The sequence below is a fragment of the Ixodes scapularis genome, unplaced genomic scaffold, assembly GCF_016920785.2.
Source record: "Ixodes scapularis isolate PalLabHiFi unplaced genomic scaffold, ASM1692078v2 ptg000831l_1___fragment_2___debris__unscaffolded, whole genome shotgun sequence".
Taxonomy (NCBI): Eukaryota; Metazoa; Arthropoda; class Arachnida; order Ixodida; family Ixodidae; genus Ixodes; species Ixodes scapularis.
The window spans coordinates 1-70998 of record NW_024610049.1 but is presented as its reverse complement, the minus strand read 5'-3'; the positions used below and the strand labels follow the sequence as shown (position 1 = coordinate 70998).

At 45.2% G+C, this 70998-nt stretch overlaps 3 protein-coding genes across 5 annotated transcripts; 2 read left to right on the top strand and 1 right to left on the bottom strand.

Annotated features, from left to right (window-relative positions):
- Positions 1-36801: 36801 nt before the first annotated feature.
- Positions 36802-42317, top strand: LOC8027000 (60S ribosomal protein L28). 2 transcript variants are annotated; one of them, XM_002406821.4, is made up of 5 exons: positions 36802-36908; positions 37121-37213; positions 37332-37455; positions 40784-40905; positions 42192-42317. In XM_002406821.4, the coding sequence occupies exons 2-5, from the start codon at positions 37127-37129 to the stop codon at positions 42282-42284; spliced, it is 426 nt and encodes a 141-aa protein (XP_002406865.1). In that variant the 5' UTR covers positions 36802-36908; positions 37121-37126; the 3' UTR covers positions 42285-42317. The 2 variants fall into 2 exon arrangements, with proteins under 2 accessions (XP_002406865.1, XP_029848336.1); XM_029992476.3 differs by having other exon boundaries at positions 36904-36949.
- Positions 42303-64918, bottom strand: LOC8026997 (protein ROP). 2 transcript variants are annotated; one of them, XM_029992461.3, is made up of 16 exons: positions 64807-64918; positions 63968-64099; positions 63403-63479; positions 62515-62593; positions 62329-62432; positions 60372-60520; positions 60202-60286; positions 59128-59366; positions 55949-56159; positions 54094-54232; positions 53385-53494; positions 50083-50169; positions 46683-46784; positions 45719-45813; positions 45065-45219; positions 42303-43174 (listed from the first exon to the last, which is right to left on the bottom strand). In XM_029992461.3, the coding sequence occupies exons 1-16, from the start codon at positions 64832-64834 to the stop codon at positions 43113-43115; spliced, it is 1854 nt and encodes a 617-aa protein (XP_029848321.1). In that variant the 5' UTR covers positions 64835-64918; the 3' UTR covers positions 42303-43112. The 2 variants fall into 2 exon arrangements, with proteins under 2 accessions (XP_029848321.1, XP_029848325.1); XM_029992465.4 differs by lacking the exon at positions 50083-50169 and having other exon boundaries at positions 64807-64849.
- Positions 64919-65345: 427 nt separating this feature from the next.
- LOC121834248 (eEF1A lysine and N-terminal methyltransferase-like) lies at positions 65346-70114 on the top strand. Its single transcript, XM_042287997.1, has 5 exons — positions 65346-65538; positions 65812-66040; positions 66114-66322; positions 67449-67587; positions 69785-70114. The coding sequence occupies exons 1-5, from the start codon at positions 65447-65449 to the stop codon at positions 70112-70114; spliced, it is 999 nt and encodes a 332-aa protein (XP_042143931.1). The 5' UTR covers positions 65346-65446.
- Positions 70115-70998: the final 884 nt, after the last annotated feature.

Genomic DNA, 70998 nt, shown 5'->3' with positions numbered 1-70998 from the left:
GGCTTCTTTTGTAGTAGGTTGGATCGCGGATCGGGAGCCCGTTGGTGGCACCAGCGGCAGCGATTGCCTGACATCAGGCAATACACGCGTCTATGGGAGTAACACATAAAAGAAGGAATTTGAAAGCTTGTACGCTGTGATCGAAGGCGAGTATTTTATGATTTGCTGCGATCATTATATCGGGTGTTTGGAGATCGAATCGGTATTTGTCAAGCGTTTGAACGCCGATTAAAAAAGTGAAAGCCGTTTACAACTCCCTGTAACGCCGAATTAGAGCGCAGCTCTTGAGGAGGAGGAGGGAAGGGTACTGGGGGGGTCAAGTAACCTTGGGTGGGGGTCACGTGACTTAGGGGTGTCACGTGACGATGACGATGCCGATGACGTCATCAGTAACAATGACGATGCGGATACCGATGACGTCATCAGTGATGATGACAATGACGATGCGGATGCCGGTGACGTCATCAGTGATGATGACGATGACGATGCGGATGCAGGTGACGTCATCAGTGACGTCACTGATGACGCCATCAGCGATAATGACGATGACGATGCGGATGCCGGTGACGTCATCAGAGAGCGCAGCTCTTAAGGGCCCGTTCCCGGCTTGAGCGGCGTCGGCGTCGCCGTCGCCGACGGCGACGCCGACGCCGCTCAAGCCGGGAACGGGCCTCTAAGAGCTGCGCTCTAAAACATCAAACGTGCTGGGGCATACACGGCTGCGCTGGCAAGCTTGCTTTCGTATTGGAGTAGACAAGGGAAGTTGCCGTCAGTAAGACCGTCCTCGGGAAAGCCCAGAAGTTCATGAATGTCGAAAAAGTTCCACCTTGTGCTCCTTGAAACGAGCGCGCTCTGGGCTTCCTAAGAGATTTAATAGAAGGTACAACTGAAATCATCAAGAGAGTTTGCAATTTAATGACGGATACCCCCTGAAGCTCCTGGGTGAATTGATTGTAAGTACGCACGCGTTGCGTTTGCATGTGTCAAGAAAAAAAAGTGAAAGCCGTTTACAAACCCCTGTAACGCCGAATTGGAGCGCAGCTCTTGAGGAGGAGGAGTGAAGGGTACTGAGGGGAGGGTAGACCCCTCCTCCTTCTCCTCCTCCCCCCCTCATTCTTTAATATGCTCCGGGGGGGGTCACGTGACCTCGGGGGGGGGGGGGGGTGTCACGTGACTTCGGGGAGGCGGTTCACGTGACCTCGGGGAGGTGTGACCTGGGGGTCACGTGACCTTGGGTGTCACATGGGGGTCACCTCAAGGTCACGTGACCCCCAAGGTGACCCCCAAGGTGACCCCCACGTGACCTCAGGGGGTCACGTGACCTTGGGGGTCACGTGACCTCGGGGGGTCACGTGACCTCAGAGGGGTCACGTGAACTCAGAGGGGTCACGTGACCTGGGGGGTCACGTGGGGACCTTGGGGTCACGTGACCTTGAGATGACCTTGGGAGCGGTCACGTGACCTCGGGGGTCACGTGAACTTGGGGAGGAGACCACGGGACCTCGGGGGTCACGTGACCTCAGAGGGGTCACGTGACCTTGGAGGTCACGTGACCTTGAGATGACCTCGGGAGGGGTCACGTGACCTTGGGGATCACGTGATCCCAAGATGACCCCACGTGACCCCCAAGGTCACGTGACCTTGAGATGACCTTGGGAGGGGTCACGTGACCTTGGGGGTCACGTGATCCCAAGATGACCCCACGTGACCTTCGGGGGGTCACGTGGGGTCACGTGACCTTGAGATGACCTTGGGAGGGGTCACGTGGCCTTGGGGTCACGTGACCTTGGGATGACCTTGGTTACGCCAACGGCGACGCCGACGGCGACGGCGACGCCGACGCCGCTCAAGCCGGGAACGGGCCCCTAAGAGCTGCGCTCTAAAAATGAAAGCCGTTTACAACTCCCTGTAACGCCGAATTTGAGCGCAGCTCTTGAGGAGGAGGAGGGAAGGGTACTGGGGGGGTCAGTTGACCTCGGAAAGGGGGGGGGGGTCACGTAACCTCGGGGGTCACGTGACCTGGGAGATCATCGTCATCATCACTGATGACGTCATCGTCACGTGACCCCCCCCCCCCCCTAGGTCCTCCCGAAGGAACCCGAGGTCCTCCCGAAGGAGCCCGAGGTCCTCCCGAAGGAGCCCGAGGTCCTCCCGAGGTCCTCCCGAAGGACCTCGGGTTCCTTCGGGAGAACCTCGGGAGGACCTCGGGTTCCTTCGGGAAAATTTACCCATAATGCACCGCGCGGTTACGCCGACGCCGACGGCGACGGCGACGGCGACGGCGACGCCGCTTAAGCCGGGAACGGGCGCCTAAGAGCTGCGCTCTTAAAAGTGGGCGGAGAGGCAGAGACACTCGCAGAGTAGCTTGCAGAGACGCAGAGGCGACTCCGTCGAGCAGCTGTAAGCGCTTTGCATCCTAGGCACACAGCGAGGCTACCGCATTCCCTTTTTTTTTTTTTCGACCCGTTCAGTTTACTGCGTCTGAAAGTCCAAGAGGCTTTTAGAACTGCGCATCTACAGGCCCACCTCAGAGGATGACGCCCACAAACAAGACATTCATGGAGCGCTCACGCTCGTTCTGCCGCTCCACCTTCACGAGTGATGTCTTCTCAGAGGAGTAGAGTTGCCACACTGCATCAAAAGGCGCTGCTTTCATTCGAGGAGGTTCATGGAGCATTTCTCCAGTCAAATTAATTTCTGGAAAATAAAAGCACGTTCCTGCTTGTTGTTCTTGTTGTTGTTGTTTTATAATGTAGCCAATTATTTCTTGTGTACTTTAAGATGTTCACAGGGTCAATTACAAAGCTGAAAGGACGGCGTGCGTTAGATGGGTGTTCGTAGACTGTGCTCAGTATTGGCTTCTTTGCGAATAGTGACATCATCTCACGGTTGAGATTGCTCTTGTTGGTTATCACGGCTGTGACTTTCAGCTCCATTTATTAAACCTTCAAGATGATGTTCTTCGTTTGCTGATGCAGAGTTTCTGTATTCATTGTGGAAACAGACAGAGTATAGAGCTCATCCTTGTTTGAAGAAGGAAGTGACCGAACCGTGAACACATGGGCCGTTTTTGCTGGCTTTAGTGAATGCGTTGACGATCCTACTATTGCTCCTCTCTTGTAATTGAAGTACGGCTTGATGGGAATTTCCTCAATCCTCATAGTCACTATCATCTCGTGAGACTTCATCGATTTCCTTCGTTTTTAAGGAGTTTTCGTAGACCGCGTTTCCCCCTCCGCTAAGCCCTCCGCAATTCGCTACGATACGCGGAACTCTACAGTCAAGGCTATCGGCGCGCAGGCGCAGTAGCTACTTCTTCGTTGCGGGGGGCTTAGCGGAGGGGCAAACGCGGTCTACGAAAACTCCCTCTTGTATCGAGGACAGGAAATGGTTTTTCGGTTTGCTCTAGAGAAGGGTCGCCTTTATGGTTCGCACAGACACGACCCAGCGTTGATGGGTGAGGCAGAATCATCGTCGACGCAACTTTTGCAAAGGGATAGGCATAGGTAGAAATCGAGTGAAGAATGCTGGCGAAGAACAAATATTTTGCACTGTACACTCCCTTGTTTGTCAGCAAAAGCTCAATTTGCTCACATAGCGGTTTCAACAAAGCACACTCTCTTTCGATGCGCCCCCGTCTTCAATCACTTCTGCAAGAAGAGTACTGATGAACTTCAGCATTGCTGTCTTCTTCGGCACATCTGTCCTTCCAGGCATCCCACAGCAGTGGCGTTCAAGTTTCTTAAGCAACAAAGAGAGAATTAAATTGGAGTGTCACGCTTTCGGTTCCGGCACTTTAGTGCCACAAAGAAGAAATTGCAGATTCACCATTCTCAAAGAAAAAGAAATATTTGACAAAAGGTGAAAAGTCGGCTTCGATGCGAAGAAACTTGACGCACTGTTCGTTGACAGTTACTGACCAAAACTTATAATTGCAGACTCCGAGAAGCTTCGTTTGTAAGTCTTCATACGAGGAAATGACGTTCCTCCCCTGCTCTTGCATGTTCGTCTCAAATGTTTTTTTTTTTTTTTTCTCTCTTTTGTAAAGCATTGCACTCCATTTTAGCCGTCTTTTTCTCTGGGGATTGGCGTCGTGCGAAGGTAGACGCCAGGTACAATGGGCAGTTCGGAAAAACTGTAGTCACAGCATTTTGCCCTAATGTGAGTAGGTTGCGCTTGACTTCTAACGTTCTTCCTGCTCGTTGGTACAATTGTGAAAGCTTGGGAACGAATTCTTCCGCATGAAAATGCAGTTCCCATACCAGCAGAAAAATTTCAAAGGGGAGTACGCGTTGCAAACGTGAAATGCTTGTAACGCGTACTTGTAACACGTACATTCAGCAGACCGCCTTTGTAAACGTTCACAGTTGCAGTTTAATCAAGGCCTTCTCAGTGTCCTTCACTCAACATCTAAAAAGATATCGCGGTAGAGGCAGTGTCGTTTTCAGTTACTAACTTTGAAGAAAAGGGTAATTATACCAGTGCGACGTATTTCCTAATTTCGCTTGGTAACGCAGCAAGGGCTTCATGGCTTACCTTTGATTTTTTTTTTATGTAAAATTTTTGTGTAGAATAATTCGGAGCCAGGCCTTCTTGCGCGTTTTATCATTTGGGAATGAAAGCATAGACTTTAGGGCCTCCATTAAAGTTACCGCGGCACCCAGGTACACAACACCGGTCCATTTTGCACAGGAAGCCCTCAGAAATCAAGTAAACAGAGTTCATAATTGAGACATCCCCGACTCCTGATGTTCCTGCCTGGAACCTCTTCTCGGGTTCCCTGGCCCCTACCTGCGCAGAAGTCTGGGAAACTCCTCGGTCCCAGCAGCATGCATGCAGTGAAAGCCATGGACGCACAGGTGCTCGAGCACCCCGAGTGCCGATCGAAGTTGTGCACGAGCAGTCTTCGATTCTTCTGAAATACTACAGAAAGTAGGCCACCAATACCGAAGCCCTCGTAGACCGCAGTGACTGCCTTCTCGCCTTTTGTGCAGAAAAATAGGCGTGCGTGATTATCGTGGCTTTTTTTACGCCACCCGCCATGTCCTTGCAGGCAAATCAATACGCGCGCCAAGCACACCAACGTCTCAAGCGTTCATTCAACAACCAAATTAACCCAGACAACTGCTTCGTCCTCCAGAAGATCACATAAAACAAGACGGTTGAAGAACCCGCAAGAATACTCCGCTTTGGTAACGAGACGATTAGAAGAAACAAAACAATTCAATCTATGTAGAACTCAATCGCCGCTTTTCTCGGGATATACCATAACGCCTGTCACGCGAAAACCTTTAGCTGAAATTAAATTTAACCTACGCATGCGCGTGAGCTTCGCCGCGTTATTGGGCATACGCTTCCACGTTCGTCTTTCCTTAAACACTGCGTGCACTCATTTTGTTGCATTTCTTTTTCTTTCTTTCTTTTTCCCCCGCTTCCAATATCGGTTTTGAAAGCAATTACAGTTTTCAGGAGCTGGAATACGTGCACAATTTAATTTGAAAAACGTCTAGATCACTGAATAAAAAAGTGTGTGATATTCGGGGCTTTTTTTTTTTTGCGTTTATAACTTTTTTTGTCTGCGCTTTTTTTTTTTTTTTTTTTTTTGTCATATCTTCGCGATTCCGAAACACGGTAGCAATTGATTACAACTGAGCACGGGTCTAATAGTTACGATTAAGAAGAAAATGAGAACCAGTTACGTGTCCAAAGAACGGCCCTAAATCGGCCTGAATCTTCTATTTGTCCATGATACGCGCAAGCGGCAAGCAGCACCGGTACACGTGCATGTAATACTGGCGATGGGTTTCCGCGTGAACCCATTCCTTCGTGTTCGGGTAGCGTTCATCGAGAAATTTAATATCTCAGAAATGTTTAATATTTCTTCATAATTCAACTAGCTTCACCTGCTCTCAAGAAAGAAAAGAACAAAAAAAAAAAGCTCAGATATTGACGTGTGTTCCTTTCAATTTCAGCGAAAACGCGATTACGGCGTGTGGTATCTGCCTGGGTGCAATGCGGAAAATAGAGGACGAATACCGACGTTCGGAGACGAGCAGATAATTGCTTTTCGTTGTAGCTTTGCCATTCTGTTTCACTTTTATAGCTGTTTGATGATAGACTATTTCAAAAATTCAGGCAACCCGAGACTTTACCGCTCGTTTATTCCGTTTCTTCGTCAAATCTAATTCAAACTCGTAAGTAATTAAATTAAAATCGAACTGCACCAGTCTAAACTACCTTTAAAAAAAAAAAGATAGTGGCATTCCTAAAATATATACAGAGATATTCCACTCCAAACACCGATGCGCACCGTTTTCTTACGTAAAATACAAACAAAAAGAAAAGCTCCTTGAGCATTACCTTTAGCATTTCAAATGTAGTGGTTGCTAGTGATTCGCCTCCTTCCCCTCTAATTCCCTACCCCTTGTCACTTATTTCAACAATGTTCAGGTATGTATTATCTACGAGGCGAGCCTATTGTTTTGCACCGTTTCACTTCAACAAAATACTGAATTGAAACATGACATATGTATGGTATTCCGGGCACTTCCGACTGCCATGTCAAAAGGGGCGAAAAGCCTTTGCGGCCCGGGTAATAGTGAGCTTTAGTATAGACTATATGATAGACCTTTCTAATAATCGCTTTCTGCGCGCTGCCTTTTTTATCTACTAGGCTGCGGCAAAAGTTATTAGATTAGCTCAGTTACGGAACTCTTCATTGACGCTGCACGCACGAGCAGTACCTCCCCTCACTCACCACAACTCGCCTCCCGTCGTCCGACGCGCCGGACGGCTGCTTTACTAGCTGCAGTGTACTCAATGGGATACGTACGTTTTGAAGCGCAGCGTCTAGATTGCGCTCCACCGTACTCTATTTAACATACAGTTCGTAAACGAAAATTTAGACGGCGCTTCGAACGACGGGAGACGGACTGAAGTGAGGGGGGGGGGGGGGGGGGGGGGGGGTTACCCCCTTCCGCGGGAGTTCCACAACTGAGGTAATCTAGTAACGTTGGCTGTGGCTGTGGCAGAGGGGTGGGGAGGGCTTTCAGCGCGTGCGCAGTAGTTCTTTTTTTTTTTCACAAGATATGAGACGCCGCTTATGCGTCCACAGCCCAGTGAGGCAGTATTTTTGGCCTGGGTGATTAGCGCTGAAAAAATCTACACGAGCAAACGCAAGAACTGTGCGTTTGAGTTAGTGTTGCGTGTCCCACACTGCGCGTAAAAGGGCAAAAAAAGTCGGGGCACTTACGTAACCCATAAGGCTAAACACTGCGTCAGCCGAGGCGTGTGTGTGACGTCGGAGCGGCCAAGGTGTCATTTCGGAGGACATGGACCGAATGAACAGTAAAGGTGCGAGCGCGTACCATATAGATCCGCAAAGGCGTCTCGTATTTAACCGAGTAACACACCGGACGAGAGGGTTTATTCAATAGATAGCATTTCGTGAACCTTTTAAAAAAATTGATTGAACACCAACGAGGATTGTCTCGTGGTGATTGAGGAACACTTCGAAAATCACGCGCCCAAGTTTGAAATTCAGGGAACGACGAAACTGCATGTGTATGCATGATCCGTTCTTTGTCGTTGGTGCACGGCTGCCTTAAATTCTCATGCAACGTTTTTGGACTCAAACTAATACCGCCTTGCGGTCACGGAAGAGCACTTCCAAACTCGCACACTCACGTTTCAAACGTGTGGCTCCACCTAATTTCACGCCCATGGCTTCGCCGGCTTTACACCGACCTAGCTTTATTTGTTTTATCGCCCGTGAACCTTTGTAACATAATTAGCGAGAACGCTTTTTTTCTAATATTGTTTTCATTATGAGCAGTCTCATGCTTATGTTCCTACGTGCCATCATGGTGTCACGTGCCATCACAGTGTCATATGACGTCATTACATCACGTGACTCACGGTGTCACCTGACGTCGCTAAGTTGAGTGGCGTCAGCGTGCAACGTGACTTGACATGACAATGTCACCTGATGGCGTCAGCGTGCAACGTGACTTGACATGACAATGTCCCCTGATGGCGTCAGCTGACACCAGGTAACAGGTGGTGTGACGCGCGGCGTGACGTAGATGAGGAATCTTTTGGCGGAGTGCGGAAAACGGCCCGCGTCGATATGGAGGGCGGTTGACGGCGCGAAACCCGCCAAGTGTCTCACTAACTGCTATCGCTGTAAAAAAAAACTTAACTACGTCTTGGATTGACGCATGACGACGGCGTGCAAGCGCAGCGTGGAGACCGCATCGCTTACATAAACGCATAGCGCTTGCGTTTGCTTCTATACGCAATACTAAATTAGCGGTTGTTTGCAGGCTTCTAACGGGCAGCATCTCCGCGAAGTTTTACCTCTTGTGTAATTCAATCGGTATTTTCTGGTGTTCTGCGCGTCAGGTGGCTATGGAGATGCTGTAGTATTGTGCAATTGACTCCAGAACTTAGATTTGGCATATCTCCGCGAAATGAATGTCGTCGCGGGCCGCGGCCGTCGAGCGTAGTGAATCGCTGTCACGCGCCCGTCGATTTCACGCAAGCATTGAGTCATCGCATTGTTTTAATGCGAGAGCATTAACTGTCTCATGGAGCGAGCTGACGTCACCATTCTGAAGCGTGAAAACGGCAGATAGTTTAATTTGGTTCCATTGGCTGGCGCGCGTCGACATGGCTCCCATTGGCCGCTGCGCTCGTCAGTTTCCACGACCGCTCACTCCATGGTGCTGCGTGTCCATCAGCGCGGAGCATCCAAGGTCACCAGGGGAGCACAGCGCCGACCGGCGACGAAAAGGGAGCGGACGGGCGGCTTGCATGCTTCCGCATACACAACTCAAACGGAATGCTTAAAGGAGCAATGCAACAATTTTTGCACTTTGTGCAAATACCGCTTAAAACGGATCCCCAACGTTAATGACCTATGAAACACGCGTTCGTTTTTCACCCCACGCAATAGAAGTCCCAGAAAAAAATTAAAAAAAAAACGAGCAGCGTTCACCCCCTCAACTCGCAGCCAGAACAAGCGGCCACGTGATCTGGAGCCGATTATATGCCGCCAGTGTTGATCATAGCCACGCGCTGGGGTTTGCAAAGCGCAGGACACGCGCTGAGTTCCAGACATTGTTATGGCTCGGCTGTTGTCGTCGTTGCAGTGATTGGACACGGGTCACTACCCGGATGCTTCTCGAGCTAGCAATTATCACGAGCCTAAGTCGAGTGCCCACGCAATGCTCGGGTCCAATCTACTAACCGCATTCAAATATCGTCACTTGGGTGTACTGCGATCCCCACGTTACGTCATCAAATTTTGCAAAGGAGAGATTGAATGAAAATGATCGCTTTTGTCCTTGAAATTACACCGCAACAAAGGAGTTTCTTGGCCAGAGGCTTTGCGTGTGAGTATCCTTGAGTCCCAGGTGTGCCAGTAAGCTCGTGTCAAGTGAAAAACATTCCAATTGAATATGGTTGCACCGCTCCTTTAAGTGTACCTCGATCTTTCTTTTTTCTTTTTTACATCAAGGATGCACGCACGCGATTCTTCAGGAACGCCAAGAAACTAGTTAATAAATATTGATTAAAATAATAATTCATATTCGCTACTTTCGGGCATTTAGACGTCGAAAGGTATGAATAAACTATGGCGCTATAGGTGCCATACCGGAACAGATGTCGGCTCAATTTTTAGGTCGCACATTTTCATGACCCAAACCAACTTTACACAGCATATGATATTTAATAAAGAAAATATTTGTTTATATTACATGGGGGTTTCATTTGAATTCGATCAAAACTCTCCTGCAAAAGCCCCCCCCCCCCCCCCCCGGCCCCCTGGCACGACAGGCGGACTTCAGATTTTTTTTTATTTATATGCGGTATTTTATCTCTCCGATTAAAGAAATTGTTTAAAAAGATAGAACGAAACAGTTTCAGTGTCCAAAAACTTAATATGACGTTTTCTCAATTTCGGATGTCCTTTTAATTCAGTTGGCTTTACTCAAACGGCTAATATATTTTTGCGATGAAGTATTGAGCATTTTTATCAATACAACAGTGAGTTTTTGGTTTTGTAGTTATTTACTACAGAACAGTCACTTGCTACCTGGAGCAATGTCGCACCCAATTTGAATTTCTCCAGTAAACGAATCGTTCAAAAGAATGGCATGAAACAAGTGTCAATGCACAGCCATAATTACGATCTATCTGGTGAAATAAATTTTGCCTTTGTGCTTTTTACAAAACCAATATCTATATCTAACTACGAACTGTGTAAAAATCTAAAATGTTGAGATATAACTCTATTTTTTTTAAATCCACTTTTTATTTCTTCTATTTATTTATTTTTTTACTTGATAGCCCATAACGGTGCAAAAACACTGCAAATAAATTCTAGGTGTAATGTTTTTGTTTTCTTTTAGGAAGAACCAGTTAAATAAGCCAATTTCAGGCCTCTCACTCAATCCTTTGTTCAACTATGTATTTTGGCTTCACCACGATGCTACTGGCAGCCTCAATAATAACGGATGTTTTTGGAAACTACTTTACCGTGTGTTTGTTTGCTGTTATATATGCTCATCGCAACTCCTGGAATATCTGAGGTACGTTACGGAGGTCTAAAATTAAACATTCACGTTAACAGTGATGCCACCTGCAGTAGGAGAGCGGGGTGAGCCAGACGTTATGTTTCAAGCTCTCGAGAGCGAATGTTCTTATCTTAACAATCGCTGAAGAAAAGTGTGACTTGAGAAAAGCGTAATTTAAATATAAACGCCAGGGAATCATTCATAAAGCAGCTCAGTACGTATCTGTGTAATACACACACACACACACATATATATATATATATATATATATATATATTATGTTTTCTAATTATGTTTTGCACTTACGAGCACACGGGCTATTTTTTGCATAGACTTGAATTGTTTGAATTATATGCACACTAAAAAAAAGCCCGTGCGTCTACTTTCCCTCACAACACTCGGATAGCCAATCACCGCAACTTGCGGAGATAGCTCAGCGAATGACGATGCCGTAACATATTTTGGACCAAAAAACGCCGTCTGAGTTGTGACATTAAAGGGGCTGTGTAACGATACTGGGTAGGAACGTTTCTCACTTCTCACCATGCTTACTGGCACTATGGAACCCAGAATATTCGAACGCAACGCCACTGACCAAGGATCGTCTTCGTCGCGGTGCAATTCCAAGGATGAAAGCGGTACTTTTCTTTCAGCCTCTCCTTCGCAAAACTTGATGACGGAGCTGCGGGGACAATGCCAACAATGCGATCCCGGGAATGCGTCATCAAGCTTTCCGATCCCCGCTGTGACGATGTTTAAAGGGGCTGTGCAACAAAATTGGGTAGGAACGTTTTTCACTTTACAACATCTTACTGGCACTAATGGGACCCAAGAATACTCGAACGCAACTGCACTGATCAAGAAGCGTCTTCGTCGCGGTGGAATTTCAAGGATAGAAGCGGACCTTTTTTTGCAGTCTCTCATCATACACGAAACTTGATGACAGAGCTGTGGGGACAATGCCAACAAAGCGGTCCCCAGGCGTGCGTCATCAAGTTATGCGATTCCCGCTGTGACGATATTTAAATGCTGCTCACACAGTGGACACGAAGACTGCGTAGGCATTCGCTTTTGCTCGTGACAATCAATGTCTCGACATGTTTTCAGGTGGTGGCTCGTGCCCAATCGCTGCGAGGACGGGAGTAACCGAACCTTAACAATGTCTGGAACCCAGCGCGCACTCTGTGCTCTGCCAACCCTACCTCGTGGCTATGTTAAAAATATTGGCGGCATATAATCGGCTCCAGATCCCGTGGCCACCTTTTCTGGCTGCGAGTTGAGGGGGTAAACGGTGTTCGTTTTTCTCGAGTTTTTTCTGCGACTGGCCACTGTGTAGAGATAGAAAGCAGCCTGTGTTTCTTAGGCAATAAATATCTGGGAATAATCATAAGGTGTATTTATTTAAAGCAGAAAATTTGTTGCATTGCCCCTTTAAGGAATGCAAGCGTGACGTTATGCATTGCTTAATGTCACAACTCATACTGCCCTTTTTTGGTCTAAACATATGTTTCGGCATCGTCATTCGCTGAGCTGCCTCTGTAAGTTGCGGTGATCGGCTCTCCCAGTGTTGTGCGGGAAAGTACACGCACGGGCTTTTTTTAGAGCATATTTTATTTTTTCGATAAGATTACATGAAAAAAATCTGACACAGATGAGCTGACATAATGCAAAAACACCCGCTGGTATCGCATCACAAAAGACACTTTATTTAACGATTAATCTTTATACACGTCGATAAATACGCCTACAGAAGCGTATATAATTTTCCACAACTCTCTCTTTTACAAAAAAAAAAAAGTTTGTCATTTGTTTAGGTAGTTTACGAAGTTACACGTTATGATTGATAATGCATAATGTTACACGTTTGCGTTCTTTAACTTGGGAAACACCATATAGGCACTATAAATACCGATTATGCAGTTCGGTACTTTTCAGTTTTCAAGACTCCTAACGTAAGTTGCTCACCGGTGCGTCGAAAATAGTTCTGGCAGAACCTATACGACAACAGAACAGTAGCAGCTTTGAATGGAGGCAGCGTCCTCTTCAATGTCTCTCTACGTCAAAGTCGGTAAAGGATCGAAAAAACAGTTGCGGTATATCGCTCGCGTATCTGTGTCAGAGTAATCGGCACAATAGTTTCTTTTTACGCCGAAAATTATAGTCATGACTGAAACGCCAATGTACAAAGTACGAATGACCACTTACTTCCACGTTCAAACCAACGTGGGATTTATTGACGAAGTTCAGCCTTTAGCTTCTTCATTATCTCTCTCTCTCTCTCTCTTTCTCTCTTTCTCTCTCTTGACTCTTTATTATTTTAGTTTCGTGGATTACGTAAATTCTAATCCCTTAAAGGAATCGCTAAGAGCGCGCTGTATGTCTTTTTATTTAACGGGAACGCAGGTAAGGAATACGGAAAAGAGGACGATAATAAAATCAGGGGCTAAACCAGTACAGCAAACATTAGTTAAAATGCAAAATCAAATAGACGAACCTAAAAGAGATAACCGCCGACAAAGAGTTCCTTGATTTTTCACTCGCATGCCCTCTCCCCAAATACCCAAAAAGCTAGTTAGCACGACTCCCACCCGAGTGAGTCTACGTGACTGTCTATTCCTTTCCAAACACACTCAACTCTAAGCGCCAATGAGAATAATGGCTTGAGAAGAATCTGGTGTTTCAAAAAAAGCTTATATCGCATAAGTAAATTATCGAGTGATATCTGGTAAGTGTTGAGAAAATTAGGATTTAAATCCGCTCTACATAAAAAAGGAAAAAAAAATGTTTCTACGATAATATTAAAACACTTTCTAAACGACGTTCCTTTCTTTTCTTTTTCTTTTTTTCAATGTGTATCTATAAAGCAGAAGGCACATACCAAAAAAAAAACAGTTCGGTATCTTTTTTTTTCCCCTTATGCTAAAATTTGTAGCAATACGCACTTTAGCAGTATAAATTTTTTTTAAAGTTAAGTAATCCGCAGCTGTAATCTTCTATACATTGAACTCGCAAGCTTGCAGTACACCCGTGTGCTCACAGAATGTGTGAAATCAGCAGGAGGTAGCCACGGCGAACCGCACACACGACGAATGGCTTTTATTCTCTTTCTGCGCCTGTACGGGTGTTCATGTTACGCGCCCAGTCTACGCCCGATTTTTCTGCGGACGCCCGCACCACGCCATCGGCACTAGAGTCGTCGTCGTAAAAGCTAGGCTAGGGCTCTGTGCAGTTGGCCGGTCTCATTGTTCACGCGGCCTGCCGAGGCGACCCTCCCGCGAGTGTCGTGAACACTCGCCCAACATTAACGCGTCAAACTTTCCTCGTATACCCCTCCTCGCCTCACGATGTACCGCAGTTAACGCTACGAATCATTCTAGCCAATCAAAGTGCCGGGAAAGTATCACGCGAGCGTGCGCCTCGCTCGTCGCTGCGTATCCCGCCAAGGTCATGTGACATGAATCACACTGCATTGGAATGGCTTCGATGGCTCGTAGCATCCCTTGCGGTCCACCGTAATTTGAAACGGAGTATCGCGGTATTTACTTTTCTTCTTCTTTTTTTTTTTTTTTTTGAGGGGGGGGGGGGGGGGGCGGGTTCTAGACAAAAAAAAAGTAAAAATTTATTCGACGCCGGAAACCGAAGAGCATAAACCCTTTTCGAGTTTGCTCGGTATCGTGGTTTCTACGGGAAAGCTTGTCAGTGCTAATGATTTTAGTCAGTGCTGGGGAAGGTGTGGGCACGCGCAAAGGTTCAAAAGAGTTGGAATGTTGCTCGATCGTTTTGAGCAAAGATACCGATTTCTAGGGTCTTTCGATGCGGTCACCTTGGTATATTTGTGTTTGCGGAGGTCATCTCGATGTGTTTGTGTGCGTTTTAAAATTTTCGGAAGTGTCAAAACGCGCCAGTGCGTGAGTTCCGTGCCCCGTGCGGTGCTTGGAAGCAAATGCGAACACGGAAATGAGTGGCCCTTGGAAGGGAATGGCGGCGCAGCACTCTCGCTCGTGGCACATGTCTTCCGCGTTCACGAAACAAGGGCTGTCAGTACTTGGAACAAACTCGAAGCTTGAATTTTATCGAGAATTTCTTCCCTGGATTTAGAGCGGTTTTGGAGCGCTTTCTTATTTGTATATTCTTGCACGTGCAAGGCGCACGCTAACATTGTCCCCTCTAAAGGCGTGAGAATGAAACGCTTTTGGGTCGCTCTAAATTCACTAAGTGGTCTATATTAGACTAATCAACCAAGTAGTCTAAGTGGAGTATTCACACGAGGGTGCTTTTCAGGGAAGGATGTGCGTGACGGCAGCGATCGGCGGAACCAGTCGGACTCCCTCCCGCCCCGACTCAAGCATTCACACGAACGGCGTGAGCCAAAAGGGAGGTCAGTGTTATCAGACGCATTTAGTGGTCGCACTCTTGACTACAAGGCTCACTGCGCGCTGACGAGAGTAGAAAAACGGAGGCGCACATGAAACAGCGATATGGTGGGCTAGAAGGGGCAAATGTGACGATCGCGCTTGCGAAAAAGTGACTCAGAGATGGGTTATAGCGGGTGGAGAGCCATCGACAATATAGCATCGCCACCCTGCGCTGCAGGAAAAAGAAGGCGAAACAACCCAGGCAGCACAGACACGTTGAAAAGACGTCAAAAGAACGTGATCACTTCAAAAACCACATGTAGAAAGAACGTCTAAAGTCTGAACGTCAGGTCCCTTCGACGTAATATGGAAAGGCTAATGTCTGGAAAAAGGTTATTTTACGTCGACATAACGTCCAATCTAACGACCTTAGAACGTCGATTGCACGTCTGAATTGGACGGGAAGTCAAGTGACAACGTTATATGAAATGGGGCGCAATGTCCCATTTAACGACCATAAAACGTCGAGTATACGTCTAAACTCAGCGGGATGTCAATTGAGAACGTCATATTAACGATAACATAACGTACCATTTAACGACATAAAATGTCGATCGCACGTCTGTGATGACGTCATGTGAACGTTGAAATAACGTCTCATTTAATGACCATAAAACGTCGAGCCTACGTCTAGACTGAACGGGATGTCAATTGATAACGGTGTCGGCCTGGGTCACGTGGAACAATGGAGTCAGCCGGATCTGGCTTCGTTGCTCGAAGCTATGTTCGCGACAGCATATATATTGTCACGGGTGGTGACCAAAAAAACAAGAAATAAACAGGAAGAAATAAACGTTTAATGGTGGTGAACTTGTGCCAAAATTAAAAGGGTAAAAAATATAATAACAGAGCGTCGCGGGCGTCGAAGTCGGCGTTGCAGCAGAGTCGAACGCTGAGGCGAAACTGACTCCGTTCGCCTTGCGGAATCCCTATGTACCTTCGTGGGTTTCCGGATCGTTCGGCGTAGAAGGTTCGGCGCGTACAACATTCTAACCTCGAATCAGCAAGACGGTTCTCGATTTCACCAGAACATCACATTACAGTGTCAACAAAAATGTGTAGCCGCGGCCAGGAATCAAACCCTGGCTTTCTGCGTGGAAGGCAAGCGCGATAACCGTTAGGCCACACGCGCGCTGCCTACTTGGACAGCTGCGCGCGCGGCAATATTTGGACGGAATAGACCATTTGCTAAATCCCCCAAGCGCCCCGGTCCGCAATTCAGGAATTATGGGAACGGTGTTCCTTCACCTCTTTAGTGATCAGTAATTTCGACCACTTGCTTGGTTACACACTTTTGGGTGTAATTCGGAGTCACCCTAAACAAGCGTTCAATGGTGCCCAAGGACCTGTCATATCACTGTTAAGATTTCTCGTCAATGACAGTGTTTTCGATACTGTGCATGCTGTCCACCCTTCAACCTGGCTCATGCTGCAGAAATCTCTTACGTTATTATCATTCTCTCACAGCTTCAAAGACGCTGATATTAAGTTAGAAACGCTAAAAATGCTATAAACAGCCCCGCTGGCTTAGAGCTAAATCCTGGTTTTTGTTGTGAATTCTCGGCATTTAAGCAATTCCTGCTAAAACAACATTCACGAGAATGATAATATTGTAAGAAATTTCTGCAGCTCAGGCCGGGTTGAAAGGTGGATTGCATGACATAATGAGAAAGTGCGCAAAAGAGTCAGGACACGAAGTAGAAGAAGGACAGAGAGTGCGGTATGTCCCTCCAGGCTCATGGGTAATATAAGAAGCCCCAGACATCGAAGAGGCGATCGAACAGGATGACCGGCCAGTATACTTTTCCTTATATGTGCAATCATCCTTCTGTGCCTACCTGCTCACAAACTCCAGCACGTCGGGAGATCGGTGGTCAAATGGGCTAGCGCACACCAGCTCGAAGAACATGGAGCGAAAGCTTCTGCTGCAGAATCCAGGATCCCAGGCTCAACCCCCGAACCTGCCCGTTTGAACTTGGAGGAGCATCGTACCGGCATGCGGTCGTGTGTCATTACTGCGTGGTGCATGTTAAAGACCCCAGACTAGCAGTCGTATGGTACTGGCTAAATTGCTCATCTACTGTGGGTAACGATGTCGCCGTGTTCTGGCAGACTAAACTCCTGCTGTATAAATAACTTACGACTAATTTGTTTGTTTTCTAGCACGTCTGGAGTCCAGAAAAACGTGCCTCGGCATTCCATCCGTATTTGTAGGAAACACCTACGGTAATATTTATTTAAATGGGTAATGAAACAATATCGGGTTAGAATGTTCATGGCTTTGCAGAGACGATACTGGTCTAGTCCGGCCCAAGATTACTCGCACAGACCGCCGATTCAGAAGCTTCTTTATCGCAGTCCAATTGCGAGGTTAAAAAGGAACTAGTTATTGCGGTCGCCTCGGCAAAGCTTGATGACGTAATTGTGGGATCAAAACCAACCTTAATCGAAACCACCCACCCAATGACAGTCGAGCGCGGCTTATGGATCGTGCACAAGAACTGCGTGAGCACTCGACTTCGGCTCATAGCAATCAATGCTTCGGTGGACGCTCGGGTAGTGGCTCATATTCAACCACTGCGGTGATGAGAAAAGACGAACCCTAACAATATCTGGAGCACAGCATGTGTTTCCTCTTTGCCGAACCCAACGCGTGGCTATGATTAACTTTGTCGGCACGTGGACGCTTGTTCTGGCTCCGAGTTGAGGGGATGAACGGTGCTCATATTTCACGAATTTTTTTAGCGACTTCCATTGCCTAGAAAGAAAAAAACTAAGGCAAGTTTATTCAGTTATAACGTTAGGGAATGACTCTAAATAGTATTTATTGGAAGTAGACAACTCGTTTCATGGCTGCTTTAAGGAAAGTCGCATAACTACAAATGCAAGCACTGTATGTGGTATTGGGTGGTACCAGCTCAATATAAGCAGGAAGAATAAAGGAAATGAGGCCAATTCAGGCACTTGCGCAGGAGCACAACTCCATAGCGGGTGAACCCCTCATCAAATAAAACATGTCTCTCTTTCTGAGGCACTTGTGTTTGAGTGCGTTTGACTGCGTTGCGTCGACAACCAAAGGCGAGTCACTGGCACATCTGTGCTTCGTATGAAGCGTGGAATCTAATTCAAGGAATCATCTTGGCACGCGATTTAAACAGCAGGGATGTCCAGGGGCCCTATGTTGTGCTTTTTGGACTCCCACGGCGACTAGGGAGAAGGAAGTGACGTCAACAACGCATCAAACGGAGATTAGATGTTGAATGGTGAGAGTCGCTGATGGCGAATTTCCGCAGAAGAAAACAAAGAAAAAGTGAGCTTTGTTTTCTTTCGCCGAAATCTGTCATCAGCGACTCTCACCAGTCAACATCCAATATGCGTTTGTTGCGTTGTTGACGTCACTTTCTTCTCCCTAGTCGCCGTGGGAGTCCAAAAAGCGCAACAGAGGGCTCCTGGTTTCTTGCAGCCGCAACTAAGCCAAACGCAGTCAAACGCAACTGTCTGAATCAGACTATAGAGGACAGGACAAACTGCCGCAGAACTACCAGCTACAATAATCAAAAACATATTATTCTACTAATTTTGTTTCTTCCTCTTTCTTTTGTTCTTGCCGATGGCATCTACTATTTTTAATTACTTCCTCCTCCTCGAATTTCTAATTAACAAGAGGATTGGTTCCCGCGAGAATATTTTTTCCACGTTGTACAAGGTAACTGAATGGAAACGTTGTTTTTCACATTTTCGTCTACGGCAAGGGCCTCCAACATCTCCCGTGCGAGCTGGTTTTTGTGGTGTCCTAGGGAAAGTGCAAGGCGAATTTTAGGAATATTAGTATCTTAGCTAGGATACTAATATACCTGAAATTGGCCTCGCACTTGCGTTCTCGACAATGAGCGGCTAGGGTCCCTGCTCCTGTCAGGTTTCTTAGGTTAGCTGCATGTTCCCGTGTTCGATCGTTGATGCAGCGTCCTGTTTCCTTATAGGGCAACGCCCGCATGTCAACGGAATGTTGGAAATCATCACTTTGTACATGGAGCGTAGTTTGTCCTGTGATTGGCGGAACAAAGATTTTCTCCGTTTGGTCGGGTCTGATTCACATTGTGGCACATTTAGTAGGCCTAACACCGAATCTAATGCTGAGGATGCCGCACTTTTGAGTCATGAAGATCGGCAGTTGCGCCTGCTCTGCACAAGCACCAAAATGGCGGCGTTCACAACACTGTCGGGGAAGAGAGTGCCGATACTTTTAGCGCAGCTCATTTATTGGCTCTAGTTACCGCGAAGCTCCTTTTCCCTGACTGAAACTGAAAGTAAATATGAATAATACACCATTATTATAGCCTATTTAGTTATAAACAACTACACTTAATGAGAGGAGGAAGCGGCCGGGTAGGAAAACGCGGGTTTTATGTGCGACCGTTGTAACCGTCTCAAAAGAGAGAACGCGCGAGCTTGCGCTGGTTTGAAAAAAAGGCATCAAAAGAAAAGAGGCGGAACGCTGTGTTCTTTGTTATTATGCGTCAAATTTCAAATTGTTGTGTGTATGTTTATACAGCCGGAAGTTAGTCTGCCTTAGTGGGCGTCTGATGTCTCAGCTGTAGATGAGCAATTTAGCCAGACAACCGCAAACCTGGGGTCTTTAACGTGCACCACGCAGTAGTGATACACGACCGCACGCCGGTACAATGCTCTTTCAGATTGAAACGGGCAGGGGCGGGGTGGGTTCTGCAGCGCGAGCTTTCGCTCCACGTGCTCCAAACTGGTGTGCGCTAGACCATGCACTCGGCTACCGACCCCCCCCCCCCCCCCCCCCCTGTGCGTCTAATTTATATACAGGTATAAGTATTTGAAGATCGACGATACAGGTCGATCGTCTCGAGGTAATGTAACGTAATAACATTATATAAATAATAAACTTGTTGAAGGACTGAACGACTCAATTTTTCAATTTTTGAATTGTAATATGGCGGTAGCCTAGTGTACTTACTGTTGATGAAGAGCAATATGAGGTGACGAGGTAATGATTAAATGATGAGGCTCTATAACGACGACATTAGTGGGTGTCGAACCACAACGTACAGTGCCAGACTTGTTTCAAGTATCGTGTACCCAAAGACTTTCCTCACCCGCAACAGAATACGGTAGAATCAATGAGGATGCTGCTTTACAACTGTACGTGGAACAGAAAAACTGCTCTCTGCATAAGTGCGGCTTATTCGTTAATATGAGGTACGGATTTCTAGCAGCATTCTCTGATTGACTACTTCGAACAAATGGCCTCGTTGACGTGAAGTGTCCCCGTTCCAAAAGATTCTTGAAGCATACTTAAGCCGCAAAGGAGTATGAGGCGAAAAATAAGAAAAAGGAGCCTGGTGTGAAAGGTCCAAATCACCACCATAGCTTCTACTATCAAATGCAAGGGCAGTTACGCAATACACAAAAAGAGTTTTGTGATTTAGTTCTATTTACACTCAAGGGCATTGGTATCCAACGTATTCAGAGGGATGACACCTTCTGGTCAACCAACATAGAGCTTTTTCTACTCAAGTTTTACATGAAAGGCCCGACTTCCGCTGAAATTCCTCACGTAGACGAGTTGTCCGACCGAATAAACTGCCATTACTCCCGATCTGGGAATCTCCCGATCTTCGTTCGTAAGCCATAGTATCATGAGATCGAGTGGTGTTAGTGGTGTGGCTCTTCATCCGCCGAATATTACTTCGGCGGGTGTTTTTACCGTGTAATATGAGACCGTCGCGTGCTGCATGGAACTAGAACTTGGCGATTCTTCACTGAACTGCTCCTTCCGTAAGCTTCAAAAGGGCTTTTTTTCGTTTCGCACACCATCTGTTCTGCTTGCCCGTTAGTTGCACGATGCTATGGTGCACTAATGTAATGCCTAATGCCGGTTTCTTTTTTTTTTTTTTTAACTTGTTTATTTTATTTGAAGCAAGATTTGGGGCGTTTTTAGAGAAAAGTATTTTCGGTAGGGCAAAAGTAGGTAAAAGAGACAGTAGAACGTCAATGACGTGTTTGGGCGTCGTGGCAGGCATCGTGTAAACTTCCAGCCACTTAGAGTACGGATCGACCATGACTCCGCAGATGTGGATACGTTTCGCCACCCACCGACTGAATAGTGGATCGTTTTCAATTACTGTTCATGATGGCGTTGGACTCAAGGAAGACTTCGAGTCTTTCCAGAAAGTTAGCCCAGGTGCCAGAACTTTTATCGAAAGCGGTAAGTGTTCGAAACGTCGACAACGTCGGTAGTCACGTGTTGTGCTTCACAGTGGACACTTACCATTCGCTGAAAAGAAACTTGCTTGTTCGTCTGCCACAAGTCGTCCGATATCAGGTCATCACTCCCGACAAAACTGGTCTTCATTGTCCGCATAACCATAGTTAGCAATCACGTGAACTCATAAATTTTCGAACGCTCATAACTTGCCGTCGCTAAACGCCGTTCATTCATAGCGTCTTCATTGCAAATAAACGTCTTCCTATTTCTTCTGATGGCTTTAATCATATTCCTTCTAAGTTGTACTTACAACATTATGTGTGTGGGTACTTCCAAAAATATTGCAACGGCGTTTTTCTGGGAACCCCCCCCCCCCCCCCCCCCTATAATGTAACAACCTTTACAACATCTTCCGGACCCCGTGAAACACAATATTTCGTGACGTTATTTTAGTCGTCAATAAAATGGTGAGGTAAGTACCGTAAATCGCGAAGCAGTTTACTTGACATCCGCTTCCACTGGTGTCTTGGAAGATTGAGTCTACTGAGCGTGCATTCCTGCAGAAGAAATTTTCATTGATAGAATATTGACACGTCAATCAACATTTGATTCTTTCTTGGTAAGATTTATTGCGAAAGCCAGTTACAACCGCGGAAGCGCATCTCCCTATATCAGAGAACAATTTATACCCAGCCTGACATTCTCGCATACATCCGTTTGCTGGGCCACGCTACTTGAGCTAGCTGAGCACAGCTGGCAGCAGCGTGAGCAAGGGCACGAGGGGAACGTGATGGTGCTCAAGCCATCCCACTGTGAACTAATGTTTCGGCCACCCTACTAAAGCCCCTCGATGTGTTTGCGCTTGTCTTGCAAGTAGCGTCAAATTCGCGAGTGCACGAGGCCCATGTCTCGAGCGGCCCTTGGAAGCAAATGGCGGCGCAGCACTGAAATGAGCGGGCATTGGAAGCGAATGGCGGCGGAGCACCCGCTCATGGCACGTGTCTCGCGCGCCTCCACAACAATGGTTGGCGGTACTTGTAAAAAACGCTCTTATCAAGGGGCTTTACACCCTACGGGTGCATGTCGCCATCTATTGGTTGAACTAACGCCTTGTTCAAGATGGCTGCCGTGGGACCGCAGCCTTAACGGTCAACACGCGTGTGTACTGAGTTTTTGATAAGCTTCAATGGTTAGAGTGGGTTACAACCTTACACAGAGGCAGTCTGAGTTCATCAAAGAAAAAGCGGTAATCAATGATAAAGTAATAAAAGCCTACGTTTTTCACGTGTTCGTTTTAAAATGCTGGATGAGGTTTTAGGAATCTTTTTCTATCTCGAAAGTGTCTTATATCCCCCCCTTTTCTCTTCACACACACACACAGACACTCACACACGCATTACTCCATCACACATCCCACCCTCCACATCATGTTCCTGGCAGAGCTGGACCGCTGCACCTCAGGAACTCTGCCGGATCCTGTGGCCCTGCTGTTGGCCCACATCAAACACACAAAGGGATCCGGTACACCGGAAACAACACCACAGCCAAGCCGCCCAGCTCGCCTCCTTAGATAACGACGACTCGCACTAGGAGCTGTCTTCAAATAAAGTATCTTTTCTTTTTTACTTTCTTCTTTGTTTATCGCTCCTTTTTGGTAAAACCTGATATATGGCAGCGCGAAACATTCAAATTATAACTGCGAACGATTCACTCATTTCTACAAATCTTCAGGCATAGACGTACTCACTTTTGTCGTGCCACCATAAAGGGCAGAAAAGTACATAGGGGCTCCCGCAGTATGTACAACAAAAGCCTGAAAAATGTCCGCAATCGGAGCACGTACACCCTGATATATTTACTGGCATGTCCAAAAGAATTACTTTTTTTTTCACGAGCAGCTTCAGAGTACGAAATATCTAATCCTCGTTTGCTTAACACGTGGACAAAGCACTCATGCGCTGCTGATATATTGTCCTGGGGCCGATCTTCTGGAAACTAACCTTAATCTGGCATAATTACGGGACTATACACAACGCGCCCTGGCAAAATCATTTAGGTAACGATTCATGCAAAACTCAAAATCGTGCATAGATGAGGGTCAACTCTGTTCAAAATATACCGACAGCCGATCATCGTGGTGCAAACTTAGTTTAACTACGTTAGTCATTGGAGTAGATAATCAAATATTGTCGCTCGGCTCTAGAAGTTCGCGACGCTTTACTTTGCGCGCTTCATCATAAGAATGACCCTATCACTCCACCAGCTCATCGCCTTCCCACCGACCACCAGCAAGCAAGACGCGAGCACCAAGCCGGAGCCTACGGCACTCGACCAGTCAGGGTAAATTTTCGTGAAGACAATCTGAAGAACGATCGAGCAGATGACGTCGCCGCAGAATTTCACGACGGCCACCGTGGCCGCAGGCTCCCGCTCCAAGGCCTTGTTGAGGAAATCGATAGCGCAGAAATTAGTCTTGCCCAACATCAGCAAGGTGCCCAGGTAGCGACCGCTCAGCAGACCCCCAAAGCTTCCAGTAGAGATGGCCACACAGAGGGACAGGATTGAGCGTATAAGGCCGCTGTTAAAGCCCAAGAACTGGCCGCTCAAGTTGCGCATGGAGCGAATGATGATGACCAGAACGACCAGGGACAGGGCGCTGCCGAAGCCGAACAGGAAGCCCTTGACGCGCTCCCGTTGCCTGCTGCTCTCGACCTTCTTGAAGAAGGCATCCGGTCGCATAACCACGATGACGCCGGCCACGCAGAGCAACACGGAGATCCAGTGACGCACGCGCATCTGCTCGTCTAGAAGGTACCGGGACACCACCATGACACCGATGGGTACCGTCGAGTACACGATGGCCATGTCGCTCACCGTGATGAAGCGCAACGCCTGGACCTTCAGCATGAGGGCCATCAAGCTGGAGAGCGATCGCAGAAACAGTTGGAGCTGCGGATGTAATAACCAATCAACACCGAATTCATGTGAACAAGGACGTCTTATACCATATTATCTTGATATTACAATTATCATGTGCCTCAAGTGTGTCTTACCCACACGACGTAAAAGTATACTTTCTAAAGATGCTTCAAGATGGGTTGCTTTGTTGTTGTTGGTTTTTTTTTTTTTAAGATCTATTTCAGTAACCAAATTCACGTGAAATATTGTTACACAATATCTGCCAGTCTCCCAAACTTTTTTTACGTGCAACCGTTCGTTCAAAAAGAAATAGCACTTGTTCAAATTGTCTACATTTACAGTCATTCCGTGAACATTGTCCAACACTCTTGTTGCTGCCCGTGACCAGGTAAAATCAACGAAACTACGTTCAGATAAATGTTTTCACTATGCCACTACCAAATATTTGTAGTGAACCTATGACTTTTGAAATGTGTAGTGTAAAGTTTTAGAAATAAAAAGAACTGCAACTATAGTCTGTTGCAACCTGAGATCTGCAGAAGCTGCTCCGCCCAAATATTTCCTGAGAAATACTGAAAAAAACACCGACCAACAGAAGGATTAGTAGAAGTAGACAAGATATTTTTCTTCTTCTAGTAGCTATTGTCCTTTGGCGTTGTGTTTATTTCAATTTGTAATCAACTAGCCCAAAGGTTTATTTTGATTCCCTGGGGAAAGCCTACTAAAAAAACGCATCCTCTTTATTGAGTATTAAGATAGGACAACACGAAACGTGCGCTTTTAAAACGACATGCAGTCGCTTGGTACCGTGTGGGTCGAGCTTTGCATTATGTGGGCGAGGCTTGCTTTTTTGTGAGTGAAGTCTCTCCTGCAAACTTTGTGCTGTAACAAACTAGATTGTGTCCTATTATCTCATGGGATAGGGACGAACCTAAAGAGCCTTTGCAGAATTTCTCACATGAGCACAAAATGGTCGACTGAATCAGCGCTGACGAAAACTACAACCTTTCATACCTGACAAAGAACGCTGTCGATACTACTGGCACGAGTGTGTGGCTCGATGTAGCGGTTCATTTGCACTCACTCTCCTGCAAGTGCGATGCTAGATCAAGCCAGGCACTTGCGCCAGTGTCTTGGACAACGTTGTGCAGTGAGTGTGAAACTATAAGTATTGCCACTTCAGATGCCCGTGCCAGTGCGTCTAACTTGCACGTGAGGTCATTTCGCAGTGCTACATGATGTTGAAATGCTAACAGTGGTAATTCCGCAGTGCTACAAGATGCTGAAAATCCTAACTCTGAAGGAAACTCTCGTGGTAAATAAGCCACCAGCCTCGGCAGCTTCATGATCTATCCTCCAAACGATCTGAGATTATAATGCAGAAGGAAGAATTAGCACGATGCTCTCATTGAACATCTCCCTGTTTGGCTCGCTTAATACCATATGCATGGCTGAAAATGCGGGTACCTACGCTTCACACTGCCACCCTTACCTGAACGTTGTTCGGGGCGAGGGAACTTTTGAGCTTGAAAGCGCGCGACATGGTTCCCATTGTGAACCCAAAGGAGGCGAAGAAGGCAATCTTTGCCATAGGAGACTTCACCACGTTTTGAATAAGGATGTTGGTGATGGCCTGGGACAGGCAGTGCAACAGCGTGAACAGAATTCCCTGAAAGCCTTTTTCCTGGTGCAAGCTGATATCTGTATCCTCAGGAGAGGTAGGAGAACCGTCCATTGCCGCTTCCATTGCTGACTTAGACAGGCGTTCAAACAGAAAAGACTGGGGCACCGAAGTGATTGCCTCGAGCTCAAATGACGCGGCTCTTTCCCGAAGACATTCTACACCGGAGCGATCGAGCTCTTCCGCGCCCTGTGTCTGGACTTCCAATATCGCGCCGAGGCCATTCGTGAGCATGGCAGTGGTTTGAGGTTCTCTCGATGCGTCGTAGAGGAAAGGGATTGCTGGTGTTTCTTCGAAACTGACAGGGCAGGGAAGAGACGATGGCGTTTCTGGTTTTTCTGGTCTAGGAGGAAGTCCTGCCAGAGTGGGCCGCGCTCCTGGTCTTGGAGAGGTGTGGATCTGGACCCTCACGGGCTGGTCGATCTGTGTCCTGAGAAGTTGTTCCGGGATGATTGAGAGGAGCAGCGGTGTCGTTGTCGCTTCTGTGGCCATTGTGACTTCCACTGGCGTCTGTCCCGTTGTAGACGAAGGTCCTGGCGCATTCTCGATTGACGCCTGCTCGCTCGGAAGTCCTTTAGGTCTGAACGGCATTTTCTGGAGCTCTGTTGTGGATCTGAGACGACTGAAACAGCCGGCGACTGCAGGAACGCACGAAGGAACCCTGACACGAGCGCTGAAGCGCGTGGAAGAGCGCGATAGTGTCACAGGCGGACACCAAAAAGCACATTGATCAAATTCACGCTTCGCGCTTCTTCAAGTACCGACAACTAACAACGAAGCATTCGGAAGGTACTCGGGTCCTCACGAGTTGAACCCGAGCCCTAGCCGAACGTTGACCCAGCGTTTGAGTTCAATCAGCGTCCCGCGTTGGCCTCCTGCAGGAGACGCCGAAAATCCACGTCCTAGCCACCTGGGAGGTGCTGGCAGAATTGCGTTTGCGATGACTGGAGTTGGAAGTACGGTGGGACATGCCCAAAGACTGCCCGAAGTGACAAAATGCTAAGTTCAAATCTGATGTCGGGATCCCTCTAATTAAGTATACCTATCTAGGATAGCACTACTTAGATGTAGAGGCGTCCGGGACTGGACGCGTTTTCAAGATGCCAAGGCCCCCTTGAGGCGCGGCTTCTTTGCTACCGGGTCCGAGAGGAAAACACACGGTCTTCGCTCAGTCACGCGTGTCCTCGGCACACGAGCTCCCGCTAATTGGATCTGGCCCCCTTCATTAAGGTGTCATTCATGGATAAATGAACGTCGATCCGATGGCTGGGCACCTCGTTAGGGCTGTGGAAACGGATCGTGACAGCTCTTAGCCGGAACTACTTGAGAGAACTTGCACTTTCCTATAGTTCTGACAGGGAGTCGAACCGGTCATCATTCCGGTTCGGTTCGGTTCCAGTTCAGGTTCAGTAGCTTTGCAATTATAGCGAAGCTGTATATATATGACTCGTTAATTGGTTGCTTTTTTTTTTTTTTTTTTTTTTGTCGACAGAACAGTGGTCGACAAAATAGTAGACCGAAAATCATCGCACGCGCCTTATCAGCGTTTGCGCGCGCCTTATAAATTATGCGGTTTTGACAGTTGTTTCAAAAAGAACACCACAAGAGTTAAAACCAGATGATAGATGATAAGGCGCACGTGAGCAATGCGAAGCACGTAGCGCTCCCCGCATGCGTTTCTCGGTAAAGATTGCGGTTGCATAGGCTGCTGCGGAAACGGCAGAGTGTGAAGTGGGGAGTGACTTCACTAGCCGTTGTAACAATGCGAAGCACGTAGCGCTCCCCGCATGTGTTTCGCGGTAAAGATTGCGGTTGCATAAGCTGCCGCGGCAACGGAAGCGTATGAAGTATTGCATCTGTAAAAATGTTTTAGTACAGAGCCTTTACTTTTATTTTATCAATCATTTGTTATAGACCCTGTTGCTGTCTGCAAATATAAACTGCCGCTTGCGTTCCAAGCGATTTCCGGTCGCACCGTCTTTGCGAGTCTGTTGAGCTCGCTTATGTCACTAGTGCCAGAAAGCATACATGCTTCACCGACAACAAAGTAGGAGATTTAGCAAGGGCCTTCGGTTGTACTATAATGCATCTTGGACGAGGCGAGTTGGCTTACAAGAATACTCGAAACATTTTAACAGCTCTCGCACACCCTTTTTCTCTCGGCGTTCACCAGGAGAAATTGTGGTTAAATGCAATCATATTTAAGTGTCTACGTCTTTTGCGGTTTTCATATGTATTGGGGGTTCGGGCAAGCCAGCGGGCACGGGGAGAGTAACTAGATATAAGTGCGTCATATTTTAACCGGACGACGAAGAAACCTCCTCCGCCTTCGGCGGCGACCCGCGGTGCCGAAAGCGCGCGATATGTGATCTTTGGTCCTAGGCTAATTACTGGTCAGAGCCGCTAAAAGCTTCTTTTTAGTCGAAATACAAAATATATGTGGCGCGAACCGTTCCCATTATTTGTGAAAGTAGTTTTCGTTCAGTATTTTAGATCAGAAAAGGAATAAATGCTGTTTATAAAGTACGGAAACAAGAAATGACCCGTCGCCATACCCGCCACCAAGCGGTGGAAAAGGCGGCGCATACTAGAAAGGGGTAGTGGAATCAGGCACCGACGAGCGGCGTGCGTGAAAAGGTCCCGGATGTACGCGGCGGCGCTGCGGTTGTATACGGGCGTGAAGGTTTGGCTTACGGTTTGCCGTTATGGCAGCGCGAAGTGGCTCCCGTTCTGAACTGATCGTTACTCCGTGTTTGCTGTCGTTTGTGGCCAATTAAGTGTTATGCCGAATTAGTGTTTAATCGCGTAGCAAATGCAATGCGAGCCGCCCTGGCTGCCCGCTTCATACAGCTTATCCAGAACATGCTTAGTGGCGCTCTCTCGCACGGAGTGCGGAAGCCGTGAGCGCACGCTGAACTCACTATTCCTCCTCCAGTTGACGGCCACTCAAGCGACCGAGGACGTTATGAAGGAGGTTATTTTTTAGTTGTTTTTGTAATTTTAATTTACTTATAACTTTTAAAATAAAGTGAAATTCGAGAAAATAAAAGTTTAAGTTACTACGTTCAGTGCGCTCAGGTTCGGTGCAAATTAAAAACCAGTCAAAAAGTCATTGCAGGGCCCCTTTAAGGTGGCCTTTGTTCATTCTTTTTATAAACTGGAAGTTCTCTGGGACGACGAAGACTGGAGCACCACAGCTTCGCTGTCCAACCACTCATAGCTTGGATTGGAACCCCATTTTTTTGGTTCGGTTCCGGTTCAGTGATGAATTCAAAATGACTGAAAAGAAAAAAAAAAGATTTTTTTAACAGTCTGGTAGGGACACGCGTGTCAAAACATTTATTCTACGCGTAATATATATATATATATATATATATTTTTTTTTTTTTTTTTTTTTTTTTTTTTAGGCAATAATGACGGCGCGAGGCGCGACTTATTCGGTAGTCACCTCCTTTACACTTGTTTTCTCTCTCTAGGCATTTCGGGCGCGTGGAGGAGAGGAGGATCGGTTTGGCCATCGTGTTGAGGTGAACCATCTCGTTGAGGTGGAAAGAGTGTATGACCATTCCGTGACGTCATTGACTTTGCACGCAGAATTTAAAACAAATCTCGAGCCGTCAATGTTGCTCAAAAAGACTTTTTCGCGTAATATTAATTTCTCGACACGCGTGTCCTAACCGTACTGTCTAGAAAATAAAAAAATAAAAAAAATTTATAGGCTTTTTAAGAAGAAAAAGTGTGTTCAACACGGTGTCATTTGCATTAAAAGAAAATGGCATCAAAAGAGGTGCTGCCGGAACAAGGGCAGCAAAACAAATACTGTAGAACCCTTAAAGGGAAGCTACGGAGCTTCTTGGAAAAAATGAGTTAGAAGTGAATTCTAGTGTATTTTTACCCCGTGAACCCGAATACCCAAACCATTTGCTGCGTAAGTATTGTTAAACGCGAGAAAAACGCGAAAGACAGTCGCTGTCCGTGACGTCATCGACGGCTCTTTTGGCTGCCCAAGGCTAGGGGGGCGGGGCTTCAGCCCTATTTTGAAATTGCTCTTGTGGCTCTCCGGCGCGTCGCATTGAAATATAATTTTGATATCTGTTATTCTAAAGGCCAAATGAACGCAATTCAAGCGTTTTTTCTCAAATGTAGAAGTGCTCCATCTTCCCTTTAATGTTCGCGAGCCCTTCATTTTCGCGAATATCAGGAATAATAAAATTCGCGAAATTTAAGGGCACGCGAAAATTTTGGTCCTCAAGAGTTTCAGTGCAAGCGTCTGGGATTAGCGAAATTTAATAAACGCGATTATGTCCTCTGTGACCGATTTGCGAAAAATCGGGGCCGCGAAAAGAAAGAATTTTACAGTATTGACTTTTTATCCCAAACGCCGTTCTACGCAAACTAACTGGTCATATCAGGCGCTCGGAAACAGTACCAAAATGTAGTACTCAAGTGTGAAGTCGGTCAGCCGGCACGCACAGTGACACCGTGACAAAGCACTCATAGTACTCGCAAACTATACCCTCGCCGCACACCCGAACGCCGAAGGCGTTCGGGTGCGCGGGGAAAACGGAAAAAGACAGTGAAGGGCGGTCTAAAGACGATTAAACCAAAAAAAGGGGGAAAAAAAAGATAGAAAAGAAGACGGGCGACATGCTGCTCTTAAAAAAAGCTCCGAAAAATTTCTTCAAGCAGCTGCCAGTGCTCTGGGCTGCTCTGGGCAATTGGCGTCCTGGCGACCGGCTGTCGGTCGCGCTCGCCGCGTCCTCGCCTCTTGCCGCCTCCAGATTTTGCTACCGTGGAGCAAACACGCCGGCAAACATCGACTTTTCTCATTTTATTTTGATGCCTGTGTTTGCATCAGCAAGAAAACTAAAATATACATACACATACACACACACACAAATAGTTATTTAGCCTCTTGGCATAGTGAGATGTGGGGTGTCTGAAATAATTAGGCTTGATCTCAAATGGTCCGTAAAAATCGGAGCCTTCACGAAGCAAACTAAACTTTTCGTCAAAGCGTAGCTCCTTTTCGGTAAGAAATAGGGCCACAAAACTTCCCAGGGTGCACAACGGACGGCGGCGCAGACGACCGAGTCGAGTGGCGAAGCGCTCTCGGCACACGTCACGTGGGAAGACGCATATTCGCTACCGAGCATCGACTCGATTCTTTATGACCTCGGTACTTCGAGGTATTTCACAACCTTACACGCCAGCCGAGGCTACCTCCAAGTTCAAATGGAGAAAAGTGAAAAGGCAAAAACCGCCTTCCTTTGTCGCCCCGGGGTTTCTGAATTCACAAAAATGTCCCAGAGCTCCCATGACGTTCCAGCGGTTGATCAACCGAATACTGGGAGAAGCCAAATGGGAACATGCAATGGCCTATCTCGACGGCATTGTCATCTACTCGAACACCTTCGAAGATCATCTTAGAGATCTGAAAGATGCATTTAACAGGCTAAAAGCCGCGGGAATCACGCTGAACCCTGAAAAGGCTCAAATAGCCGAAACCCGCACCAAATTGCTCGGTTTCACACCTCGAGAAGCTATATGAGCTATCCGACAGTTTCCCGCACAGACGGACGTAAGCTCACTCCTTTGCTGTTTGGGAATGGTGAATTTTTATCGCCAATTCATCCCGAACTGCGCCTCCCTCCAAGCACCACTAACGCGGTTACTTAGAAAATCCGTGAGCTGGAGTTGAGGTCCCGAGCAGGAAGCAGCATTCATATGTACTTCCAAAGCACTCGCGGACACAGCGGAACTCCTTCCCGATTTGAACAAGCCTCTCATGATCAAAACGGAAATCCGTAGCGTCCACCCAAACGTCGTGTTTTTCTTTCCGTTCACTTTCTTTTTTTGTGTAACACAATTATATATATGCTGCGATTACGTGTTCTACTCATCGATCTACAGCCTCATTCCGAATTTCCTCGATTTTTGGTGCCGACTTCCACCGCTTGGCATCGGGCGCTCGCGCGTGCGCAGAACGTTTCTCGGAAAAGGTCCATTGTCTTCCGGGAGAGGGGAGCTAGGGTGTGTTGCTTTGTGGAAAACGTCAAGGTTGCTCAAGGTCGTGGAAAGAGATGAGACCTTTGTTGGCAGGCACCTGTGAGGGTGATCACGGTGGTAGAAAGCCTGTCGGTTGGGTTGTATAATTTTTGTGTCTTTGTTATCTTTTGGCTTTGGAGGTCGAGAAGGTATATAGACCGTTCCATCAAGGGAGGGTAAAAATAGAAAAAAATGCCCTCCCCCTCTCACCCGAATGTCGTCTGCTCCGCCGAGTGGGCAGTACCTAGCATCCAGCTAGCGTACAAACTCTGTTTAAAATCGCGTCATTTTGGAAATTTCAAGTGCAGATGCGCAGATTTTGGTATGCCAGTTATCGTGTATTACTATGCTAGATAAAAAGACTAACAGAGTCCTGTGGCAATACATGCAGTAGTTGAGAGTAGTACTGCCGGCTGACTCAACTGCTATTTAAGTAACGGAAAAAAGATATGTCAGTTGATCATTTACCGAAGTAGAACAACAGAGAGCTCTAGGCTGATTTTGAAGTAGCCATAACTATTCTAAGAACGCGAACCACTTCACAAAGGCAGCCACGAGCGAGGGTTCGATGTTCCGTACAGCCCGCCGATACAGCCCAAAGATGGAGAATGGCGACCTCCCGTTTTGTCGTCTGGTAGCGGAGTCGGGCGCGTGCCCTTTCTCTCGTTTTACCCCTCCGAACCCTGTGAATTTCCCGGATGTATGGAGAGGGCGATGCTGTCGAACAAAATGGTGCCGCCCAGAGAGCGCTAAATGGAATGACCAAATAAACTTGTCTTTAGCTGTGTTAGAGACGTGTAATCGACTGTTCATTTTTCTTCTGCTTTGAAACTTTCCTCTTTTCCTGCCTCAGTCTCGGGCTAAGAACAAAATGGTTAAAAATGCAATCCGTTCACCCTTGTTGGTGTAAGACTGGTGGCAGCTGATAAAACCCGTTTGCTCTACTAACTGAACATTTTTCTTTTTTTTTTTTTTTCTTAATGTCCCGACCTGGATCAGCAGTGGAAAGACCCTTTTGGGAGAATTCTTTGAGGAGTACTATTACCTTACATTATTTTTAAGAGAACTCTCAATTCGGCGGATTTTTGACTATGCATTTGGCAATAAAAATAAACTTTTCATCATACTAAATCCTGTATCGGGTTTACTGTAACGTTTAACGTGCAGCCACCGTTCGTCAATTATGTTGTTCTACACAAAAGTCTGTAATCCAGACGGGTCCCGACTCCCGAGTACGGCACCCGGATAACCAAAGGCATCGTCATCGCCACGAAAGCAGCGCTTTCGTAGCGCCGCCTTCAAAACCCCTAAAAAATGTTTCCTTTTTTTTTTTTTAACACTCTGGTTGGGACACGCGTGACAAAAAATTAATTTTGCGCGAAAAAAAAATTGTTAGAGCGATATTTACGGCGAGAGATTTATTTGAAATTCTGCGCGCAAAGTCCATGACGTCACGGGTCAATTCAAGGTTTATTTAATGAGATGAAGATTTTAGCCCCACAATTTTGGGCCGGCTACTTCAATGCTAGTAATGGGGTAAAGTATGATATGATATATTCAATAATTATGAAATCTGGGCATAATAAGTAACGAAGTAAACTATGAACGTGCTGCGTTAATATCACGCGCAAGTGCACTTTGAGAAGTATGATTTCTAAACAAACACAAAAAAACATGCACAATAGGCTACAGTGCATGATACAAAATATGTGTAATTAAATCCTGCTATACCAGTAACACGTATGCATTGAACTTAATATTTGGCTTCTATCTTTGAGTCCTGCAGAAATGCACTCAGTAAGGCAAATGCAAGCTTTTGTTTCTTCGAGAGAAAATGGGTGATTGTCTTGTATCCCGAGACTAATCCGTAAGCGGATTAATCTCGGTTAATCTGGTGAAGGAAGCTTCCCGTGTATGCTACCCCAAGTCGTAGGCGATGAATAAGGGTGTCGATTGATCTGGCTGAATAGGTGTACACTGGGCGACGGAGGTCCGGATCGATTAGATGGATCAGGCTGTCTTGTGGGATGCTGCTAAGCCACTCATCGTGAGACATTCGCTCACGTAGTCGACGGATGTATCGTTTGGCGTCGCTCTTTGTGAAAGGTGTGAAGTGGACGTTGTTACTTGTATGGGCTCCGGTAGCCAATTGGTCAGCTTGGTGATTTCCTGAAACTCCGGTACACCCGAGACCCACAGTAGACGAACAGTATTGCCAAATTCGATGGCATCAGAGAGTTCTAAGTAAATTCTGGGTACAAGGGAGTTGTGTTTACTACGACTATTCATAGTCTTAATAGATTGCAAACCTGCCTTTGAATCAGTACATATTACCCACGAATTCGCTGCCGGGTTGTTTATTATGTACGTTGCAGCCGCGAGTAAAGAATGTAATTCCGCAGTGGTTGAGGAAGTAGGATGCGATAGTCGAAAGGATGACCAATGGTTAAAAACAGGCACAACAAAGGCGAAGGTCAATCTATCTTCAGTGGTTGATCCATCAGTACACACGTGGATGTCGTCTTTATATTTTTCTTCCAGATGTGTCATTCGGCAATGACCATCTCAGTCGTGAAGGCGAAGCCGATCCACCTCTCCTCCACACGCCCGAAATGCCGAGAGAGAATGCAAGTGGAAAGGAGTTGACTGCCGACTAAATCGTGAAACAACTTTTTCTGCGCGCGTAAGATTTTTTTTACACGTGTTTTTATTTGACTGCAAAAAAAAAAAAACATTTTTCTTTTTTTTTTAGGCGCCCTTTAATTAAGGCTCCCAGGGTCAACCTTGTCCATAAATCCGCTCTGGCTCAGCCCCATCACTTGTGCAGGTGTTTAGATGACAGCTTTCCGGTTCGGTTTGTCCATTTTGTGTTGAAACCTTTCATGGTAAATACTTGAATAATATCCATGTTCACCGGGATTAATCCATATCAGTTAACATTTCTCCAAACTGCAATTCAGTATTTACTAATTGCCTTTTTGCTCTCAAAGGACAGCCAGCCCATGTCCCCAGGAACTGCCTTATTTGGTGTGCTCCCATGCGCTCCCAGTGGTAATCTACCCAAGCTCCTTTGTCGAATTTCATATCTTGGTTGAGCCTCTGATCTCATGCAGAGTACCCCATTGCCAAAAGACAGTTCTGGCATTATCAATATTTTCCGTAAACCCCTGACCGCCTCGTATCTTTTATAGTTCCATTATCCATATGTAGGGCTCCATGTTTTCGGATAAATCCGAAAAAAATCCGAAAAACACTCCCCGGTAAATTTTCTGTTAATTCGTTTTTATCTGAAAAACTCAGAATTTCGAGGACACAGCGACAAAATAAACTCTTATAAAGTGCACAAGGTCAGTGGTCCTGAGGAGATTCCACTTCAGTTTCCTTTTCAAATGTAGAACTACTGACAAAAGGGGTGTGCCTTTTAGCACGTCGAGGTTCCATCGGGACAACGGGTGATGGTACCCAGACCTTATTTATTTATTCATTTATTTACTCATTTATTTATTTGTTTTACGCAATAAAATAAACTCCTAATTTTAAAGAATTAATTGCTAATCTAACATAAATAAACTCCGATGAACCCCGAATCCCCCAAAAAAATTAACTCCAAAAAAAAAAAAAAAAAACCTTCGAAATTTACGAGCAATAATCCCCGAAAACACAGAATCCTATCCATATGCTATGAGTTTCATATTAGCTTAATTTCTTTTTAATTTTCTACTTAGTACATTTTCTTCGTGTTCCTCTATATATATATATTCTTTTTTTTTTCTCTCATTGAGCCATATTCCCAGGAATCTATATTTTTCTACATGGTCTAATCTAATGTCTTGAATCTATAGATCTGACGTTTTCATTGTTGCCAAATTTTCTAAATGCCATATTTCTCTTGTTGGCTTCCATCTCTCTCTCTCTCTTTTTCTTTATTTCACTCTATTTCTCTCTCTCTCTCTCTCTTGTGTCAATGCATTCGCAAGTAAAAGCGTGATGAGACAAACAATATGCACATTCCAATACTTCGCTTCGCGCAGTGCTGTGGATCAGTACAGATAAAAGATAATAAGTGTGTTTGATTTGAGCTTTTCAATGGCGCCTTCGAATTTTACCTCGCATACTCGGGCGCATTAAGAAAAACAGTAATTGCAAAAAGTTATATTTCGTCTATGGACGCACAAAACAAACTTCCTGACCAGCAACACTAATGTAAAGGTGCGAGCTCGATTATCCGTACTTATTGCTTGTTACAGCGTGTTGACTCGAACCAACGAACATAAGCAAGATCCCCGAGCTTCGCAGCGTCGAGATTCCCAGCACTGGCTCGCCCACATACCTTTAAACGCTAACAGAAAGGCTCGAGTACAAAAATACAACAAGCTTATGTTAAGACAAGCTATACGACTCGGGCTTGTGCCAAAGCTTCGCAATGTGGCCATGCAGGTTAGTTTAAAAACTAAAAATGACGCTCTCGGGACCACAAAACATGAGATACGCTTTGTGTATAATCTTTTGTAGACGTGCCGATCGAAAGCGAAACCATGCCACTGTCCCTGGCCAAGTTCCTAGACACGAGTGCAAAGCACGCAGTGTTGCATGCAGGGGTTTATGGAAGTAGTCGACTCTCAGATAGGATATGTATGCTCTGTGGTATGTCATAAAATGTACTTTCCCCGGAAAAAAAAATAAAAGTACAATATTTAAGTCGTGAGACATATTTTGAGCCGAAACCCCGGAGGACACTGTACTCTTAGTTTAGTGCGGAAACTTGACGGTTCTACACTGAAATAGATCTAACAAAATGCATTACCATCTCGTGATTATGCGGACTCTGCCATGGTCAGTATTTTTACTTCGCTTCTGGCCAAGAGTCCCAAGAATACTTACGTCTTGGCAAAGCAAGGCTACACTTCGCATCTCAGGCAGGACGTCGTTGCTCTCGCTCGGGGCGGCAGCCGACGCGGCAGGTGCATCGACGATTACTCCGATCGAGGCGCCTCTATCCACTATTTCTCTTTTCCGTGATACTTGAGGAGGTATGTACACGTGTTTGCTGTTCCGCGTTTGACCAAAGGAAGTAAGCACATTTGTCGCCTAACTTATACCTCAATCCATTTTTTAATTATCCGTACGTTTGTGCCCGGACACTTGTCATTTAAACTCGAAGGAACGCCTTGTGGGAATGCCACAGCCGTCGTTCCCGCTAAGCCTAATCATTCTCACGACATGCCGTCTCCGCTTCTTGCAGTAAATCATGTCGTCGGACCTGCAGTGGATGGTGGTCAAGGACCGATCCTGCTTCTTGGTCAAGAAGCGCATGATCAAAACCTGGTTCAGCACCGTAAGTTGCCTCTGATGTCGCGTACGCATGGTGCGACTGCTCGACACCCTCGATGTAGTGTTCGTTCGTCCCGTCTCGTACACCATGTGAACGCTTTCCTGCGATTTCTTTGTTCTAGGACCCCTTGAACCCGAAGGGCACGCACGCCAAGCGGTACAGCGGCACCGTGCTCAACAAGGCCCTGACGGTGGAACCCCACAGCACCGGAAAGGGTGTCAACCTGGTATACAAGAAGCAGAACCGTGAGTTAGAAACCGCTGATCTGCGAACACACCGATTCCCTGCAATTGTACAGCAAATATCACCTAGGCACCGTTCATTTCTACGCTGATAGCTCTGTAAAAGCCGATACCGACAGGTGTCTGGTTCCATGTTATCACATCCTCTTGCGAATGTGCAAACTCGTTCAGATTGTAAAAGAAAAAATAGATTGGACCAGTTATCAAGGTTTCCTTATTCCTGTTTACCCATCTCTAACAGTACGCAATCTATCGATCACCGTTTTGGTATATAATTTATAAATGTTTTAACTGACAAATTTTTTTTTTTTTTTTTTATGCTATTAAGATGGTGTACAGCATGTACTATCGGGGAAAAATGAAACATGAACAGAAAAGCGCCTGGCTCGTGGTCTTGGGCTGTACCGCCTGGAAGTGAGCCTAGGGGCAAGAGTGTGTGGCCTACTCTGATGTGTATATACACTCTTCGCTTGGCACTTCCCAAGCTTTGGTATTGCATCTCTTAGTACGCTGAAAGCTATCACCGCTATCGTTACTTGCTTGGTATACTCTGTTTCACCTTATGATGTACCGCAGGAAAGGCTACAAGCGCTGCTAGTATACTCTGTTTCACCTTATGATGTACCGCAGGAAAGGCTACAAGCGCGAGCTCCTTGCTCTCGGGCACATCTCGCCGGCACGCACTCTCGTGACTTTAGAGCAGCTGCCAACGCTATGAGCTCGCGCTTCTAGCCTTCGCTGCGGTACAACATAAGGTGAAACATAGTATAGCAGCTAGAGCGTGCGACACGAGGAAGCTCGCCGCTAGTAGCAGCAGCTAGAGCGTGCGCCGGGCGCTGCTACAAGCAACGAGCTTGCTTGCGCCAAGCAAGCAACATTAAGAGGCGATAGCTCCCAGCGCATTAAGAGGCGCAATGCCAAAGCTTAGGAAGTGCCCAGTGAGGGGCGTATACACATCGGAGTAGGCCACACAGCCTCACTGCTATGCTCACTTCCAGGTGGCGCAGCCTGTACCGCGAGCCACGCGCTGCTCTGTTCGTATTTCATTTTTCCTTGATAGTACACCAACGCTTCAACTCCACTTTGGGCGCTCTGCAAAAATTGGTTTCTCAACTCATAGTGCTAAGATTTACTACATAGGTGCGGCGGGGCAACATCAACAAATAAGCTTATATAGCTAAAAAAAAAAAAAACTTTTGGGCTGTTTGCCATGGCATTCGCAGACGACGTCATGACCGAGCTCACCTAATTAAATCTGCCGTCGACAGATGTCGGAGGGTCGAGTGCACCAGCAAAGACGCGCATCAGCATAGTGATAAGTTTCCGAAGACATTTGGCTACGCTTGGCGCCGGTGCGCTCGACGCTTGCGACATCTGTCCGCGGCAGATTCAAGTAGGCGAGCCCGGTCAAGGCATCGTCTGCAAATGCCACAGCAGATAGCCCAAAGCAGGCATTTTCTTTTCTCTCTTTTTGAACAAGTAAGCCCGTCCATTGGTATTTTTACCCCATGCGTGCACCACCTAGCCACACCTCTGTAGTAAATCCAGCACGATACATTGAGAAACCGATTTTTGCAGACTTTCCAAAGTGGGATTAAAGCATTAGCGTACAAGCTGTAGTTGCCGACACTATGAGTTTCACATGGAGTCTTTTTCGTATGCCCAGCCTCCAGCATGTGCTCATTGCCTTCTGCTATGCATTGGCCATGATGCGCGCTGGAGGCTGAAGAGATGCCAGATTGTTAACGAAGGTACAAAGCTTGGGCCGGAGGCGGAACCTTTTGACGAACTTCACTGCTGTTGTTGTACCGTCAGTGACCAAATTATAGTTGATTGCTGAATTTAAAAGCTCTCGGGCATTTGTAATATGGCAACTCCCCGCCTCAGCAGACTGGATTCTTTTTAGTGGCTAAACAACCTATACAGCGAAATAAGCTAAAAAAAACTTGTACGTAGCCTGTCTGGGTAAATTCCTTCACGTCGAGCAAAGGAGAAAATTCCTTCAGGTGATTTTTTTCTTTAGAGGCAGAGTCCTTGTTATTAAGAACCGAATTTCCGGCGTCACCAGGCTTGGTGGCACTGCCGGAAACCCCACTGCCGACTAACAGACAGCAACACTTTTGCTTACCGCACCACGGCAGCTTGCCAGCACTTGCCCTGAGCAGTCAGCCAATAGACCCTTTGCAGAAATCCCAAAAGCCCGCACGTGCCGCGCGACGAATAAGGGGAGTCTTGGGCACGCCCCTCTTCCTGCTACCACGTGGCATACGCAAGCAGGCACAGGTTACCACGGCAACAACTTTTGAGCAGCCGAGTCGGGCAAGTGACGAGCCAACGGCTGCCCCTTTCTCATCCCTCTCCTTTGTACCGGCCGTGTCGTCTGCTGCACCAACGCTTCGTTGAACCTGGTCGAAACCTGCCACGGTTGCAGTGCAAACTAAACGGATTCGGTGATACTTCAATACATGAAGGTAAGTTACGACGAATAACGTATTCAAATAAGTTCCCCTGTTGCAATGCCTTTACGCTGCCACAGATACGGTACGCCGCCAACGACAAAAGGACTCGGCGGATAGGCAGATCTGTTGCAAAACGTACAGCACTACGACGGCAGGGAATTTTGGGAAGCGTCAGTACAGATCATGCTCTTTCTCGTTGCGCCTATGCTCCTGTGCACGCTTCCCAGCAGCTACCGCCAGCAACCGTTGCAGCCATCCGCCATCTCGCCCATCCGCCGAGTTGTACGGCGTTTGCGGCGTACCGGATCTGTGGCAGCGTAAAGGCATCTCAACAGGTGGACTTATTTGCATATGTTATTCGTCATAACTTACCTTCACGTATTGAAGTGTCACCGAATCCGTTTAGTTTGCAGCGTAACCGTGGCAGGTTTCGACCAGGCTCTACAAAGCGTTGATGCAGCAGACGACAGCCGGTACAAAGGAGAGGGATAAGAAAGGGGCAGCCATTGGCTCGTCGCTCGCCCGACTCGGCTGCTCAAAAGTTGTTGCCGTGGTAACCTGCGCCTGCTCGCATATGGCACGTGGTCATTTAGTAGTGGGAGGAGGGGCATACCGAGGACTCCCATTATTCGGCGCGCGCGGTTTTTGGGGTTTTTGCAAAGGGTCTATTGGAGCTCGGCATGTAGGCTCGATGGAACCGCCATTTACAAAACCAATTCTCCCTGGGCTTGGCTGGTGTTGCAGCGGTGCTAAACAGCCAGTCGGGTCCAGTTTTCAGCCAAAGTTATAAACAGAATATTCAGCGACACAAAATTTGGTTTGGTCACGTCCCAGTTGCGTGCGCTGCTTTAACCTTGTGCATGTCCCTCCAGGTCGCAAGAAGCCAATCAAGAGCCTGGACAGGGTCCCCCTGAGGAAGGGTGCTCGTCGCACCATGTCCTCCATCAAGAAGTGGGTGAAGGGCCACAGGAACTACCGGCGGGACCTCCAGATGGTGAGAGCCACGCTCGGATCTAGCCACCTCCCATAGCCCGACGGCGCAGTGTGCTTGTCTGGGGTTTACAAGAGGGCCCTAACTATGTTCCTCAGTTTTCTGGCCTATTTTATTTACTCTGGAACTGCTGCGGGCTTTACTTTTGGTGGAGAATATTTCAGAATTATTTCGCTGGTACAAATTTTTGCGGTGGGAGTTGTAATACACATACTTGCCTTTGACTACGACCGATGGAGACAAGACTGTTTTTTAAGCCTTTTGCGACAACTTGCGACCTGCTGCGGAGCCGGTCGTAAGCGGTCACTAATATTGGCGAGATTTGTTACTATACAACAAACCTCAATTGGGAAAATTTGCATCCTCGGGGAAATTAACCCTTTGACGGTTGTTGCCGTACATGTACAGCGGTGATTACACATTTGAAAGTGCCTGCCTAAACAAAAACCTGTGCAAGGTGTAGCTATTTGTTTTGTCTTTGGCAGACTATATATGTTTACTAGAATGGCGTTTTGCTGTTCTGGACTATTTATAGTTTTGAAATGCGATACGTGCAAAATGGTCGCTTCGCATGTTGGTTTCTCTGGCGGTGCTGGCAGCGCTGGCTCGTTCAATTCGGGCTTTTAATGCTTCTCGGATTGGAATTTAGAGGACGAGTGTTTAGCATTTGACAGAGAAGCTCTGTAAAGTACTATACCCCCAATTCGGAATCTGAAATTGCCAGAATGGCACGAAAGCGGACGGGTTAGAATCAAACCAAATGGAAGAAAGTTGACAACTTTTTGCCTTTAATATTTTCATTTGATTGTCTAAACCTGAGTAGGTTACAAGCACTGTATGTGCTACTGCTAGATAGGAATACACCTACGCATTCACCCTTCCTTATGCAATTTTTTCGGGAGTGAAACCCAACCACTGGGAAACATCTTTGGGAAAAATAGCTTGACCGTCAAAGGTTTGCTTACAGTACTCAGTGACTACTGCAGCAGTGTATCACTAGATCCTAAGCTCGGAAGGAATGTGGCATGTTTAGGGCTTTTGTCGGTACTTGTAAGATTAGCTCATAACTGATAGAGTGAATGAACGCACAGGAAAGTTTTGCTGGAGCTGTCTTGGTGCCCTCTGTGCTGCAGAATAGGATGTGTGTGATGACTTCTTTGAACTCCAAGATGGAGTAATCACTTCATCGGGTGCAAACTTCAAAGCTATCTAGTCTGCATCTGTTAGCAGTTTTCTTTTCTTTTTTTTTTTTTTTTGCTTTACTTACCTTTTGTTCTTGTTTGTTCCAGCTCTGCCTGCGTCGTGCCAGTGCCATCCTCAGGAGCCAGAAGGCCATTGTTCCCAAGAAAAAGAACACCCGCACTAGCAAGAAAGCCGACTGAAGAGGAAGAACCAATAAAACTGCTTTAAAGCTTAGATTTATTGCATCGAAAATTTCCTCCAGCTCAAACAACAAGCGAAACACAAGTCTGCAAGAAAACGCTCCAAACAGACAAATTGGCAACACACACAGCTGAAATCCAGAATCTGAAAAAGGGAAAAAATATCTATTTGTACAAGTGTAGCATAGAGTAAAATTCACCATGAATGACCCCTTCACTACACGTGACTTGGTCACGAAAGACCTACGCCTCAGACATATGTAGGACGCTGATGCAGAACGAGCTATCGGAAGGGGAATAAATAATATGCCTGTGATTTTCTTTTCTTGACTATATATATATATATATATATCCATCTTGAACAAAAAAGGGGTTTGCCTCAACACTGGGAGATATTCCTATGTGATGTATGACGACACAGAGTAGTAGTAGCAATGGACAACTTTCCAAGTTCGTTGGTGTCCAGCAAATTTTGACCGAAAGACAAACTCCAGACGCTACGCCCAGTGCTGCTAACCAAAGCATGTGGGCTAGCATACTCTGAAAACCGTCCACTACACACAACTGGTTGAATGGGAGTGGAAAGGGACCCATGTATTCAAGCTCTTAATAATAACAATAGCTGGGTGTGCGTATATAGCACTATTTGGCTTCTCTTGAGGAATGACTGGTGCTCTGCGCTAGCAACTTGGTGAGCGCGAGCCTTCTGCTAATGAACACGATACACACTGCTGCCCTGGTGAGGGGAGAGGGCAAGCTTCCTTTTCGCTGTTTTTTTTTTCTTCTGATTCGTGTAGAGGAATGTGCCTTGGCTGTTGTCTTGTCTTCTCAGTTGCTCAGGTCTCTCAGGTCGCTGAGAAAGCCCTCCGGAGTCAGGATATGGTCGGAGCCTGTTGCAGATGAAACATTGATGCTGATTTTCTTTTCGTGCAAATGATTGCATGGTCTATGTGGCATGTGAACACTCAATTTAAAAAAAGCTGAGTGACTGAAATGGGATAGCTCAATTTTGAGCATTTAAAACAGCACTATGGACCTTGAAGATGTTAAAAACATCTCGGCTAGACTGCTGATATAGTTTATTTAAAAATTTTTTGAGGAAGATAAAATGAACCTATTTCCCCAATCAGTTGCTCAAAACTGACATTTTCTGAACGTTCAGACCCAAATAGTGCACCAAGGTCGTCCTGATAAAACTTATGTGGAACAGCTCATTACTAGATAGTTCAGCTTCTTGCCCACCAGAAAAAAACTTTTACATAATATGAGCTCTGGCATCGCACAAAAGAACAATCTCAACTGAGTATTAAAAAATAAAAGCTATCCATATTAACCCTTTGATGGCCATCTTTTTGCCCAAACGATGCTTCCCAGTGGTTGGGTTTTGCTTACAAAGGAATAGTTTAAAGAAAAGGTCAATGCACAATGCACAGGTTACTTATCTATCTAGCGGAAACATGTAGAGGGCTTGCAGGCTGTTCAGGTTTAGGTGCATCAAATGTAAATTGGAGGCGAAAAGTTGCCGCCCTTCTTCCATTTTGTTTTATTTTGGAGCTTCCGCTTTCCGAACACTTCAGCAGTTTCAGAAACCAGAGCTTCTCTATCGGATGGTAAGCTCTCGTCCTCTGAATTCAACTCTGAGAAGCGTAGAAGCATGAAGCGGAAGAGCCGTTGCTCCAATTGCCCCTACCACCGGAGCAGTCAACGTTCGAATCGACCATCTCGCACCTGTCGCGTGCGCAGAGCATCTAATTTCAGAACCAGAAATAGCCCAAACAAAGTGGTACACCGTGCAAATATAACAATGTTTATAACCCCCGAAAGCGTGCCAAATACCGACACCTCCCACGATGCGCGTCGTTTTGCAATTAGGCGGGCACTTTCAAATGTGTGATTGCTGCCATACATGTATAACGACGACCGTCAAAGGGTTATTCACTTGGATTTTTCAGATTCTGAGCTTATACCTAGGTAGCTTGGCTTCACTGCAGAAATTTCAGAGAGGGCTCTCTTGATCAAGAAATTTCTTCTACAAAAATAATTTGGCAAGAAGTTGTTTAGAAGCTGCCGTAAAATACCCCGGAAGCACCCATCTTTGTTCAAGCGCCCACTATTAACATTTCACAAGCTTGGGAATTCTGAAAATTATACGTTAGGTGACCGATTTTACTGGAAAAGCACTCGTGCCTAGATTAACCCAGTTTTCAGTGAAAGAGGGGTGGGCGGGCACTCCTCCAGTATTTTACAGTAGGAAACAACAATAATTTGTTTAAAGAGATTAGCGATGGTTGGTGTTACTGTCTGGGACGTTAGGCCTAGAATGACCCAATTGTGTCTTCTGTATTTTCTTCCACATCAATCTTTCGCTTTCGTAATTAAGTCACCAACGTGCTCCAAAAAAAAGTACCGTAGAGTGCCACGCATCCGCCCATACCACATTAAGTGCCCATTACCAAATTTGTAAGATCTGAGAAAATACGCACAGTAAACTTGATGACCGGACAAATGCCCATCTCCCATTTTTTTTAGATTATCTTCAAAGTTTGAGTGAGCGCTTGCCTGGTATTTTATGGTAGCACCTCGCCCGTCAAAGCGAGGCTGTACTATCGTCACATTGCAAAGTAGGTTAAGCAAATTCTTATTGCTGATCTTAGAAAACCTGGGCACGGCCTTTCACATGTATGACCTTACAAATCCAGTCCACACAATACCGTGTCTTCGAGCATTCTTATTTGGCCCCATTTCAGAATAGCCCATTAGACTGGATACAAGCATCTCACCGATGATGACCTCCCAGTTCTTGGCATCTTTGGTGACCTCGTAAGCACACCGCATCTCAGAATAGGTGATGCCACCAATGACAAACACCATCAGGCGAGGCACGTTCTTCACGTTTGGCGTGTTCTTGTCCTTGTGCCAGTGCCCATAGCGTTGGCTGAAATAGTTGATGAGAGAACAGTTATACACTATGGCACATTTGACAGATCCTGTGCCACTAGCAAGCACAACTTTGTTCCACATTATCAGTTGGGGAAAGTGGCGAGACGCCATTCCTACACACCGGCTTGACCGTTGTTGCCCCCGCTACGAGTGCCAGAAGACGAATGCCACTGCTTTGATTTAAACATATTTCACCAATAAAACGAGCAGTAAATTAATATATAGCTTTTAATAATGAGTGAAGTTAGCCTAGTTGCTGATTTCTTCCCAGTGATTAACGACACAACCAGCTGCTGTCATTGAATGTTGATAATAGAAGCGCTTTAAAAAAAAAAAATCAGTCTACAGTAATTGGATTTTATTTGCTTGTTATTGAAGTCACTCGCAAAGTCAACATAACATGAAAACAGTCTCCACATGATGTATGCATGTATGCGTCCTGCCATTCTCCTGGCCAGGGGGTTGCGCGAGAAGACTGGCCTGGCCAGGTTTACCTGGTTGGAGCTGAACGGCCATAACCTGTGGGGACGACTCTGCCCCCGCTCAGGAAGGGAAAGTGCTTCACATCCAATTTGTCTTCAATGGCATCCTACACAGAGGAAGGTTCTGCTCAACAGGGGTTGCTCACACAACACAGATGTTAGGAAACATGCAAGCAGTCCTTCTGACTTCAAAGGATGTCTAGGATAGCACGTGCACATCAATGCTTGCTGATCAAGTGAAAGAAAAAAGCGCTGAGTAACTTTTACATGTGGTTCTGGTACAAAGCCACGTCTGAGGCTAGCAGAAGACTCCTAGAACTTTATATAAACTTTACTCTCAATAAGCTTGAATGGATTAGTGTAATTTATTGCCCTTTCTTATTTGTCAGCAATGGTGCGTGTCTCTGCCTAATTATGTGAGCCATTCTTTCACCTCAAGGCCTTTTCTCGCAAACAAGTGTGCCATTGTTTTTTCGCAATGCAGAGTGCAAGTTTGCAAGTTTGTCTGCTTCTTGCACAGGGGTTGCGATGATGTCAGAATGCCAAGCTTTTATAGGTGTATTTAAAAGAAAAAGTGGGTAGACCTCAAGGCATCTAGCATTGAGGTTTACTCCCTATCCTTGCAATCAAAGCCAATCAGAGCTCGTTGTCGTTCTGATGTCACCACAACTCCTGCACGAGAAGCAGAGGACTTGCTCCCCACACCGCCTTTCCCGGCCAACACAAATTTTGACTTGCTGCCATATCCCGCCATTTTAGAAACGATTATAGGTCTCCTGTGATGCAGCTAATGTCCCGTTGCCTTCACCGTACACCATTTGAAGAGTCCAGGGCAACTTTTCCCGAAATCTCGCAACACCAGAAAGAGCTTGCAAACGAACGGGCGCAGCTGGAAAACATCACTTCCGTCGGCCAAAAAGAGGCCATTGGAAGTTGCAGCCCCCGTTGCAGCATGAGACCACAAGGGCCAACTCACTTCCATGATGTCCTTCATGACCGGAGTCCAGCGGGACATCTGATAAGTCTGTTCGGTAATGCGTTCCTTGCGGGTCACGTGGTACACCTTCTTTCGGCTTCCCTACAACAGCAATAACCGGTCCCGAAATTAGGGCAGCCCACGGCACGCTGCACGAGCCTCCAAAACGTGTGCACCCGAAGACATGCTATTTAAGAATCCCAAAAGGTTCATGCCGGTCCTACTTCCAGCTGTGCGCAAGACCCCCAGACAGTGCATCTTCTCCACCCTCATTGAAAGTGTAACCGCCACAATCTCTAATTAATGAATTTGCCATCTTCTAGGTCAACAGCTTAGCCCTAACGCCATCATCTTGGCAAACAATGTTTTGCTGACTGGCATCTCGGAGCCTACTGTCTAGCAGATAAGCGTTTTTGATTCTAACATCAGTTAAGCTCGACAGGTTTTAAGCTACTACTGCTAACATTAGTAAACAACAGAAGTGCTTGCTTCACTCGTATGTATTTCTTGAGGCTTCCAGCACAAAGGCTACAGATAGATGTCTGGCAGTTTAGGCAGTGTTCGCTCGCACAAATCGAAAAGGCCCGAGCATTAGCATAAACAAATGCTGTCCCACGCATATAATGCAGGTCCTCATCGTGGCTGAGTACCTCTTTTTTGTCGAGTCTTTTCAACGGCAGCATATAAACGCCATCTATTTTACGGATTCCGTCGCCCACTAAAACGCTTCTCCATAATGTTGCGTCGTGAACAAACTTCCTTTCAGCAAAACACTGTTCAATTGAGTTCATTGTATGTGGATTTTTTCGTAGTGATGGCACTAGGCAATGCTAAAGCAGTAATTATTTTACCATGAACAATGAGCCAAAGCAAGAACAGAAAGATTGTGGCAAGTTACGGGCCAGAAAGCATTCTAGTTCTCTGAGGAGCATGCAAGCAAAGCCACTACTTTTTGTCACGTCAACAATAAAGTAGGGAGAAAAATGCCTTATCCTTAAAAATTAGACGAAGTGTCTCCATCTTACTGAACAACGAGTTAAAAACTGTTTGTACTATATTTATGGGATCATTAGAGAGCCCTAAAGGTTTGTCATGTGCAATGCACATTATGACTCAAAGTAGCCCACCGATAATCCCGTTTGAAGTTTAGATTCCCAAGGTTTATGCACATCTTTTCTTAACCTAATTTTTCTGTAACCATATATTTCCTCCTGAAAGCATTTTGTAGCTAAAGGAATAAAAAAAAAAAGAAATCCAAAATTTCATCATAGCCAAGATACAGCGAGACTTTTCCCATTCGTAGTGCCCACAAATTATTATTCTATATGGGAAAAGAAACATCGGTGAAAGTATTCAATTAAAGAAATAGAAACTAACGCACACCCAATAAGAAAAAAACACCAATGATTGAGCAAGAAAGGTGCTTGGGAAAATCCAGGAGACCTAGCAAGTACTACAGAGTACCAAGCAACCCACAGGTCATACTTTGTGCTCTCTTGGTCTTTTAGCCTCACTCATCTCCCAAAAAATTGTATACATCGGCAATAACATATGCCATCTACGTCCACAAAAAGGCGAAAGCAAAACTTTGGTAGACTTTCTTCAGTCCTGTAGTCGATTGCAATCAGACTTAACTGGAATGCTGGACTACTCAGCTACGTCAAATAAACTAACTTGTTCAGCCCAAAGGCTCCAAAACTGTGGTACAACATGCAGGGGCAAATCCTGACAGAGATGAAAACACACTACCAAGCAAGAGTTAACTTCAGACATCTCGTCGTTTAGTGGGGCAGTCCTCTCAAAGGGAGATTCATCGAAAGGTGCCAAAAAGAATAGTCCGAAAAGCTTTCTTTTGTTTCATCTTCAACCTTTACATACTGACACACGTAAAAAGAAAAAAGGCAAAAATGGGTGGAAGAGCAAGCCTGCATTCCAGCAAAGTCTAATCACAACTGTACCGCAACTTTTCTGGCAAAAGAAACCACCAACGGGTCACAAAATGCCTCTACTCGGCACAAGTCAAATATACCCAGGTTCCCCGGGACGAACACACTACCAAACACGTCACCACACCTCTACTAAGCAGGCAGCGAACCACCAGACAGTGCATCTCACGGGTAAATGCACAACCGAACCGGAGAGGCACGTCGCTCGGAAAAGATGACACGCCATTCACAAACAACCAGCACTGTGACACTCAGGACTGAGGAGACACTTTTCTTTTTCTTTTTTTTGCTGCAGCCACCGCATGTTTCAGGGGCTCGACATATTGTTTAGAAGACACAACAAAAGCGTCATCACTATAGGAGGGTGGTCGCGTGTCAACAAACAGGATCCTAATAGAATCCAGAATCCTAAGGGGAGTTGAGTTTTGAATAGCACAGCAGCATCATTCCTAACCCCTGCTGTGCAACAGTAATGCATTACATAAGTTGAATCGTAATGGCATGAAACTTTGTCACTATAAAGAAATGTGCTGATTTGGCTATATACAGCGTGGGTGAAATGTATTGAATGCACTTTAACCTGACCGCATAAATCGGTTTCATAACTCATCGCGCTCGGATTTACTACAGAAGTGCCTGAAGTTGGTGGAAGCTTTTGCTAAAATTGTGAAAAGATTGGCCCACCTGAGTAAATCAAGAAAAATCAAAAACTATGTTTACCCTATACTTTTCATGTACACTAAAAAATTATCTGTTACTGTGGCACTTATTTGAGTCAAATGAAGTAAAGAATAAGTAAGCCAATTCTATTCTCTTTACATTTCACAAATTTTTCAATTGAAGTAAATACCAGAATAGCCCACAACGATTTTCTGATGATCTTGACATAAAAGGCTTAGCGATAATTTTTCCATAGACAAGAGCAGTTTTTATTTTCTTTCTTTTGTCTCCTGAGGTTTCATGCATTCATGTACTCTCAATCAATGAATGCACCAGCTTCGAGCACCTCTGTAGTAAATCCCAGCACGATAAGTTAAGAAACCGATTTATGCGGTCAGTTTAAGTGCATTCTATTCCTTTCACCCGCACTGTAGTTACTGAGGTGGCATAGTGCAGAAACAAAGGCTTCTGCACATGCTGGATTGCAACATACAGGGTCACGCGAGCTAGAGAGCGGTCCCACTTTCCTACACCCTAGGAACATTCGATGGCTGCAGCTTTGCCCAGCGAAGCTAAGCGACAGTTTGCACCACAGGGTTGACAGCACAGGTATGGGGGCAGATCAGCAGTCCTACGTTTGTGTGTGTGTTCTTCCACTTTGGTTGCTGCACTACCCAGTGACGAAGAGGACGAAGCAGAAAGAAGGGAGACCGAGAAGTGTTCCAGTTAAACAGCAAGTGAGAGGCACTCGCAAGCATGACAGCAAGCGGAAAATAAAATGAGGTCGGACATACTAGACCCAGAACTTCATTGGTAAACTGTTGCGACAACAGTAGCGGGGTGTGCGAGTTGAACGGCGGCAGTTTCTCAATGTCTCGTTGCTGCAAACGAAAAAGACTTTCGCACATGTGGTCAGCTCATCAATGGCGTACCTCCCACCGCTAGCAGTACCGCTGCCGATAGGCTTGCCTAGCTCCCCCTTAAGCTACACAGAGATGTTATGCGGCATCCCGACAGAGGAAGAACACTGTTAAGCGACGCGTGCAAACAAAGAAAACGGCACAATGTCTGAAACGTGAACACGGGTCGGTAAAATATGCATTCAAACGAGGCTCGCTGCAAGACACTGGGGGCCGAATTTCTGCTAAGCTTCAACTTCAGGGTTACATTCTCACGCACATTAGACTAGAACTGTTAGTGAGTTTCATCCAGGATCGAACAAACTGAACTCAGAATAGGTGCCACCAAAAGTTACTTTCGACACTCGTCCATTAAAACAGATCTACACTGCTGTGCTGCGTGTTAGCCGAATAAACTAATCAGCCTGAATTTTGTACTCACTTATCTAATTGTTCCCACAACTTTAAGGCAAAGCACTGCTCTTACAAGTACTAAAAAAAAATCATTTTTTAAATTGTTCTTGAAGATTAACAGGCCCTTATTATCTTGTCCTGGAGTATTTTCTTGAAATAAGTCTCTTTCATTGTTAAATAGTGACTTGAATACATAGTAAAATAAGTATGTGCATGTTTTTTGCTATTATTTCAGAACTAACAATTTACACACTTTGCAATTTTATGGAAACCATATCTCCACTTGCACACATCCAATGTTCATCATTTTTCCTTTCCCCTGGCAAGTGCATGTATGAGGTAATAAGGTGTACAAAAATGTTAAATATGGCATCAGGCATTTTTATATGCCTTTTAAAGTTTCTGCAATAAGCCATTTTGAAAATGGAAAAGTCAAGTGTCATAAAAAAAAAACTATAAATCATTTTAGACCTTTCATTTTTACCTCATGGGATTCCACAGACCCTTCAGTTTACTGGGATCTGATTATTTTCTGATTTCAGTATTTCAATTTGATTTAATCCTTCTAATAATCTTTGCAAATGAAACTTTCAGTGTGAGCAAAACTAATCCGGCTACACCAAAATTAAGTATGGGGTGTTTCCACGTCAAATAATACAATGACTGTCTACGTCAAATTTTTGATATTCCTGTAATAAATATATGTGAAAGCCGCATGTTCTTGGGAGGAACATGCGGCTATGAGTGAAGGCTGCAGTTAAATTTTTCCCAGATATAAAAAAAATTGAGAAGCTCGAGGTGTAGACATTGCCGAGATTTCACTATGGTAATTTAAACAGCCGCTTATGTCACACCCAAGCAGGCACATAGCTATTTCTTTTTTCGTTATTTTAAAGACAATTTACAACATGCATACAAAATATTAAAAATTACAATTATAAATTTCTATGCAAGACAAATTACAAAAAAAAACACACAAAAAAAACATGTTTTAGAGACACATTCATAAGTTATTTACCAACAAACAACTTTATTCAAAATGTCGCAAAATATATCAAAATATGCGCCCTGAAATGCAGCTTACAAATATATAAAAACTATCTGATTAGCCATTATTGTAGTTTTATAATTAATGCAGAAACTTATGTCATTTCTCTAAAAGTAGCAAAATTGCACATCAAGATTTAAAAAGCTTCATCTTTTATTTCATTAAAGCTCTCCTTAACTCCTTGTGGTATCTTGAACTAACTTGTGATGGCAAAATATTGAGTAGCATAAGAACTCCAATTGAAAAAAAAAATAGAAAAGCGACAACAAACCTGCACTTAAATTGAGCTAGCTAACAAAGACAAGCTAGCTCAATTCAAGTGAAGGTTTGTTGTCGCTTTTCTCAATTGCAGGTTATGTGCTACTCTATATTTTGTCATCACAAGTTTGTTCGGGTTACTACAAAGAGATAAGGAGAGTTTAAAGGAAATAAAAGATGGAGATCTTTAAATATTGACGTGCAAGTTTGCTACTTTTAGAGAAATTACTTAAGTTTCTGAATTAATAGCAGAACTACAGTATACAAAACAAAGCAGCAAATATTTTTTCATATATTTGTAATCTGCATTTCAAGATGCACATTTTGTTGGTAAATAATTTGTGAAGGTGTCTCTACGACGTGTTCTTTTTACGTGTTTCATAAGCTATTCTGCATAGTAATATATAATTGTAATTTTTAATATCTGGTGTACATGTTGTAAATTGTCCATTAAATAAATTTCAAAAAATTTAACTATGTGCCTGCTTTGGTACGACATTGGCGGCTGTGCAAAATTACCATAGAGAAATCTTGGCAATGCCCACGCCTCGAGCTTCTCAATTTTATATCTCTGGAAAAAAATTAGCTACAGCAATCACAAATAGCCAAATATTCCTCCAGCGAACATGGCTTTCACATATATTTATTAAAGAAATGCAAAATATATGACCCGGACAGTCATTGTATGATATGACATGGAAACACCCTATAGATATTTGTAGTCGGATTGTAAGGCAAATCAGCTATGTATGTAAATCTCATTTGAATTGGATCACAAGCTATATAAAAAGGCTCTAGAAACAGTGTCGCCCATCAAGAAACTAAGCCTTACCTAGTACCAAAAGGTAAAGTTCTGACCTAAAAATAAGGGTTAAATAATCTACCTATGTTGCTTTTTAGCCTACAAATTGTTGACTTCCCACTCTCATTCAAATTAATATTTCTAAAATTTGGTTGGCTCGTTTGAAAGCTGTGCAATTTGGAAACTTTAAGAAAAGAAAAGACTATTATTATAGTGACATTAGTTTCACAACAAACAGAATAGCTGACGACACCTGGTGGGTGCCATTGCAACAAAGAATGATTCCGAGTTTGGAAGCCATTATAATTTCTCCGCGAAGGCACAAAATTAACAGTTTAGGATACAAGGCGTGGAACAGTAGAGCACGGTAACATATTCTCGATCATTACTTCTAAAGAGAGTGTGAAGCTCAAAAGCTGTTAACACCAAAAACAAGTGGCACGGTGCAATCTCAGCACGCTCACAGTGAAGATGCAAATTGAAAAGGTTTAAAGTAACGGCCTAGGGCTTTCACATATAGTACAACAAACTGATCAACTGAAAAGCCTTGCCAGCCCAATTTCATACAGAGCCAACCCAGGAAGGAATAGCAGGACAAGTATGCACAGATTAACGAGCAATGAAGCATGTTACACGAGCAATACACCAGTAGGAGGTTATAAGTGAAGGACTTACATCCGTCACAATGTTCACTCCAAGGTGAGCCATGTTGGTGATGATGCATTTTTCAGTAGCTGGTATCTGGGCATGCTGAATCAACTTGGTCAGATTTTCCTCGGAGATACCTGTAAGCAAAGCGATCACAAGACTAAGAAACAGTAAACTTTAACTCTGATGTATACTCCTTTGTTGTGCAAAATGCATCTGTTATACAGCATTAGCACCTTGGGCAATTATTCACGAAAGGTATCAAATGGTCAGTTGCAGAGAAAAAGCAAAATATTCTAAAACAGAAAGCTAAGAAGAATGTGAAGCCATAATGAAAGTTGACTGCCATGTCAGCTAACCATCTGCTTGTAGAACAAGATGCTGTACTGAACGGTGCTTGGCTTGGCTTTGGACACAAGGACCCGAGAAGTCATGTGGCAACCTACAAAACAAACTCCAGAGGTAAGCCTTATAATCCTCAAAGACGATGTACATTCCTTTGATCCCGAAGAAAAATATTTCCCTTGGCATTCTTGGTCGTTTGCAGAAACTCAATTGAGCATACAATTCTAACTACAAGTTGGACAAATTGGCTGCTGACAGCGCTTGAATAGCAACACTGACCTTTGCAACGCAAGAAGACGCAGGCAGTGCTTAAGCTGGGACATTAAAGCCTTGTCAAACCCTAAACGATCGAGCATGATTGGGTCTCGGTTGTACCAGCCTTCATGCTCACCATTCTTAGACAAGATGTAGAGCAGAATGATGCGGATCTTGTCGAAGTTTGATACCGTCGTGTCGAGCAGAATGGGCACAATGTTCCGCATCGGGTCCTTGATCTTCTCTCCCTCAGCGTCCGTGCCCATGGCCAAGTCCTGGTGCAAACAGAATCCAACGACAAAAAGTTGGGAAAGGGTGGAAAACTTCCAAATCGCCACTACCAAAGAGGTAATCTAGAAAATCACAAAAAACTAGTGAAAACACTATCTCCTGCTATACTCTTTTCACCCTTGAGCCAAGAACGCAGCCAACGTCACAAGTACGAGAGCTCGAGGTCGCTGCTTTGAAACATTATTTCACAGAACACACACATGTGCCAGAGATGCACGTCTCAAAGCCAGGAGTGCGGGCTAGCTCACGCTTGTAGCTTTGGCTAGAGTCTTAGATTAAGGTGAACAGAGTATAGCTGCGCACCTGTCTACAGTTCAAACAGATGAGAAAGAAGATGTCAATGCATAAACGCGGTGACACAAGTCATCTTCCATTTTTGTGCCGTCGTACACTCAAGCAACCCCAAAAATTAGCATTCCCAATGTGCGCGAAATCAAGCAGAATGGCAAACATTCAACCTTGATTGGTGATAACCTCACAAGTGCTCCAGGTGCCTTCATTACTTAAACTAAATGATACGCCACTTATCAGGGCTAGGCTGCCTCAATATCTTTCTGTTTAGGGTGATGCCATTTTTTGTAGTACCCAATGCCGACAGCATGCGCTCTCAGGAAAAATACAAAGAAATAGCCGGTAACAAAATGCCACTGTAGCACTATCAAGGCCAAGAGCTCGTGCCGGGAGATGTGCTTTCACGCACTCCAGAACAAAAAAGAAACAAAAGCATTGGCAACAAAATGGTCAGATGTCATCACTCTAAACCCACACGAAGGCACCCTAATCAGTGCACGACGCAATTAGCTTGAACATCCAATCTCCAAGTTTTTTCCAGTTTTCTTTTCTCACATGACTAAAGGATGACATTAAAACTACCAGCAGCGTGGTGGAATGCACTCGTGCACACCACCAACTTGGGCAGTAGAGTTTTGCGAACTAAGTTGCGTAAATAAATTGTGACGGGGCAAGGAGTGTGCATCCATGAATAAAATGTGTGCAAGGAGACAGACAAACATTTAGCTGCCGTAGTGCAAGCCAAGCCCCGAAGCAGTTCGGTACAAAATGAAGGTTTTAAATCTCAATCTTTGATTCCTGTTGGAAACACATATGTAAGCACAATTCCTGGAACTCCATGCGAGTCTCGGACCGCAATTGAGCACTCACTCAGACTGTCCTGCAGCGCAGTCATGCACCATTTATCCAATGCTAAGCCAAACCTATACATAACCATGCACTCTTGGTCAGATACAGATGCAATAACTGCTCTTTTAGTGCAACTCCCTATCTAACTTGTCACCTAAACAATCGAAACGGGAGCCACAAATGTTTGTGTAATCGAAATAAAGCTGTAGGCCACAACAGGCTAAATCTTGGCAAAATGCACACCACAGATTTGCAGCTCTTCCAGCCTAAAGGCCCAATCACACCGGCGTTCAACTAATGTTTCCTCACAATACATTGTGATACGACCCCAACTTTTATGCTTCGTATGCCGCGGGTAAAGCTACTCGAATTAGTTATCGCACTTTATACGACGCATGGACGTCCCGGTGACTCGAGGACGTAACTCAATGGGAGCCTTCATAACGTAGTCAGGTGCTACAGTGTGAATGGGCCTGAAGAGTGCAGGAGAGTCTTTCCTTTCCAGTAGCCCTTTCTCAAAGACGAGAGTATGTACAGCGAAGAAGGTCCATTAGGCCTACCTGCTCCACCTTGCACAGCCTATCCACACAGCCCTGGTAGGACTTCATACAGTCCTCAGCCAGGTGCAGCTGGGTGGAGTACTTGCTCAGTTCTTTCTGATACTGGGGCATCTTCTTGATCATGGTGGTCAGGTCCTTCAGGCTGGCCTTGTCCCCAGACGAGGTCATGCGCTTGCTCTCAATGAACTTCTTCAGCTGCTTTGTCACCGCCCTGCAACCCAAGCACACACATTTGTGGACACCATTCCTGAAGTCACAGGTGGCCCCACATCTGCCAGACAGTAACTGCTCAAAAAATTGCTAGGCAATTGCGTTGCATACGTGAAACGTTCTAGCATTACAAACGTTTATATCATTGTTTAGCAGCACATCTAGCCTGTTCAGCCAGATGACTACGTTCATGGCGCTCTTCGTTAGATAATCTAACGCGTGGCATGTGTACACTTAGAATTATAAATGTGATGGTCTTCCAGAACCTTCTAACCCACTCCTCCTTTCCCACCTTGCCACCTCGCCTACCTCTCCTCACGCCACCCCTGGTCACATGACCTCCCTGTTAACCGATCAGCGTTGAGCACCTGACTCCTCCTCTCCCACCCGTCAACTAATCAGTGTCGACCTCCGTGGCCACGCTTTTATCCAGGCTTCACTTTTGAACTTCATGAAAAGCCAAACATGTAGCCAAAGAATGTTTCACAATAATAAAACCTAGCTCGAAGATAACGAGTAAAATATGAGGGTTTTACATGCCAAACCAATGAAGGGTATCTGGCATGCCTCAGTGGAGGGCTGAGGGTTAATTTCAACCACCTGGGGACATTTTTATGTGCAACCGAAATTTCCGTTACCTGGCACCTTCTCCGCAATAAGCCTTCGCGAGACTGCGAGCACCTCGGCCGGTATTCGAACCAGCCACCTAGGGGTCTGTAGGTCAGCGCCCCGTCTCAGATTGGAGCCACCGAGGTAACGCTCAAAGAAACTGAGGCCGGACCAATAATACAAATATGTCTCAAAGGTTAGTTGAATGAATTACCCTGCGTTGCATGTTTTTCAACCTGGTCTAATTAACACCAGCGTGCAACTTTCAATCATGTTTCAATAAGTCGAGAGGAGAATAGGGCAACAGCAAGGAAGCTGTTAAAACTCATCATCTAAAGTGAAAAAAATAATCAAGGAAGGGACAAAACACAGAGAATGACTGCCTGCTTATAAGACCTATTTTGACAAGGGGAAATGCATGCACGATAAGAAAACTCTATCCACCATTCTATGACTTGAGGGCATTTCCGAAATATTCTTCGCAAGTGTCATCCATATTAAAGGGGCCCTGCAACAACTTTTTGACTGGTTTTTAATTTGCACCGATCCTGAGCGCACTGAACGTAATAAGTTAATAAAACTTTTCTTTTCTCAAATTTCGCTTTATTTTAAAAGTTATAGGCAAATTAATATTACAAAAACAAGCAAAAAATAACCTCTTTTATGACGTCGTAGGTCCTGGCTTGAGTGGCCGTAAACTAGAGGAGGGGTAGTAAGCTCATCGAGCACTCATGGCTGCCGCACTCCGTGTCGATGGCTCGAGAGGGCGCTACTAAAGCGCGTGTTGGATAGGCTGTATGAAGCAAGCGGCCACGCCGGCTGGCATTGCATTTGCTGCACGATTAAAGACTGATTCAGCATAGCACTTCATTGGCCACAAACGACAGCGAACACGGGGTAAATATCAATTCAGAACGGGAGCCACTTCGCGCTGCCATACCACCAAATGGCAAAATCGCCAGCCAAGCCCGAGCCGAAAGCCTTCGGAACGCTCGGAACCGATTGGATCCTCGAGCCGGTATACGACCGCAGCGCCGCCGTGTACATCCAGGACCTTTCTACGCTCGCCATTCGTCGGCACCTCATCCCACTAGCCCTTTCTAGTATGCGCCGTGTTTTCCGCCGCTTGGTGGCGGGTATGTCGACGGGTCATTTCTTGTTTCCATACTTTATAAACTGCATTTGTTTCTTTTCTGATCTAAAATACTGAACAAAAACTACTTTCATGCATAATTGAAACCGTTTGCGACACTTGAATTTGTATCTCGATTAAAAAAAAAAAAAGATTTTAGCGGTTCTGACCAGTAGTAAGCCCAGGACCAAAGACGTCACATATCACGCGCTTTCGGCAACGCGGGTTGGCCTCGTAGGTGAAGGAGGTTTCCGCGTCATCCGGTTAAAATATGACGGACTGATATTTAAATACTCTCTCCGTGCCCGCTGGATTGCCCGGGCCCCAAAATACGTGGAAACCGCAAAAAAGGTAGATGCTTAAATATGATTGCCGGGCCCCTTTAAGGTACCAACTTCTCTGCTGCAGAAACCTTTCTGATAGTCAACATCACATACCATCTGATACATTCCTTCGAGGGAGCCAACAACAAAAGGGAATCGCCACTTTTCATCCCCGCGAGTTGGTTTTGGTATAACCAAATGAAGTCCACTACTGTATTTTCACATGCCACGGTGCCGAGAAATTGGGCATGCCAGAGGTATTTGCTGTGACACAACACCATATTCCCTGAACTCAAAATCCACTATATATTAATATATTCAAACACGCCTAGTTGACAGTCGGGCAAAACAGACAGATTGAGAACACATACTAAGATGCGATGGCATATGCCTCAAACTTGACGAAATCCACTGCTCCACCCCCACATGCCCATGCGCCAACAAACTGAGTGAAACAAGCGGGTTGGAGATACGTATGGGGATGCGATGTCGTTCACTTTGAACTCAAAATCTGCTATGCGCAGCACAAGTTTGTATGCTTCTTTTGCAGGGGTTGTGGTGACATCCAAACGCTGAGCTCTGATTGGTTCTGACTGAAGTGGGTAGACCTCAGGGCAGCTTGCTTTGAGGTCTACCCACTATCCTTCAATCAAAGCCAATCAGAGCTCGGGATCGTTCCGACGTCACCGCAACTCCTGCGAAAAAAGCAGACGACCTGCTCTCCGCATATATTCGTACACTTTGACCTGACAACTGACAATGAATCGAGCAAAACAAAAGAGTCGGGAACAGCCACCGGGACACGACACCATTCACTTCGAACTCAAAACCGTCTACCACTACACAATCACGAGCTCCTAGGTGCCAATGAATTGCGCAAAGAGAGACAAGTCGGAGGCACTTGCTGGGACACGACGGCGATGTGCTGGTGGCGCAGCTCCACCCATAGGTCGTCCTTCTCATCGAGCAGAACCTCCTTCTCGCGGACGTCGTTGCCGCTGGTCGACTCAAACTTGTACACGTCATTCTCTATGGGCAGCAGGTCGTAGGCCATGGCCTGGAAGGTCAGCTCGTGGAGGAGCGGGGACACGCAGTCGAAACCTCGGTCAAGTATTATCAGCTGGGAGCGCATCTTCTCCGGGCCCTGGAGTTCGCCGAAAGGCGAAGGAAGGGACATGACGCCGGGGCTCATTATTGCAAAGGCTACAATCCCTCCACATTTTGTTTTTATGTTCAACTCTATCTGCCACCCAGCACATCAATTCACTACTTTAAGCAAATTCCTGTCCAAAAATGATTAATCATCAAATAAATAAATACTAGAATAAACCAATGTCATCTACAGGGTGCTTTGAGGTGATCTTGGGATCGAAACCACCCCTCGTGTTGCTGGTAAGCGAGATAAAAAAAGGCATATAAATAGAGTGACCATAACCTTCGGCGTAGAAAACGAGACGCTCGGGTTTTAAGGGGTGGAGACAAAAGAAATCTGTGCTACTATAGTAAGTTAAAGCTCAATAAGGTAGGGCGAGGGAACGGAAGATTGGAGGAAGAAGCACATGGAATGCTGGAGGGGGAGGGGGAAGCATCCTCCTCTCTCCAGCATCCTGTCTGCTTCCTCCTCCCTAGGCTTGCTTACCCTCGCCCTACCTTCTTGAGTTGCAAAGGACTCTAGTCATTTCAGCGTAGCTTTTGTCGCCAGTTTTGCACACAGTTTCATTGTTGCCAAGCAACATGTCAAATTCAGTACTAGTGCAATCCACTTCTAACGATAATGAGAAAATCTGAAAATTCAATCGTTATAACCAATCATAGTTGTATCTGGACCAAAAACTTGCATTTTTTAAATGTGTGCCTCGCATTTTTTGGAGCTCATAAACCCATCCTTTGTCACAATCCCACCATCAAAGCCACCTTAAGCTTTGGAAACCCACTGTCAAAATCTGCAAAATTGATCAAAGTTTGCAAGTGCATCTCACCTCGCCCATTGTCGGTTCATCTGCCTTGTACGCATCCAGTTTCTGGTAGATCAACTGAGTGAGTTCTACGTTGTGGTCGAAATCGCTGCATCAAATGAAAACAATTAAATACCTCGCATGACTTTGCTGAACTCGACTTAAAATGAAAGTCTAAATTCAAGGCAGCCTACCTTCGGTAGCGCAGGGAAGGGTATTCCCCGAGCGTGGCACAAAGCGTGGCAACCTGCTCCGCAATGCGTTCCAGGTTGGAAGCACGTTCGTTGATGCGATTTGGGTTGTAGTAGAACTGAAACGTCTCAGGTGTGTCCAGGGAAAATATCTATGCAAAAAGAGAACAAATAAACCAGTCAAAAGGTATTTTTAGAGAAGCAATAATTTTCATTTTTAATCATTTTTTCTGATTATTCCCGTTTTTCGAGTGTCTCGTTAATGAAAGCTCACCTTGACCTTCCGCTATTATCTTCACGTCGTAGGATCTCTCGCCTTTGTCTTCTTCACAAGGTATTTGATACGCCCATCTTTAAACAATCTCTCTTAAACCCCCCATCATACATCTCGGCTAGAATTGACCATCCTTGTAAGATCGCCCGCCCACAATGCTTCACCCTCGCACACCAGAAGGCGCTCTTACCATCTGCGATTGTAGACTGGAATGACCTCCCCGAGAACCTCATCGGCATCACCGACAGTGGAAGATTTCGGGACGCCATCACCAACTACTTCATGTAAACCCACTCCCCTCTGTAACGCCACTTGTGGCCCTGAGGGTATTATAAATAAATAAATAAAGAAATAAATAAATACCTTCATTAAGTTTCCCATGGCCTGACCCCTGATCATCTTTTTATCGCACTTTCGTTGTCCACGTTCCTTAACTGCAGTTGCCTTCTCAGATTTGTGCTGGCGATTGCCAACAGTGCTTTCCTTTGAGAGCCCCGTTACAAGCTGCAGTAACTTGTGGCAAGCTGCAACGTTAGGTCGGTAGTAGTCATATGCAAATAGTGGATTTTGTGTTTGAAGCGAATTCGAAGCGAAAAGTGATTTTGGCCATATATTTTCTAATCTACTATTGAATAGTTCTTCCAAGCCTTTCACTGCTGTTGCACCATGCTTAAACGAAGACCCAGCTAAACTCGTGAAGCTTGTTCCCAAGCTTCCACTTGTCCATTTATAAGCTAATTTTAACTTAACTAGTACTATATTTGTGGACTCTGACCTCAGAAAGTCAAATGCCTTGGGATGGCAAGTAGACGACAGATTTGACACAAAATGAAACCAATATAGAGATGCCCAGTTACTATACCTAATTGAGTGGACTTACAAACCTTGCTATATGCAAATATTTTTCTTCACTCTAAAATTTAAAAAAAAAAAAAAAAAATCCTGAATGATGCACGGAGGTTGTCAGGGCATCTCTGCCTAACATACACTCCAGCGTAACGGCCAGTTTAATTTTGAAAATTTTACTGCAATATAGACATCAACATTCACAAAGTTTCCATTTCTTTTTAAATATACCAGGCACGTGCGTGCACCATCGAGCTTTGGGAGTGTGCTTTTTTCCCAAGCATGTAATGGCGATATTCATACCTTTCCATGTGCTGATTGCGGCGGGTTACCCTGTTAAGTGCTCTTCTTACAGAGTACCGGTGCATTGCAGAGAAGCAACGCCTGCAAGGCTCGCTTCCGTGGGTGTTGCTTTTCTGCAGTGCACCCGTGCTCGGTAAGAAGCCAAGCACAAGTGCAGTTCATCTTCGAGATAAACTGCGATGTTCATCTCAAAGCAAATATTGATAGGTGTATTATTCTAAATTACTATTCAAACTTTCAAATATTTGCACAACACTAGTCATTAGAATTACCTCACACATTGTTTCTGAGTTGCAATGCTTACTTTTCTGCATCGTGTGCTTTTTCTTTCTTCTTTTTTATTATTATTGACTGTTCAGAGTATGCTACTGAAATATTTGGCAGAAAAATTACCTTCCAGTCCTTCACCTCAAAAGAATGCATTAGCATCAGATAATATTTAGGTGTTAGAGTAAGCTTAGCAATTTTGTTATGTGCTAGATCTCTTTCTCCCATGTGGTACCACCATGAATAACACTCGATTCATGGTAGCCCTACCTGGCTTTCGTAGGGCAGAAAAGCGATGTTGACTTCCTTCAGTGTCTTGATCACTTTGGCCATCGGTGACTTGCATATTTCGGTGAACAGCTCATCGGGACATTCTGCAAGCACGAAGGAAGAAGAGAGGGTGAGTAGAAATACCACCATCTTTTTTCGTGCGTGTCATTCGCGGGGCAAACTCACTTTCCGTGAAGAAGATATGCGCACACCGATACATGTGCCTAGTTGGTGTTTGGAAGTCTGCCATCAGCAAACGAATGGACTGCAGAAGACGAAACAAAAGATGCAGTATTGAAGCAACCACAATAAAAAGAAAGAAAAAAAAAAACAGTTTCGTATCAAACAATTACATAGGATGATTTTGATCCCGAGCCCCGCTGTAAAGACAGCCTGGAAAATCAGCATCTGCACGTAGCAAGCTCAAATATCCATCTCAGGCATATTAGTGTCCCATTTCCCCTCGATAAATGTGCAAGCATAGCTCTGTTCCTGCAAAAAAATTAGGATATCCTTAATAATTTTAACAATGGGCCCCAACACAAACAAATGAGTCGCATTCAGACTTGTGCTTACAACTGATATTAAGAGGGAGTGCTACAGGTCACTGAAAGCAGACGACAAAGGCGAGCACAGTGCTTGCAACAAATTTGCACAATTGCATTTGACCTCCTTTCTATAGTTCCAATTTTAATGTCACTGTGCAAGATTAGTTCTAGAGAAAAGTTAGATGACCCAACAGTCAAATTCAATTCGAACAATCAGCACCGTCATGGTGTATTACAATTGCCACATGTTGCATCAATTTACAGTACCAGCTCCAAACACGGCCTTCAGCACAACTCTGTTGTCTGTTGCCTGCATGGGCACTCGTCGTCAAAATTTTCACAGATGTAGTTCTCATTTTTTGCAGGAATGGAACTAAGCCTTGAAATTTCACAACGTAAAATGAACCACTAGAATACACCCTCAATGAAATCTTGAGCTCTCTGAGTGGAGACGTTGATATTTAGAGCTCATTTTAGATGGAGCCTCGAGATCAAAGTTGGGAAAAGCATATTTATAAGTGCCTACCTTTTCGGTCGGAGTGATGAGATAGACAGCCTCAATATTTGGCAAAGGTTCCCTTTTCTTGCTCAGGTCCTCCACAACTTAAAAACAAAACAAAAAACTAGTCTCAATCTATGCTCAGAAACCTAACAAGGCACCGTTCCACATTAACGGGCACTATAATTCCTTCACTAGAACAAGCAAAATGAATCCTTCTACCTCTCGGAATGCAAACGCAAGAGGAGAGAAGGGACACACAAAAACACGTCAGACGTGCTTTTGTGTGTCCCCTTGTCTCCTTTTCCGTTCGCATACCAAGATGTTTAACCAACATGCTCTCCTAATTTTACCTATGAATCGTTCTAGACGTTCTATGTCTTAGAGCTTCATACGCTACAGAATGCTCACTGCATTGGTATATTACTGGTCTTCAAACAAGCTTAAGCCTTGAAAACAGGAATTTATCTATGGTTGTAAAGAAGCGTAGCCAGTGTGTGAAGGTCAGCGACGTAAGGTCAGGGTTCGGGATGCTTCGACCTTTCTTGAAGGCTCCAAGGCACTTCGTGGCCTTTGATCGGCGAGAACTTACTTGTGATTCCTTCGGAGGCAAGTTCATGCATCTTGCAGCAAGCGGATATCATCCGCATTCCCAGCTGATCAACCACAAGAACTTTCCATTCTCCCTTCTTCTTGACAGTGCGTATAACATCGTTCGTTATTTCTGGAAACGAGGAACAAAATTAACCGTCACGATCGATGCAGGTAAATCGTTGGACGCGCATGGTACAGCAACGAAATGCTGTACCATGCGCTCAACAAAATGTATGGATTTGGAGCCGTTATATACATAGGGTAGAAACTATTTGAGACGCCAACTTTTATGACAGTAGATCATTGATGTAAACGCGGGTGCGAACCCAAGCCAAAGAAATAAACAAATAAACGAAGAACTACATTCTTTAGAAAACTCGAGAAGCGTAGTACAGTAATTCGTATTTTGTATCTACGAATGTAGGCGCAGGATCAGCGCGACCATTAACAATAAAAATTTCCGCATCCGAGGTAGCTGTACTGGCACGAAACGTATCCCGTGACTGGGTCCTCGTGATATGCAAAAGACAGTGAATGTTAAAACCTCGTGAATTGCGTTTTATTTCTCCTAAATTTCGTTTGGGTGCCTTCCTCGTCAGTGTAGCGGAAATAACAGGGGAGCTAGCCGGAACTGCGCTCACTACGGCCTGTGGGCGTCTGTCACAGCGCAACTTGTAAACAGGGCGTATGTCCACGATCGTGCCACTAGGAAAGTCTCCTTAAAATATTTCGCGTGATGCCGCGGAACTTGAGTCGTGGATGAACCATATGGCCGGAAAATTTTAGGTGAAGCTATGTACCCGTAAAGAAGAAATGCCTATTTATAGCATTACTTACTGGCGCCGACGACACCCTTGAGAGCCATCTTGTTGCCTTATTCGTATCGCCAATATTGCGTCATCCGCGTAGTGCGTCAAAGGGAGAGAGTGGTTGATCTCGACGAATCACGAGCCCGAACGCGTGAATTATTGTATTTTTTTATAAAAACATCTGAGACTTAAATATTTGGCCGTTTTATTTTTAATTATTACGCAATTTTCGAAACATAGGGCTTGTCTGGTTTAATGGTTTTTATCATTTTAATAGGATAGGTCTGATTATTGGTCGAAGGGCCCGAAGCGTGGGCGATCCCACCAAAAATGGTTACTAGCCAGTGTCAATTTGAAATCGTTTGTATGTTTATTTTTATATGTTTAATATTATATAGACAACAATAATTATAGCAAGTCATTTAAAATAATTGCTTAAAAAAGAACTGGCTTAGAGTGATCGCGAAAAACGGCAGCGCTACAAAATGTCCAGTGGTAGACTTTTGTACAAAGAAGTAAAAGGACGAAAAGTTATTGAACGTCACAACATACTGATATGCACTATCTATTCGATAGGCACCACGGAGTCCGTGTTGTGGTGTGGGCACAAGGATCTTGCTTGTGGGAACGCATGGTTGAGAATAAATAAAATTTTATAGCAAGCAGCGATGAATCTACTTCCAAAAACATCGTCAGAGTTCGCCAGTGAGAAGTACTGGAACGAGTTCTTCCAGAAAAGAGGGAAAGCTGCGTTTGAGTGGTGAGTTTCTAGCTCGGCAAAAAAAAGGCTGAAATGAGCACCGTGTGCTTTGGCAACTTGAGGCATGCCCCGTGCTTCACTGCACCCATTCGAGAAGCGAAAGGAATACAGCTATCTAGCAGTGATCATGCCCTGCCTTTCTCAAAGACACTATAATTAAATTCCTCGTGCAAACAAAAGCCAGCTACCACATTAAAACAACCAATCATTGAACAAGACGACTTGTGACTGTCTTTCTTAATTATCACCTTATCCCACACTTTTTTTTTCCAGGTATGGAGAGTATTGGCAGCTTTGTGGGACTCTCTACAAATACCTCAAGAAAAGTGACAAGTTGCTTGTAGTAGGCTGTGGGAACTCCAGCCTGAGTGCGGACCTTTACGACAGTGGCTACACCAGCAATGTCAGCATAGACATCAGCAAAGTCGTGATACAGCAAATGATTGAGAAGTATGGTGAGACCAGACCGCACATGCAATTCCATCAGATGGACGCATCTAAGGTCAGTGTGCCACCACCTGCCTCGAATCTATCCATCAACATGCAAGCAGGTTTATAATGACCGCTACTTTTAGATGGAGTATGCGGATGAAGAGTTCAGCGTCGTCGTGGACAAGGGAACGGTAGACGCTCTCACCCCAAACAAGGATGCCGACACCGTTTTCAAACTCTCCGGTGTCTTCGGAGAAATATCCAGGGTTCTTCGTGTCGGCGGCAGATTCATCTGTATATCCCTCCTGCAGAGACATGTCCTCGAAACTCTCCTGGAATGGTTTTCGGCGGAGTAAGTTTTGACAGCGGGCAACTAGTGAACTAGTGAAGTTAGTCCAGGTCTCCATTTGCTCTGAAAGGAATATTCTCAAAGTATAACCCCTCTCTTCTAAAGACAACATTATTATTCGGGCGACGTCTCAAAACATAGTGTCTAACTGAGACGTTGTGTCTTGTCCTTCTTTTAGCCTCCTTCTCAGGTTGGAGTATGCCTTTCCTTTTTCATCGAGCCTGTTTCTGCATCTTGTTTGTTGCATTTTATATTCATGTTTGTTTATTAACGTTTTAGCATTACCACCTACATGACAGCAAAAAGCTGCCGCCATCCGTCTGCGGACAAGACAGTAGAAAGGGAAGCGCGTCGTGCAGAGAGAAGGAGCGTAGTGAAGAACATAAGTGGGAGGGAGGCAAGGTCACAAGGCGGAAGCCAATGCGCGCATGGTGAGGTGGGAGGAAGGCGACGTCACGGGGGTGGAAGCCAATGCTTGCGTGGGAAACCAGTGAGCAGCGTCGGGCAGCAGATGCCGCTGCTCAGCATGCAAGGTGGGCAAACGAGACAGGAGCTAAAGCAGCGCCTAGCTCAGCTAGCCGAAATCCACAGGTCTGTGTGCAACGAAGCGGGTTCAGCGAGCCCACTTCGCTGGAAAATATTGAAAGAAAATACATTGGCATAGATCCTTAGGGAATGCCTTAGCATGACCCTTGGGGAAACGCCACAGACGTCCCCCTTTGCGAAACGCTAACACTGACCCCGTAACGAAGCCTAAAAGAGGCGGCAATGAATAGAGGAAGCAAAACAGAAGGTCGAAACAGAAAAGTGAAGGGGTAAGCATTAGCGTTTCCCAAAGGGGGACATGTGTGGCGTTTCCCAAGGGTCATGCTAATGCATTCCCCAAGGATCCATCAATGGATTGTCCTTTTTTATTTATTTGCCTGTCCAGCCACAGTTTAAGGTTTTGTTTCCATAGATTGGTATCTAAAAAGCCCACCACCACCCCCTCCCCCCCAAAAAAAAATCATGACATTGTAAATAAGAAAGGGGAGAAGAAAAAAAAACAATGAATTGTGAAGTGCCTAAATGCTTGCTCTGTCCACGGTGTGTTTGTGAGCACTGCATCACACATTTCTTTTCTCTTCAGCACCACATGGACTTGGGTGGTGAGGATACATCGTTGCATCGAAGCAGAAAAGATGGACGATCCCGAAACAACGGGACTGGTGCTTCCCGTCTTCATAGTGGTCTTTACAAAACTCAAGAGGCTTCCAGGACTTGAAACAGTATGTAAGTCACGCTGTCATTTGGCAGTGTGTGTCTTGGGCAATTCATCCTTCCTCAATCTAACCATCAACTACCGTTCTAAGATGTGACTATACATCTTAGAATGCCTCTGAGGATAGTAGCCTCCCTAAACACCGGGGGTTCTGGTTTACTAACATCTTTACAATTTTAGAGCATGCTACTCCATCGTTCTGCCTCGGTAAAAAGCATGTCCTTGAGTGGTGCTCTAGCTGCCCTAAACCGAATGTGCTCTGAGTCACGAGCTTGGACATGAAGTTGTGGACTGAACAGGCGGGCAAACTAGAGAAAATCTTGTTGGCGTGTGCTCCAAATGCAGGAAAGAAGACGTGGCTTTTAGGTTGTCACTCTTGCTACATGACTGTTTGTGCAAGAGGCATACTGTACTATGAAGACCACATATCCAACTTTAGTTTCCTTAGTTGTAAATTTTGCTACGGTAAAATTAAAGGCAAAGGCGAACTAACCACTCTAATGAAAAGGTGAGCCAATAATGGAAGCGAAAAGGCAGACTGCAACCATGGTGTTGAGCACCCAGAAAAAACGGGGGAAAATGTCACTCTTTCCTAAGAAAAACACTGACACCCCCTCTAAATTTTTTTTTTTTTTGTCAGGCGATGTAGAGAAACGAAATTTCTGCACTTATTTCTTTGTTCTATACGTGTTCAAGGGAGAATTACCACATCGGACACTCTTTCTGAAGAAGATGCAAAAAGGAATTTTAAAACTAATTAAAGGATTAGCAAATGACACCAGGCGGATGTCGCTAAAGCCTTGTTTGTAATATCCGTCTAGGAACATTGACAGGTAGTGACGATGTCTGTCTTGCCAAGAACTATGACCTCACTGGTGCCCCATGCGTGCAAGCATGTGCAGCATGCACGTGAACGTAGTTTTGGCAAGCTTGTAATTGCACGCACTTGCCAGCATGAGCAGAGACATGTCAGCGGCCATATGCTCTGCTTGCTGTCGTCTTGTCAATGTCAGCCTTGCAGCAACTTTGCTCTTCCCAAGACAGGCTACGTCACGTTTGTGCCGGATGTCATGTGCTTTCCACTGGCTGCTCTCCGAGCGCTTGCCAGAGTAGGCCGTTTATAACGAAAAATACAGCCATCAGGCTCAAAATACAAGCGTGCGATTATCATTTACGAATATTGCGGATCTTGTTCAGCCTATTTCTGAACATGCTGGGTATATTGCAGATTCATTGAAGTATCCCCTTAGAATGGTGTCAGGAGGCTACCCAATCAATATTTTGCTGCAGTCACGTATACTTTTCATAAAGTAAAACTTCAACTGCTTGAAACCGAAACAGGAGCACGGAAGCTCATGGCCGGAAATCACTTAGCTACACCTGACTGCCTTTTCTCTTTTTTTTTCCTCTGCTTTTTCATTGTGTGAAGCAGATAAGTTGCGTGCACCGTTTATCATGCGATTGTTTCGCACTTATATCTCTTCCACCCGAGGTTTTGCGCTTGAAGATGGATTTGCCAGTACCACGAACGACAGTTCCGAAGCAGCGACTTAACGTCCATAGCAGTGTGCCATCGCGTCTTCCAACCCGCGGTACATCACCATATTGAAAATGACATGTACATGTACTCCCCGTAATCTGTGCAACATCCTTTTTTTTTTTTATGTATTTGCAGTTTTTTGGGGGCTACAAAAATGGGGTTCATATCCTTTTCTATTTTTAATATTGAACATGTGCCTTAGGTGACCCACGACTTTGAGTATATTTGGTACACATAGTTTGAGCACCACATACCCATAGAAGAGAGAGTGAGTATGACTGAAACAGGCTGACGTTGGGGCAGAAAGAAAATGAATTCGAACCGCAATTTGTGTTCTGGGTAGTTGGGCTATTATAGGTCATGTTCAAATAAAAACCTTGACGAGCGTAAATACTCTGTCAGTGTTGCTTTGAGATTTCCCCTCGCACTGACCGTGCTGGAAATGGGCACGAATTTCAGCATTACTTTGAAAGTGCTTTTACGGCTACTGCGTACATCACATTGAGAAATAATTTTAATAGGTATTCGGGATACTGGACGACAAATGAAAATGACCAAAGTGTTCTTTTCTCACATGCAGAAGCAACTCAGTTTTCCTTGATGACAAACAATCTTTCTGCATCTTGTTACATTTTTGACACACTCCTTAACTGTTTGTTCACAGGTTATGGAGCTTGCATTTGATCCCGATTCCAAACCCGTAAGGGTACCTGACCTCGAGACTGTTTACGAAGAAGTCTCATCGATTCAGAAGTATGCATTTTTGAGGTACCACATCGCCAAGAGGTATGTGATATTGTTTTGCATTCAGTTTTTGCCCCTTGTGAGTCTAGCCTCAGTTCTCCAGATAAGCTGTGGTTGCAGTAATCACAAGAAAAAGAAGACCGACGGTACACATATTTTCCAGACGTGTAAAGGCTGCGACACGTTTGGCCCAAACACAGATATGCCCCATTTTCCCACCTTTCTTGCGCGATCAAATGCCAGCCATTGAAAATAGGAGTATATTGGAATGTGCTCCTGCAGTGCAAACTTGGGCCGTAAAGTTTGGTATTTCACATTACTCTGTATGACTGAATAGAGGTAAAGCATCCGTGTCATTCTGAACTAATTTTTTCACATGGTGCCCTGTACAGCTTTTTGGTAGCACCGTGAAAAGAGAAGATGGATACAACAGAAACCTCCGGTGTCGGATAGACCCTTTAAAACTGCTTGGTTTCAATTTTGAGATCCCTCCAAGAAAAGAGACATTACCCTTGCAGTGCCACTACTGAAGTCTTGTTCACACACTTGCATTTGCTTACAACTGAGTTCTTGTGAACTCATGCGACGAAAGGACACGCTGGCTCCATCTATGAGGTAGCCCTGGAACTGCATTTCCCTAGAGTGAAGGTTTTTGCAGTAGCTTGCAATATTAAATGTGTGTGCTGTTTGTGAACAATGGTCATTTACAACATTGTCAAAAGTGTTTCAAGCCAAAAATAAAAAAGAGGGATGCGCGAAAAAAGAAAAACAAAATATACTGGAACTGCGAGTGTTTCACAGCTGTTCGATAGTTGGTGCCGCACATTTTGTTGTTGTAAGAGATCATAAGAGTTTTAAAACACTTGGTGGGAGGTTGTCGCAAGTGTGTAAACGAGTCTTTAGGACCTCAATAGCTTTAACCAGCGAAATATGCCCTTTTAAGGTCATTGATACAGATGTGATGCCGTTTTTATTTTGTCTACTTACAGAAAACAAGCCAACTAAATTTTATTTAAAGTATTAAATACATTGGTTAAGGACAAAAAAGAGACTAGGCACTGACTTCCACTTACTTGAACCTAGATTATGTGTTACTGCCCTGTCATTAAATTTAGTTTGGGGCAGTAAAGCTAT

What these genes read in the sequence shown, in the direction of transcription:
- LOC121834248 (XM_042287997.1), top strand. Translation starts at nt 65,447, where the DNA reads ATGAATCTACTTCCAAAAACATCGTCAGAGTTCGCCAGTGAGAAGTAC. An exon ending in GGGAAAGCTGCGTTTGAGTG is followed by an intron (nt 65,539 to 65,811) that starts GTGAGTTTCTAG and finishes TTTTTTTTCCAG; the next exon opens with GTATGGAGAGTATTGGCAGC. An exon ending in CTGGAATGGTTTTCGGCGGA is followed by an intron (nt 66,323 to 67,448) that starts GTAAGTTTTGAC and finishes TTTTCTCTTCAG; the next exon opens with CACCACATGGACTTGGGTGG.
- LOC8026997 (XM_029992461.3), bottom strand. Translation starts at nt 64,834, where the DNA reads ATGGCTCTCAAGGGTGTCGTCGGCGCCA. An exon ending in TGCCTCCGAAGGAATCACAA is followed by an intron (nt 63,480 to 63,967) that starts GTAAGTTCTCGC and finishes TTTGTTTTTAAG; the next exon opens with TTGTGGAGGACCTGAGCAAG. An exon ending in GAGTGAACATTGTGACGGAT is followed by an intron (nt 50,170 to 53,384) that starts GTAAGTCCTTCA and finishes TTTCGTTTGCAG; the next exon opens with CAACGAGACATTGAGAAACT.
- LOC8027000 (XM_002406821.4), top strand. Translation starts at nt 37,127, where the DNA reads ATGTCGTCGGACCTGCAGTGGATGGTGGTCAAGGACCGATCCTGCTTC. An exon ending in GGTATACAAGAAGCAGAACC is followed by an intron (nt 37,456 to 40,783) that starts GTGAGTTAGAAA and finishes ATGTCCCTCCAG; the next exon opens with GTCGCAAGAAGCCAATCAAG. An exon ending in ACCGGCGGGACCTCCAGATG is followed by an intron (nt 40,906 to 42,191) that starts GTGAGAGCCACG and finishes TGTTTGTTCCAG; the next exon opens with CTCTGCCTGCGTCGTGCCAG.